This window comes from Engystomops pustulosus, chromosome 8 (genome assembly GCF_040894005.1).
Source record: "Engystomops pustulosus chromosome 8, aEngPut4.maternal, whole genome shotgun sequence".
Taxonomy (NCBI): domain Eukaryota; kingdom Metazoa; phylum Chordata; class Amphibia; order Anura; family Leptodactylidae; genus Engystomops; species Engystomops pustulosus.
The window spans coordinates 3,817,760-3,889,848 of NC_092418.1; the positions used below are offsets into that span (position 1 = coordinate 3,817,760).

The 72,089-nt window shown below is 52.0% G+C and overlaps 3 protein-coding genes across 5 annotated transcripts in view; all 3 read right to left on the reverse strand.

The window, feature by feature from the left end:
- LOC140075779 (uncharacterized) overlaps positions 1 to 866 on the reverse strand; it is a 19,003-nt gene extending 18,137 nt beyond the window's left edge. Inside the window, exon 1 of one of the 3 annotated variants that reach the window (XM_072122066.1) lies at positions 840 to 866. In XM_072122066.1, coding sequence (XP_071978167.1) covers positions 840 to 851 — 12 coding nt within the window. In that variant the 5' untranslated portion in view covers positions 852 to 866. Of the gene's footprint in view, positions 1 to 731; positions 813 to 839 lie in introns of those variants that run through there. The other 2 variants (XM_072122067.1, XM_072122068.1) reach the window with 2 other exon arrangements.
- Positions 867 to 22,562: 21,696 nt separating this feature from the next.
- ABCB10 (ATP binding cassette subfamily B member 10) lies at positions 22,563 to 46,255 on the reverse strand. Its single transcript, XM_072122793.1, has 13 exons — positions 45,614 to 46,255; positions 37,708 to 37,908; positions 34,164 to 34,366; positions 33,459 to 33,593; positions 33,118 to 33,264; positions 32,872 to 33,007; positions 32,528 to 32,623; positions 31,941 to 32,150; positions 31,010 to 31,089; positions 30,583 to 30,763; positions 25,252 to 25,295; positions 23,185 to 23,219; positions 22,563 to 23,088 (listed from the first exon to the last, which is right to left on the reverse strand). The coding sequence occupies exons 1-13, from the start codon at positions 45,972 to 45,974 to the stop codon at positions 22,830 to 22,832; spliced, it is 2,088 nt and encodes a 695-aa protein (XP_071978894.1). The 5' UTR covers positions 45,975 to 46,255; the 3' UTR covers positions 22,563 to 22,829.
- An 8,728-nt stretch (positions 46,256 to 54,983) lies between these two features.
- LOC140075781 (uncharacterized) lies at positions 54,984 to 59,346 on the reverse strand. The gene is made up of 4 exons (XM_072122072.1): positions 58,946 to 59,346; positions 58,363 to 58,483; positions 55,861 to 55,934; positions 54,984 to 55,567 (listed from the first exon to the last, which is right to left on the reverse strand). The coding sequence occupies exons 1-4, from the start codon at positions 59,259 to 59,261 to the stop codon at positions 55,281 to 55,283; spliced, it is 798 nt and encodes a 265-aa protein (XP_071978173.1). The 5' UTR covers positions 59,262 to 59,346; the 3' UTR covers positions 54,984 to 55,280.
- Positions 59,347 to 72,089: the final 12,743 nt, after the last annotated feature.

Below are 72,089 nucleotides of genomic sequence, written 5' to 3' on the forward strand. Positions count from 1 at the left end.
ACGGATCACACACATGACTCCCAGCACACGGATCACACACATCACTCCCAGCACACGGATCACACACACATGACGCCCAGCACACGGATCACACACATGACGCCCAGCACACGGATCACACACGACGCCCAGCACACGGATCACACAATAGACGCCCACCGCACGGTCACACACATGACGCCCAGCACACGGGTCACACACATGACGCCCAGCACACGGGTCACACACATGACGCCCAGCACACGGTCACACACATGACGCCCAGCACACGGTCACACACATGACGCCCAGCACACGGATCACACAATAGACGCCCACCGCACGGTCACACACATGATGCCCAGCACACGGTCACAAACATGACGCCCAGCACACGGATAACACATGATGCCAATCACACTGTCACGCACATGACGCCCAGCACACGGGTCACACACATAACGCCCAGCACACGGATAACACATGACACCCAAAACATGCATCACACACATAACGCCCGGCACACAGATCACACATTACGCCCAGCACACGGATCACACATGACACCAAGCACACAGATCACACAACAGACGCCGGACACACGGATCACACATGACGCCCGGCACACGGATCACACATGACGCCCGGCACAAGGATCACACATGACGCCCGGCACACGTATCACACACATGACTCCTGGCACACCAGGGGTCACACACATGACAGGGGACATAACCCTTTACTCCCGTCACCTGTTATTTTGAAGATCTTTTCCGTCCTTCCTGTAACTCGTTGCATCAGAAAATGAAACTACGAGTCTCGGAGCCGGAGGGGGGGGGGGGGGGGGGGGTAGCACTTACTTTCACTTTCATGTCTTATATTCCTGTGGTGGAGGAGGGGAGGCCCCGGCTGTGTCTGGGGTGGAGGCTGTTCCTGTATCATGTCTGTCCTGTCCATGTCCTTCCCCAGGACCAGGGGGGTAGACATTGTAATGTGGTGGATTAACCCCTTAAGGACGGGGGGGTTTTATCTCATTTTTCGCTCCCCAACTTCAAACATTTATAACTTTTTCATTTTCTGTGTGCATTTTACTGTGTGAGGCTTGTTTTCTGCGTAACAAATTTTACTTCTCCGTTATATTATTTATTATTCCAGGCCGTGGACTGGGAAGCTGGAAAAATTCCAAATGTAGTGAAACTGGGGAAAAAACACACTTGCTTGTGCGCAAGTTTTTATGACTTGCACTGTGCGGTCCAGTAACACCTCTGATTTATTCTTTGGTTGGATACAATGGGCACATTTACTAAGGGTCCGCGCACCGCATTTCCGTCGGGTTTCCCAACTATTAATTTAACAGGGGTTTTTGGCACACGCAACTGGATTTGGGCGCATTCGCGCCGACTTTCATGCGACACAAATCCGGGGCGTGGCCAGCGGAGAACCCAACTGATTCGGACTGAGCGCATGATTTAAAATTCAGATTGTGTCGCATGGCATGCACTCACATGCACCAGGAAGAAGAAGGTGAACTCCGGGGACCTGAGCAGGGAAGCGACACCTGAAGGATATCGGGGGCAGGATCTTACTGACTCCCCGCACAGCGCATTATACATGGACAATGCACTCACATGCACCAGGAAGAAGAAGGTGAACTCCGGGGACCTGAGCAGGGAAGCGACACCTGAAGGATATCGGGCGCAGGATCTTAGTGACTCCCCGCACAGCACATTATACACGGACAATGCACTTACATGCACCAGGAAGAAGAAGGTGAACTCCGGGGACCTGAGCGGGGAAGCGACACATGCAGGATATCGGGCGCGGGATCTTAGTGACTCCCCGCACAGCGCATTATACACAGACAATGCACTTACATGCACCAGGAAGTAGAAGGTGAACTCCTGGGACCTGAGCAGGGAAGTGACACATGCAGGATATCGGGGGCAGGATCTTAGTGACTCCCCGCACAGCGCATTATACACGGACAATGCACATACATGCACCAGGAAGAAGAAGGTGAACTCCAGGGACCTGAGCGGGGAAGTGACACATGTAGGATATTGGGTGCACGATCTTAGTGACTCCCCGCACAGCACATTATACACGGACAATGCACTTACATTCACCAGGAAGAAGAAGGTGAACTCCAGGGACCTGAGCGGGGAAGCGACACATGCAGGATATCGGGCACAGGATCTTAGTGACTCCCCGCACAGCGCATTATACACGGACAATGCACTTACATGCACCAGGAAGAAGAAGGTGAACTCCAGGGACCTGAGCGGGGAAACGACACATGCAGGATATCAGACGCAGGATCTTAGTGACTCCCCGCACAGCGCATTATACACGGACAATGCACTTACATGCACCAGGAAGAAGAAGGTGAACTCCAGGGACCTGAGCGGGGAAGCAACACATGCAGGATATCGGGCGCAGGATCTTAGTGACTCCCCGCACAGCGCATTATACATGGACAATGCACTTACATTCCCCAGGAAGAAGAAGGTGAACTCCAGGGACCTGAGCAGGGAAGTGACACATGCAGGATATCGGGGGCAGGATTTTAGTGACTCCCCGCACAGCACATTATACACGGACAATGCACTTACATGCACCAGGAAGAAGAAGGTGAACTCCGGGCACCTGAGCGGGGAAGCGACACATGCAGGATATCGGGCGCGGGATCTTAGTGACTCCCCGCACAGCGCATTATACACAGACAATGCACTTACATGCACCAGGAAGTAGAAGGTGAACTCCTGGGACCTGAGCAGGGAAGTGACACATGCAGGATATCGGGGGCAGGTTCTTAGTGACTCCCCGCACAGCGCATTATACACGGACAATGCACTTACATGCACCTGGAAGAAGAAGGTGAACTCCGGGGACCTGAGCAGGGAAGCGACACCTGAAGGATATCGGGGGCAGGATCTTAGTGACTCCCCGCACAGCGCATTATACACGGACAATGCACTTACATGCACCAGGAAGAAGAAGGTGAACTCCTGGGACCTGAGCGGGGAAGTGACACATGCAGGATATCGGGCGCAGGATCTTAGTGACCCCCCGCACAGCACATTATACATGGACAATGCACTCACATGCACCAGGAAGAAGAAGGTGAACTCCGGGGACCTGAGCGGGGAAGTGACACATGCAGGATATCGGGCGCAGGATCTTAGAGACTCCCCGCACAGCACATTATACACATACAATGCACTTACATGCACCAGGAAGAAGAAGGTGAACTCCAGGGACCTGAGCGGGGAAGCAACACATGCAGGATATCGGGTGCAGGATCTTAGTGACTCCCCGCACAGCGCATTATACACAGACAATGCACTTACACGCACCAGGAAGAAGAAGGTGAACTCCAGGGACCTGAGCGGGGAAGCAACACATGCAGGATATCGGGTGCAGGATCTTAGTGACTCCCCGCACAGCGCATTATACACGGACAATGCACTTACATGCACCAGGAAGAAGAAGGTGAACTCCAGGGACCTGAGCGGGGAAGCAACACATGCAGGATATCGGGTGCAGGATCTTAGTGACTCCCCGCACAGCGCATTATACACGGACAATGCACTTACATGCACCAGGAAGAAGAAGGTGAACTCCGGGGACCTGAGCGGGGAAGTGACACATGCAGGATATCGGGCGCAGGATCTTAGTGACTCCCCGCACAGCGCATTATACACGGACAATGCACTTACATGCACCAGGAAGTAGAAGGTGAACTCCTGGGACCTGAGCAGGGTAGTGACACATGCAGGATATCGGGGGCAGGATCTTAGTGACTCCCCGCACAGCACATTATACACGGACAATGCACTTACATGCACCAGGAAGAAGAAGGTGTACTCCGGGGACCTGAGCGGGGAAGCGACACATGCAGGATATCGGGGGCAGGATCTTAGTGACTCCCCGCACAGCACATTATACACGGACAATGCACTTACATGCACCAGGAAGAAGAAGGTGAACTCCAGGGACCTGAGCGGGAAAGCGACACATGCAGGATATCGGGCGCAGGATCTTAGTGACTCCCTGCACAGCACATTATACATGGACAATGCACTTACATGCACCAGGAAGAAGAAGGTGAACTCCGGGCACCTGAGCGGGGAAGCGACACATGCAGGATATCGGGCGCGGGATCTTAGTGACTCCCCACACAGCGCATTATACACAGACAATGCACTTACATGCACCAGGAAGTAGAAGGTGAACTCCTGGGACCTGAGCAGGGAAGTGACACATGCAGGATATCGGGGGCAGGATCTTAGTGACTTCCCGCACAGCGCATTATACACGGACAATGCACTTACATGCAACAGGAAGAAGAAGGTGAACTCCAGGGACCTGAGCGGGGAAACGACACATGCAGGATATCAGACGCAGGATCTTAGTGACTCCCCGCACAGCGCATTATACACGGACAATGCACTTACATGCACCAGGAAGAAGAAGGTGAACTCCAGGGACCTGAGCGGGGAAGCAACACATGCAGGATATCGGGCGCAGGATCTTAGTGACTCCCCGCACAGCGCATTATACACGGACAATGCACTTACATGAACCAGGAAGAAGAAGGTGAACTCCGGGGACCTGAGCGGGGAAGCAGCACATGCAGGATATTGGGCGCAGGATCTTAGTGACTCCCCGCACAGCGCATTATACACGGACAATGCACTTACATGCACCAGGAAGAAGAAGGTGAACTCCGGGGACCTGAGCGGGGAGCGACACATGCAGGATATCGGGTACAGGATCTTACTAACTCCCCGCACAGCGCATTATACACGGACAATGCACTTACATGCACCAGGAAGAAGAAGGTGAACTCCGGGGACCTGAGCGGGGAGCGACACATGCAGGATATCGGGTACAGAATCTTAGTAACTCCCCGCACAGCGCATTATACACAGACAATGCACTTACATGCACCAGGAAGAAGAAGGTGAACTCCGGGGACCTGAGCGGGGAAGCGACACATGCAGGATATCGGGCGCAGGATCTTAGTGACTCCCCACACAGCGCATTATACACGGACAATGCACTTACATGCACCAGGAAGAAGAAGGTGAACTCCAGGGACCTGAGCGGGGAAGTGACACATGCAGGATATCGGGCGCACGATCTTAGTGACTCCCCGCACAGCGCATTATACACGGACAATGCACTTACATGCACCAGGAAGAAGAAGGTGAACTCCGGGGACCTGAGCGGGGAAGCGACACATGCAGGATATCGGGTGCAGGATCTTAGTGACTCCCTGCACAGCGCATTATACACGGACAATGCACTTACATGCACCAGGAAGAAGAAGGTGAACTCCAGGGACCTGAGCGGGGAAACGACACATGCAGGATATCAGACGCAGGATCTTAGTGACTCCCCGCACAGCGCATTATACACGGACAATGCACTTACATGCACCAGGAAGAAGAAGGTGAACTCCAGGGACCTGAGCGGGGAAGCAACACATGCAGGATATCGGGCGCAGGATCTTAGTGACTCCCCGCACAGTGCATTATACACGGACAATGCACTTACATGCACCAGGAAGAAGAAGGTGAACTCCGGGGACCTGAGTGGGGAAGCGACACATGCAGGATATCAGGGGCAGGATCTTAGTGACTCCTCGCACAGCGCATTATACACGGACAATGCACTTACATGCCCCAGGAAGAAGAAGGTGAACTCCAGGGACCTGAGCGGGGAAGCAACAAATGCAGGATATTGGGCGCAGGATCTTAGTGACTCCCCGCACAGCGCATTATACACGGACAATGCACTTACATGCACCAGGAAGAAGAAGGTGAACTCCGGGGACCTGAGCGGGGAAGCAACACATGCAGGATATCGGCCGCAGGATCTTAGTGACTCCCCGCACAGCGCATTATACACGGACAATGCACTTACATGCACCAGGAAGAAGAAGGTGAACTCCGGGGACCTGAGCGGGGAAGCGACACACGCAGGATATCGGGCACACGATCTTAGTGACTCCCCGCACAGCACATTATACACGGACAATGCACTTACATGCACCAGGAAGAAGAAGGTGAACTCCGGGGACCTGAGCGGGGAAGCGACACATGCAGGATATCGGGCGCAGGATCTCAGTGACTCCCAGCACAGCACATTATACACGGACAATGCACTTACATGCACCAGGAAGAAGAAGGTGAACTCCGGGGACCTGAGCGGGGAAGTGACACATGCAGGATATCGGGCGCAGGATCTTAGTGACTCCCCGCACATCGCATTATACACGGACAATGCACTTACATGCACCAGGAAGAAGAAGGTGAACTCCGGGGACCTGAGCGGGGAAGCGATACATGCAGGATATCGGGTGCAGGATCTTAGTGACTCCCTGCACAGCGCATTATACACGGACAATGCACTTACATGCACCAAGAAGAAGGTGAACTCCTGGGACCTGAGCGGGGAAGCGACACATGCAGGATATCGGGCGCAGGATCTTAGTGACTCCCCGCACAGCACATTATACACGGACAATGCACTTACATGCACCATTAAGAAGAAGGTGAACTCCGGGGACCTGAGCGGGGAAGCGACACATGCAGGATATCGGGCGCAGGATCTTAGTGACTCCCTGCACAGTGCATTATACACGGACAATGCACTTACATGCACCAGGAAAAAGAAGGTGAACTCCTGGGACCTGAGCGGGGAAGCGACACACGCAGGATATCTGGCGCAGGATCTTAGTGACTCCCCGCACAGCGCATTATACACGGACAATGCACTTACATGCATCAGGAAGAAGAAGGTGAACTCCGGGGACCTGAGCGGGGAAGCGACACACGCAGGATATCTGGCGCAGGATCTTAGTGACTCCCCGCACAGCGCATTATACACGGACAATGCACTTACATGCATCAGGAAGAAGAAGGTGAACTCCGGGGACCTGAGCGGGGAAGCGACACACGCAGGATATCGGGCGCAGGATCTTAGTGACTCCCCGCACAGCGCATTATACACGGACAATGCACTTACATGCACCGGGAAGAAGAAGGTGAACTCCGGGGACCTGAGCGGGGAAGCGACACATGCAGGATATCGGGCGCAGGATCTTAGTGACTCCCCGAACAGCGCATTATACACGGACAATGCACTTACATGCACCAGGAAGAAGAAGGTGAACTCCGGGGACCTGAGCGGGGAAGCGACACATGCAGGATATCGGGTGCAGGATCTTAGAAACTCCCTGCACAGCGCATTATACACGGACAATGCACTTACATGCACCCGGAAGAAGAAGGTGAACTCCGGGGACCTGAGCGGGGAAGCGACACATGCAGGATATCGGGCGCAGGATCTTAGTGACTCCCCGCACAGCGCATTATACACGGACAATGCACTTACATGCACCAGGAAGAAGAAGGTGAACTCCGGGGACCTGAGCGGGGAAGCGACACATGCAGGATATCGGGCGCATGATCTTAGTGACTCCCCGCACAGCGCATTATACACAGACAATGCACTTAAATGCACCAGGAAGAGGAAGGTGAACACCGGGGACCTGAGCGGTGAAGTGACACATGCAGGATATCGGGCGCAGGATCTTTGTGACTCCCCGCACAGCGCATTATACACGGACAATGCACTTACATGCACCAGGAAGAAGAAGATGAACTCCGGGGACCTGAGCGTGGAAGCGACACATGCAGGATATTGGGTGCAGGATCTTAGTGACTCCCCGCACAGTGCATTATACACGGACAATGCACTTACATGCACCAGGAAGAAGGTGAACTCCTGGGACCTGAGCGGGGAAGCGACACATGCAGGATATCGGGCGCAGGATCTTAGTGACTCCCCGCACAGCGCATTATACACGGACAATGCACTTACATGCACCAGGAAGAAGGTGAACTCCAGGGACCTGAGCGGGGAAGCGACACATGCAGGATATCGGGCGCAGGATCTTAGTGACTCCCCGCACAGCGCATTATACACGGACAATGAACTTACATGCACTAGGAAGAAGAAGGTGAACTCCAGGGACCTGAGCGGGGAAGCGACACATGCAGGATATCAAGCACAGGATCTTAGTGACTCCCTGCACAGCGCATTATACACGGACAATGCACTTACATGCACCAGGAAGAAGAAGGTGAACTCCTGGGACCTGAGCGGGGAAGCGACACATGCAGGATATTGGCTGCAGGATCTTAGTGACTCCCCGCACAGCACATTATACACGGACAATGCACTTACATGCACCAGGAAGAAGAAGGTGAACTCCGGGGACCTGAGCGGGGAAGCGACACATGCAGGATATCGGGCGCAGGATCTTAGTGACTCCCCGCACAGCGCATTATACACGGAAAATGCACTTACATGCACCAGGAAGAAGAAGGTGAACCCTGGGGACCTGAGCGGGGAAGCGACACATGCAGGATATCGGGTGCAGGATCTTAGTGACTACTCGCACAGCGCATTATACACGGACAATGCACTTACATGCACCAGGAAGAAGAAGGTGAACTCCAGGGACCTGAGCGGGGAAGTGAAACATGCAGGATATCGGGTGCAGGATCTTAGTGACTCCCCGCACAGCACATTATACACGGACAATGCACTTACATGCATCAGGAAGAAGAAGGTGAACTCCGGGGACCTGAGCGGGGAAGCGACACATGCAGGATATCGGACGCAGGATCTTAGTGACTCCCCGCACAGCACATTATACACGTACAATGCACTAACATGCACCAGGAAGAAGAAGGTGAACTCCTGGGACCTGAGCGGGGAAGCGACACATGCAGGATATTGGCTGCAGGATCTTAGTGACTCCCCGCACAGCACATTATACACGGACAATGCACTTACATGCACCAGGAAGAAGAAGGTGAACTCCGGGGACCTGAGCGGGGAAGCGACACATGCAGGATATCGGGCGCAGGATCTTAGTGACTCCCCGCACAGCGCATTATACACGGACAATGCACTTACATGCATCAGGAAGAAGAAGGTGAACTCCGGGGACCTGAGCGGGGAAGCGACACACGCAGGATATCGGGCACACGATCTTAGTGACTCCCCGCACAGCACATTATACACGGACAATGCACTTACATGCACCAGGAAGAAGAAGGTGAACTCCTGGGACCTGAGCGGGGAAGTAACACATGCAGGATATCGGGCGCAGGATCTTAGTGACTCCCCGCACAGCGCATTATACACAGACAATGCACTTACATGCACCAGGAAGAAGAAGGTGAACTCCGGGGACCTGAGCGGGGAAGCGACACATGCAGGATATCGGGCACACGATCTTTGTGGCTCCCCGCACAGCGCATTATACACGGACAATGCACTTACATGCACCAGGAAGAAGAAGGTGAACTCCGGGGACCTGAGCGGGGAAGCGACACATGCAGGATATCGGGTGCAGGATCTTAGTGACTCCCCGCACAGCGCATTATACACGGACAATGCACTTACATGCATCAGGAAGAAGAAGGTGAACTCCGGGGACCTGAGCGGGGAAGCGACACACGCAGGATATCGGGCACGCGATCTTAGTGACTCCCCGCACAGCACATTATACACGGACAATGCACTTACATGCACCAGGAAGAAGAAGGTGAGCTCCGGGGACCTGAGCGGGGAAGCAACACATGCAGGATATCGGGCGCAGGATCTTAGTGACTCCCTGCACAGCACATTATACACGGACAATGCACTTACATGCACCAGGAAGAAGAAGGTGAACTCCGGGGACCTGAGCGGGGAAGTGACACATGCAGGATATCGGGCGCACGATCTTAGGGACTCCCCGCACATCGCATTATACACGGACAATGCACTTACATGCACCAGGAAGAAGAAGGTGAACTCCGGGGACCTGAGCGGGGAAGCGACACATGCAGGATATCGGGTGCAGGATCTTAGTGACTCCCTGCACAGCGCATTATACACGGACAATGCACTTACATGCACCAGGAAGAAGAAGGTGAACTCCGGGGACCTGAGCGGGGAAGCGACACATGCAGGATATCGGGCGCAGGATCTTAGTGACTCCCCGCACAGCGCATTATACACGGAAAATGCACTTACATGCACCAGGAAGAAGAAGGTGAACCCTGGGGACCTGAGCGGGGAAGCGACACATGCAGGATATCGGGTGCAGGATCTTAGTGACTCCTCGCACAGCGCATTATACACGGACAATGCACTTACATGCACCAGGAAGAAGAAGGTGAACTCCAGGGACCTGAGCGGGGAAGTGAAACATGCAGGATATCGGGTGCAGGATCTTAGTGACTCCCCGCACAGCACATTATACACGGACAATGCACTTACATGCATCAGGAAGAAGAAGGTGAACTCCGGGGACCTGAGCGGGGAAGCGACACATGCAGGATATCGGACGCAGGATCTTAGTGACTCCCCGCACAGCACATTATACACGTACAATGCACTAACATGCACCAGGAAGAAGAAGGTGAACTCCTGGGACCTGAGCGGGGAAGCGACACATGCAGGATATTGGCTGCAGGATCTTAGTGACTCCCCGCACAGCACATTATACACGGACAATGCACTTACATGCACCAGGAAGAAGAAGGTGAACTCCGGGGACCTGAGCGGGGAAGCGACACATGCAGGATATCGGGCGCAGGATCTTAGTGACTCCCCGCACAGCGCATTATACACGGACAATGCACTTACATGCATCAGGAAGAAGAAGGTGAACTCCGGGGACCTGAGCGGGGAAGCGACACACGCAGGATATCGGGCACACGATCTTAGTGACTCCCCGCACAGCACATTATACACGGACAATGCACTTACATGCACCAGGAAGAAGAAGGTGAACTCCTGGGACCTGAGCGGGGAAGTAACACATGCAGGATATCGGGCGCAGGATCTTAGTGACTCCCCGCACAGCGCATTATACACAGACAATGCACTTACATGCACCAGGAAGAAGAAGGTGAACTCCGGGGACCTGAGCGGGGAAGCGACACATGCAGGATATCGGGCACACGATCTTTGTGGCTCCCCGCACAGCGCATTATACACGGACAATGCACTTACATGCACCAGGAAGAAGAAGGTGAACTCCGGGGACCTGAGCGGGGAAGCGACACATGCAGGATATCGGGTGCAGGATCTTAGTGACTCCCCGCACAGCGCATTATACACGGACAATGCACTTACATGCATCAGGAAGAAGAAGGTGAACTCCGGGGACCTGAGCGGGGAAGCGACACACGCAGGATATCGGGCACGCGATCTTAGTGACTCCCCGCACAGCACATTATACACGGACAATGCACTTACATGCACCAGGAAGAAGAAGGTGAGCTCCGGGGACCTGAGCGGGGAAGCAACACATGCAGGATATCGGGCGCAGGATCTTAGTGACTCCCCGCACAGCGCATTATACACGGACAATGCACTTACATGCACCAGGAAGAAGTAGGTGAACTCCGGGGACCTGAGCGGGGAAGCGACACATGCAGGATATCGGGTGCAGGATCTTAGTGACTCCCTGCACAGCGCATTATACACGGACAATGCACTTACATGCACCAGGAAGAAGTAGGTGAACTCCGGGGACCTGAGCGGGGAAGTAACACATGCAGGATATCGGGGGCAGGATCTTAGTGACTCCCCGCACAGCACATTATACACGGACAATGCACTTACATGCACCAGGAAGAAGAAGGTGAACTCCGGGGACCTGAGCGGGGAAGTGACACATGCAGGATATCGGGCGCACGATCTTAGGGACTCCCCGCACATCGCATTATACACGGACAATGCACTTACATGCACCAGGAAGAAGAAGGTGAACTCCGGGGACCTGAGCGGGGAAGCGACACATGCAGGATATCGGGTGCAGGATCTTAGTGACTCCCTGCACAGCGCATTATACACGGACAATGCACTTACATGCACCAGGAAGAAGAAGGTGAACTCCGGGGACCTGAGCGGGGAAGCGACACATGCAGGATATCGGGCGCAGGATCTTAGTGACTCCCCGCACAGCGCATTATACACGGACAATGCACTTACATGCACCAAGAAGAAGGTGAACTCCTGGGACCTGAGCGGGGAAGCGACACATGCAGGATATCGGGTGCACGATCTTAGTGACTCCCCGCACAGTGCATTATACACGGACAATGCACTTACATGCACCAGGAAGAAGAAGGTGAACTCCGGGGACCTGAGCGGGGAAGCGACACATGCAGGATATCGGGCGCAGGATCTTAGTGACTCCCTGCACAGTGCATTATACATGGACAATGCACTTACATGCACCAGGAAAAAGAAGGTGAACTCCTGGGACCTGAGCGGGGAAGCGACACACGCAGGATATCTGGCGCAGGATCTTAGTGACTCCCCGCACAGCGCATTATACACGGACAATGCACTTACATGCATCAGGAAGAAGAAGGTGAACTCCGGGGACCTGAGCGGGGAAGCGACACACGCAGGATATCGGGCACACGATCTTAGTGACTCCCCGCACAGCACATTATACACGGGCAATGCACTTACATGCACCAGGAAGAAGAAGGTGAACTCCGGGGACCTGAGCGGGGAAGCGACACACGCAGGATATCGGGTACACGATCTTAGTGACTCCCCGCACAGCACATTATACACGGACAATGCACTTACATGCACCAGGAAGAAGAAGGTGAACTCCGGGGACCTGAGCGGGGAAGTGACACATGCAGGATATCGGGCGCAGGATCTTAGTGACTCCCCGCACATCGCATTATACACGGACAATGCACTTACATGCACCAGGAAGAAGAAGGTGAACTCCGGGGACCTGAGCGGGGAAGCGACACATGCAGGATATCGGGTGCAGGATCTTAGTGACTCCCCGCACAGCACATTATACACGGACAATGCACTTACATGCACCAGGAAGAAGAAGATGAACTCCTGGGACCTGAGCGGGGAAGCGACACATGCAGGATATGGGGTACAGGATCTTAGTGACTCCCTGCACAGCGCATTATACACGGACAATGCACTTACATGCACCAGGAAGAAGGTGAACTCCTGGGACCTGAGCGGGGAAGCGACACCTGCAGGATATCGGGTGCATGATCTTAGTGAACCGCGGCAGATGTGAATTCCGGTCGTAATCAGAACTGGATTGGTCCGTTGTCGCAGTAGGTTTTTCTCACCATGGCTGGCCTTACCTGCCATAATCAGATCGAGGGATGTTCTGTTCGGTTCATGTGTAAATTCCATGCATTAAATTTCATCACAAAATTATTATAAAAATTTTACCTCAATCGCAGTTAAGTGTATAACAAAAATGTGTCCAGCTTCCCAGCAACTTACAAGTGAATTTGTAAAAATTGGCGCGGATGCTGATCCCATGGCGGTTCCTCTTTCCTGTGAGTAGTTTGCCATTATAGCCAATAAAATTAGGAGAGACGTTTGTGGAGGAGTGGCCGATAACAGAGATTCTTAGGCCTCGTGGCACATCGGACCGGGAAACGAGCAGGAGTTCAGTTCTATGATGATGGTGATATCACTGAGGCTTCCTTGGTCCATGACTGGTGGTCTTATCTTTAATATGTAAAGTAGACCTTGCCCTTCATGGAGAAGTGGGCGTCACTCAGAAGGCGCTGGTCCATTTTCAAATGTCGGTCTTCTCTAAGGGGTCATCCCTTGGAAGAACATGTCTGGATGGGACATGGAAAACCTGTGTTTCTTGCTATCTAGTAAGGCAGCTCCCGTACCATCAAGCATGACTTCCAGGAAGCCTAACGACATGATGTAGGATTAAAGCCAAACTAGTACATGTATTCCAGAAGGAATATTTCCCAGAAACCCCTAGTGTAGCATTAATGGCTAAAGGAGGCCTTAAAGGGGTTTTCCCATGAAAGAAACTTATAAAGATGAACAACTTATCTGCCTGCAGCTTTTCTCTCCTCACCATGTGCTGTGATGCGCTTGCCGGCAGCAGGAGAGCTCATTGTGAAATGCAAGAGTAGAGGCAAGGAGCAGCGTCAGACAGGAGAGCAAAATGGCGGCCAACCGAGTCAGAAGATCCAGGGTCGGAAACTAAGGGCAACTGAAATTATGTACACCAGGGCTGACAGAGACAGGTTGTTATATCTGTGAAATGCTGGATTTTTGTTAATAACAGTGACTTAGAGAATGGAGGAACGGGAGTTATCAGGACAGTGCAGGTCCATACAGTGAGGGGGGGGATAACTGTGAGAGCAAAAATTAGAGAAAGGAAGACGTACAAGACCCTGATAATCTGCCTCCATCAGTGGTACCACCCAAGATCTCACACTGAGGGGTCATAATGGTCACAAAAACGGTGAGAAAACCTCCCAGAACCACACGGGGACCCAGTGACTGACCTGCAGAAATCCCAGAACCACACAGTGGACCTAGTGACTGACCTGCAGAAATCCCAGAACCACACGGTGGACCTAGTGACTGACCTGCAGAAATCCCAGAACCACACAGTGGACCTAGTGACTGACCTGCAGAAATCCCAGAACCACACTGTGGACCTAGTGACTGACCTGCAGAAATCCCAGAACCACACAGTGGACCTAGTGACTGACCTGCAGAAATCCCAGAACCAACACGGGGACCTAGTGACCTGCAGAAATCCCAGAACCACACGGTGGACTTAGTGACTGACCTGCAGAAATCCCAGAACCACACAGTGGACCTAGTGACTGACCTGCAGAAATCCCAGAACCACACAGGGACCTAGTGACTGACCTGCAGAAATCCCAGAACCACACAGTGGATCTAGTGACTGACCTGCAGAAATCCCAGAACCACACAGTGGACCTAGTGACTGACCTGCAGAAATCCCAGAACCACACAGTGGACCTAGTGACTGACCTGCAGAAATCCCAGAACCACACAGGGACCTAGTGACTGACCTGCAGAAATCCCAGAACCACACAGTGGATCTAGTGACTGACCTGCAGAAATCCCAGAACCACACTGTGGACCTAGTGACTGACCTGCAGAAATCCCAGAACCACACAGTGGATCTAGTGACTGACCTGCAGAAATCCCAGAACCACACAGTGGACCTAGTGACTGACCTGCAGAAATCCCAGAACCACACAGCGGACCTAGTGACTGACCTGCAGAAATCCCAGAACCACACAGTGGACCTAGTGACTGACCTGCAGAAATCCCAGAACCACACGGGGACCTAATGACTGACCTGCAGAAATCCCAGAACCACACAGTGGACCTAGTGACTGACCTGCAGAAATCCCAGAACCACACGGGGACCTAGTGACTGACCTGCAGAAATCCCAGAACCACACGGGAACCTAGTGACTGACCTGCAGAAATCCCAGAACCACACAGTGGACCTAGTGACTGACCTGCAGAAATCCCAGAACCACACAGTGGACCTAGTGACTGACCTGCAGAAATCCCAGAACCACACGGGGACCCAGTGACTGACCTGCAGAAATCCCAGAACCCCACAGTGGACCTAGTGACTGACCTGCAGAAATCCCAGAACCACACAGTGGACCTAGTGACTGACCTGCAGAAATCCCAGAACCACACAGTGGACCTAGTGACTGACCTGCAGAAATCCCAGAACCACACAGTGGACCTAGTGACTGACCTGCAGAAATCCCAGAACCACACAGTGGACCTAGTGACTGACCTGCAGAAATCCCAGAACCAACACGGGGACCTAGTGACCTGCAGAAATCCCAGAACCACACGGTGGACCTAGTGACTGACCTGCAGAAATCCCAGAACCACACAGTGGACCTAGTGACTGACCTGCAGAAATCCCAGAACCACACAGTGGACCTAGTGACTGACCTGCAGAAATCCCAGAACCACACAGGGACCTAGTGACTGACCTGCAGAAATCCCCGAACCACACAGGGACCTAGTGACTGACCTGCAGAAATCCCAGAACCACACAGTGGACCTAGTGACTGACCTGCAGAAATCCCAGAACCACACAGTGGACCTAGTGACTGACACGCAGAAATCCCAGAACCACACGGGGACCTAATGACTGACCTGCAGAAATCCCAGAACCACACGGGGACCTAATGACTGACCTGCAGAAATCCCCGAACCACACAGGGACCTAGTGACTGACCTGCAGAAATCCCAGAACCACACAGTGGACCTAGTGACTGACCTGCAGAAATCCCAGAACCACACAGTGGACCTAGTGACTGACCTGCAGAAATCCCAGAACCACACAGTGGACCTAGTGACTGACCTGCAGAAATCCCAGGACCACACGGGGACCTAGTGACTGACCTGCAGAAATCCCAGAACCACACAGGGACCCAGTGACTGACCTGCAGAAATCCCAGAACCACACAGTGGACCTAGTGACTGACCTGCAGAAATCCCCGAACCACACAGGGACCTAGTGACTGACCTGCAGAAATCCCAGACCACACAGGGACCTAGTGACTGACCTGCAGAAATCCCAGAACCACACAGTGGACCTAGTGACTGACCTGCAGAAATCCCAGAACCACACTGTGGACCTAGTGACTGACCTGCAGAAATCCCAGAACCACACAGTGGACCTAGTGACTGACCTGCAGAAATCCCAGAACCACACAGTGGACCTAGTGACTGACATGCAGAACTCCCAGAACCACACAGTGGACCTAGTGACCTGCAGAAATCCCAGAACCACACGGGAACCTATCAACCTGCAGAAATCCCAGAACCACACAGTGGACCTAGTGACTGACATGCAGAACTCCCAGAACCACACGGAGACCTAGTGACTGACCTGCAGAAATCCCAGAACCACACAGCGGACCTAGTGACTGACATGCAGAACTCCCAGAACCACACGGAGACCTAGTGACTGACCTGCAGAAATCCCAGAACCACACAGTGGACCTAGTGACTGACCTGCAGAAATCCCAGAACCACACTGTGGACCTAGTGACTGACCTGCAGAAATCCCAGAACCACACAGTGGACCTAGTGACTGACCTGCAGAAATCCCAGAACCACACAGTGGACCTAGTGACTGACCTGCAGAAATCCCAGAACCACACAGTGGACCTAGTGACTGACCTGCAGAAATCCCAGAACCACACAGCGGACCTAGTGACTGACCTGCAGAAATCCCAGAACCACACAGTGGACCTAGTGACTGACCTGCAGAAATCCCAGAACCACACAGCGGACCTAGTGACTGACATGCAGAACTCCCAGAACCACACAGTGGCAAGGAGACGACTAATACAAGGAGGCCACACGACCAAGAGACGACTGATACAAGGAGGCCACATGACCAAGAGACGACTAATACAAGGAGGCCACGTGAACAAGAGATGACTAATACAAGGAGGCCACATGACCAAGAGACGACTGATACAAGGAGGCCACATGAGCAAGAGACGACTGATACAAGGAGGCCACATGGCCAGTGGTGGGGGAAGGTGTAAAGAAATGACTAATACAAGGAAGCCACATGACCAAGAGACGACTAATACAAGGAAGCCACATGACCAAGAGACGACTGATACAAGGAAGCCACATGACCAAGAGACGACTGATACAAGGAGGTCACATGACCAAGAGACGACTGATACAAGGAGGCCACATGACCAAGAGACGACTGATACAAGGAGGCCACATGACCAAGAGACGACTGATACAAGGAGGCCACATGACCAAGAGACGACTGATACAAGGAGGCCACATGACCAAGAGACGACTGATACAAGGAGGCCACATGACCAACAGACGACTGATACAAGGAGGCCACATGACCAAGAGACGACTAATACAAGGAGGCCACGTGACCAAGAGACGACTAATACAAGGAGGCCACATGACCAAGAGACGACTGATACAAGGAGCCACATGACCAAGAGACGACTGATACAAGGAGCCACATGACCAAGAGACGACTGATACAAGGAGGTCACATGACCAAGAGACGACTGATACAAGCAGCCACATGACCAAGAGACGACTGATACAAGGAGGCCACATGACCAAGAGACGACTGATACAAGGAGGCCACATGACCAAGAGACGACCGATACAAGGAGGTCACATGACCAGTGGTGGGGGAAGGCGTAAAGAGACGACTAATACAAGGAAGCCACATGACCAAGAGACGACTGATACAAGGAGGCCACATGACCAAGAGACGACCGATACAAGGAGGTCACATGACCAGCGGTGGGGGAAGGTGTAAAGAGATGACCGATACAAGGAGGCCACATGACCAAGAGACGACCAATACAAGGAGGCCACATGACCAGTGGTGGGGGAAGGTGTAAAGAGATGACTAATACAAGGAGGCCACATGAGCAAGAGACGACTGATACAAGGAGGCCACATGACCAGTGGTGGGGGAAGGTGTAAAGAGATGACTAATACAAGGAGGCCACATGAGCAAGAGACGACTGATACAAGGAGGCCACGTGACCAAGAGACGACTAATACAAGGAGGCCACATGACCAGTGGTGGGGGAAGGTGTAAAGAGACGACTAATACAAGGAGGCCACATGACCAAGAGACGACTGATACAAGGAGGCCACATGACCAGTGGTGGGGGAAGGTGTAAAGAGACGACTAATACAAGGAGGCCACATGACCAAGAGACGAACGATACAAGGAGGCCACATGACCAAGAGACGACTGACACAAGGAAGCCACATGACCAAGAGACAACTAATACAAGGAGGCCACATGACCAAGAGACGAACGATACAAGGAGGCCACATGACCAGTGGTGGGGGAAGGTGTAAAAAGACGACTGATACAAGGAGGCCACATGACCAGTGGTGGGGAAAGGCATAAAGAGACGACTGACACAAGGAGGCCACATGACCAAGAGACAACTGACACAAGGAGGCCACATGACCAAGAGACGACTGATACAAGGAGGCCACATGACCAGCGGTGGGGGAAGGTGCAAAGAGACGACCGATACAAGGAGGCCACATGACCAAGAGACGACTAATACAAGAAGGCCACATGACCAGTGGTGGGGGAAGGTGTAAAGAGATGACTAATACAAAAAGGCCACATGAGCAAGAGACGACTAATACAAGGAGGCCACATGACCAGTGGTGGGGGAAGGTGTAAAGAGACGACCAATACAAGGAAGCCACATGACCAAGAGACGACTGACACAAGGAGGCCACATGACCAAGAGACGACTGATACAAGGAGGCCACATGACCAGCGGTGGGGGAAGGTGTAAAGAGATGACTAATACAAGGAAGCCACATGAGCAAGAGACGACTAATACAAGGAGGTCACATGACCAGTGGTGGGGGAAGGTGTAAAGAGACGACCAATACAAGGAGGCCACGTGACCAAGAGATGACTAATACAAGGAGGCCACATGAGCAAGAGACGACTAATACAAGGAGGCCACATGACCAGCGGTGGGGGAAGGTGTAAAGAGACGACTGACACAAGGAGGTCACATGACCAGCGGTGGGGGAAGGTGTAAAGAGACGACTGACACAAGGAGGTCACATGACCAAGAGACGACTGACACAAGGAGGTCACATGACCAAGAGACGACTGACACAAGGAGGTCACATGACCAAGAGACGACTGACACAAGGAAGCCACATTACCAAGAGACGACTGACACAAGGAGGTCACATGACCAAGAGACGACTGACACAACGAGGCCACATGACCAGTGGTGGGGGAAGGTGTAAAGAGACGACTAATACAAGGAGGCCACATGACCAAGAGACGACTAATACAAGGAGGCCACATGACCAGTGGTGGGGGAAGGTGTAAAGAAATGACTAATACAAGGAGGTCACATGACCAAGAGACGACTGACACAACGAGGCCACATGACCAGTGGTGGGGGAAGGTGTAAAGAGACGACTAATACAAGGAGGCCACATGACCAAGAGACGACTAATACAAGGAGGCCACATGACCAGTGGTGGGGGAAGGTGTAAAGAAATGACTAATACAAGGAGGCCACATGACCAAGAGACGACTGATACAAGGAGGCCACGTGACCAAGAGACGACTGATACAAGGAGGCCACGTGACCAAGAGACGACTGATACAAGGAGGCCACGTGACCAAGAGACGACTGATACAAGGAGGCCACGTGACCAAGAGACGACTGATACAAGGAGGTCACGTGACCAAGAGACGACTGATACAAGGAGGTCACATGACCTGCGGTGGGAGAAGGTGTAAAGAGACGACCGATACAAGGAGGCCACGTGACAAAAAGACGAACGATACAAGGAGGTCACGTGACCAAGAGATGACTGATACAAGGAGCCACAGGACCTGCGGTGGGGGAAGGTGTAAAGAGATGACTGATACAAGGAGGTCACATGACCAAGAGATGACTGATACAGGCAGGTCACATGACCAAGAGATGACTGATACATGCAGGTCACATGACCAAGAGATGACTGATACAAGGAGCCACATGACCAAGAGACGACTGATACAAGGAGGTCACATGACCAAGAGACGACTGATACAAGGAGGTCACATGACCAAGAGACGACTGATACAAGGAGCCACATGACCAAGAGACGACTGATACAAGGAGGTCACATGACCAAGAGACGACTGATACAAGGAGCCACATGACCAAGAGACGACTGATACAAGGAGGTCACATGACCAAGAGACGACTGATACAAGGAGGTCACATGACCAAGAGACGACTGATACAAGGAGGTCACATGACCAAGAGACGACTGATACAAGGAGGCCACATGACCAGCGGTGGGGGAAGGTGCAAAGAGACGACCGATACAAGGAGGCCACATGACCAAGAGACGACTAATACAAGAAGGCCACATGACCAGTGGTGGGGGAAGGTGTAAAGAGATGACTAATACAAAAAGGCCACATGAGCAAGAGACGACTAATACAAGGAGGCCACATGACCAGTGGTGGGGGAAGGTGTAAAGAGACGACCAATACAAGGAAGCCACATGACCAAGAGACGACTGATACAAGGAGGCCACATGACCAAGAGACGACTGATACAAGGAGGCCACATGACCAGCGGTGGGGGAAGGTGTAAAGAGATGACTAATACAAGGAAGCCACATGAGCAAGAGACGACTAATACAAGGAGGTCACATGACCAGTGGTGGGGGAAGGTGTAAAGAGACGACCAATACAAGGAGGCCACGTGACCAAGAGACGACTAATACAAGGAGGCCACATGACCAAGAGACGACTGACACAAGGAGGCCACATGACCAGCGGTGGGGGAAGGTGTAAAGAGACGACTGACACAAGGAGGTCACATGACCAGCGGTGGGGGAAGGTGTAAAGAGACGACTGACACAAGGAGGTCACATGACCAAGAGACGACTGACACAAGGAGGTCACATGACCAAGAGACGACTGACACAAGGAAGGCACATTACCAAGAGACGACTGACACAAGGAGGTCACATGACCAAGAGACGACTGACACAACGAGGCCACATGACCAGTGGTGGGGGAAGGTGTAAAGAGACGACTAATACAAGGAGGCCACATGACCAAGAGACGACTAATACAAGGAGGCCACATGACCAGTGGTGGGGGAAGGTGTAAAGAAATGACTAATACAAGGAGGCCACATGACCAAGAGATGACTAATACAAGGAGGCCACAAGACCAGTGGTGGGGGAAGGTGTAAAGAAATGACTTATACAAGGAGGCCCCATGACCAAGAGACGACTGATACAAGGAGGCCACATGACCAAGAGACGACTGATACAAGGAGGCCACGTGACCAAGAGACGACTAATACAAGGAGGCCACGTGACCAAGAGACGACTGATACAAGGAGGCCACGTGACCAAGAGACGACTGATACAAGGAGGCCACGTGACCAAGAGACGACTGATACAAGGAGGTCACGTGACCAAGAGACGACTGATACAAGGAGGTCACATGACCTGCGGTGGGAGAAGGTGTAAAGAGACGACCGATACAAGGAGGTCACGTGACCAAGAGATGACTGATACAAGGAGCCACAGGACCTGCGGTGGGGGAAGGTGTAAAGAGATGACTGATACAAGGAGGTCACATGACCAAGAGATGACTGATACAGGCAGGTCACATGACCAAGAGATGACTGATACAGGCAGGTCACATGACCAAGAGATGACTGATACATGCAGGTCACATGACCAAGAGATGACTGATACAAGGAGGTCACATGACCAAGAGACGACTGATACAAGGAGCCACATGACCAAGAGACGACTGATACAAGGAGGTCACATGACCAAGAGACGACTGATACAAGGAGCCACATGACCAAGAGACGACTGATACAAGGAGGTCACATGACCAAGAGACGACTGATACAAGGAGCCACATGACCAAGAGACGACTGATACAAGGAGGTCACATGACCAAGAGACGACTGATACAAGGAGGTCACATGACCAAGAGACGACTGATACAAGGAGGTCACATGACCAAGAGACGACTGATACAAGGAGCCACATGACCTGCGGTGAGGGAGGGGGGGTTCTACCTAAAGAGCAGAAACTGATTTGAACTGGATTTGAAATTAAATTTTAAAAGATTTCAAAAATACATTTTTTATTATTCTTTTATATTTTCTGTAATATTCCATCTGATTATCATGTACAGAGTCCAGCAAACACATTGATGAACATTGACTAATGGTTGGAAAGTCAAGAACAGCCGCAACAGGATGAGACATGAGACCAGTGTTTAAAAAAATGTGCTTAAAAATAGAAATGACGAAAATTGATTAAAAAAACACTTGAAAAATACATCTTCTGTATAAATAACAAAGACTAAGCTAAGCAGGGGCCCCGTGCGCTCATCAGGGGGCGCTCCGCACGGAGTCTCTGCCGCGCATCAGGCTGGACTGTTTCTCCATCAGTTTACTGAAGAGTCCGCTCCTGTTCTGTAGAAGCTGCTCGTGTTTCCCGCACTCCACCACGCGGCCGTGGTCCAAAACGGCCACCGCATCCGCGTTCTGGATGGTCGACAAGCGATGGGCGATGATAAGAACCGTCCGTCCCTCCATCAGACGATCCAGGGCTTCCTGCACAAGGAATTCATTCTCCGCATCCAGAGCGCTGCACAGGGAGAAGAATAAAAAACATGGAAGACCAGGGATTGGAACGGGTCGTCCGGCACCACCAAGGATCAAGCCGACCCCTGAGCAACGTTACCTTGTAGCCTCATCCAGAAGAAGAATTCTTGGGTTCTGAAAAAGAGAAAAAAAAAATTGAATAAAACAAGAGAAAATTAGAGAATAAAAAACTTATACAAACTTACAACAAAGTATCAACGGTCTCTGCTGAAAAACAAGAAAAACTAAGTGAACCCTCTGGAACCGGATCCTAATACAATGTGATCTGCGATTGTCAAAAATTGTGACACCTGGAGGGGCGTTTCCTAGCTTTCTGTCAGAGATGGGATGTTACTGCCCCATCTCCACCAATTCTGAGGCTTGGGACGTCCCGTGCACCAGGTTTGCCATGACCAGCGCCCCTGGGCCCCATATTTACAACCAGCAGAGAATAAAGATGAAATCTCTGGCTTGTCAGACCTGGTCCAAACCCGGCAAAGATCCCTTTTGGATCTACTAAAAGGGGCAGAGCCGCAAAGTAGATCTGGGATCCCGGGGGGAACATTATGATATTGATGGGTGTTGTAGTCCTTGTGATTACCGATGGTTCACAGTCAGTTGTATTGGTCAAGGCTTTTACTAAGCACATTTTCCACAACCAAAGTCCTGGACTAAAAAGTACTTGAACCCTTGCTTTTTTAAGTTCATTAGCTTATAGAAGATGGAGACGGAGCTCGACGGGACCCCGAGGGGGAGACGGAGCTCGACGGGACCCCGAGGGGGAGACGGAGCTCGACGGGACCCCGAGGGGGAGACGGAGCTCGACGGGACCCCGAGGGGGAGCCGGAGTTATGAGGCCAGGCTGTTCATGTTTGTCTAGTTGTCGTCAGATCTGCAAGAAGGAATCTTAGTGTCTGTACAATAACAATGTTACTGAAGCCCGGTCTATTGTTCCTATGAGGAGGTCTGCAGTGCAGGGACAATGATTCAGTAAAAGTCCTCTTTAAAATCTAAAGTGGGGTCATTGTTGCTAAATGGGAACATGTAAGAAAGAAGAAGAGTTGTCATTCAGTCAGAGGACCTGCAGACACTAGGGAGGTCCAGTCAGATCGGCTCTATGAATACTATGGTGACAGCAGAGATCATTCGTGGCAGTACACAAGTCTCCTGAGGATGGGTGCAGGAGAACCCCGCTATGTAACAGGTGTTTCAGGTTGGGTGGTGCTGGGTGCTAATATTAGTTGTCACTGCAGCTGTGGTTGCACTTTCCCGTTACTGAGGCCTCGTCATATGTAGGTAAGTGTACGTCTACATTTCAGTATCTTGGTAGAACAGTGGGGGTGTACACGGCGATATCTATAAGGCCGATCATCTGGCTCCTCCTACTGCGGTTAATGTCCAGGGGCAGAGAGGCGAGAAGATTTAGTGCTTAGACGTGTAAAGGCAGGGTTGTGGATTATAGGGGCTCACTTACTAAGAGTCCGTCGGACGCATTTTCATCGGGTTTCCCTACGATTTTCCATTTTGTGCTGAATTGCCCATGATTTTGGCGCACGCGATCAGATTGTGTCGCATCGGCAGCGGCTTGCACGCGACAGAACGCCGGATTCGGACAATGCGCAGGATTTAACTATTAGAAATGTGTCGCAAGACACGCACTTACAAGCACCGGGAAGAAGGTGAACTCCGGCGGACCTTGGCGGAGAAGCGATGAATGCAGGAACTAGGGCGCACAAGCTACGTGAATCGCGCCAAACAACGCACCGCGGGATCGCGATGGGAGCGGGTAAGTAAATCTGCCCCAATACGTTCTACAAAGTCCCATGTGCCAGAATATCACTTGCTGTGGAGGTGGGATTTCTCCAGATTGCAGTTGGAGGCCTGGAGATTCGCCCCCCTGTGTGGCTGCTCCCCACCACTCCGCGTGTTACTGGTGTGATTACACAGGGTTTGCCTGTAATTGTGACTCTATTATATTGTCTGCGCCAGTTTTCTGGTGACTTTGAGCTGGATAGAACATCTTTAGGTCTTGGACATGCATTTATAAAGTGTCTGCTCCAGTTTTGTGTCAGTACAGAAAAGGGGGGAATTCCAAAGGGTTCACTTACTTTTACTATATACTTTTGGTGTCATGAACTGGTCATAGCAGTTTGGTTTAGCGTCTTACCTTCAGCAGGGCTCTGGCAATGGCAATTCTCTGTTTTTGTCCACCTGAAATATGAACAATGGTTTTCATTTTGTGGAGATGAAGTCACATCCTTGCCCCCCCCGTGCCCCGCCCCCCCCCCCCGTGCCCCCCCCGGGTAACTATAGAATGCACATTAGATGAAGGTGTGGGGTCAGTAGAGACCAGGAGATGGCAGATAGTTTGTTGTGCAAGAAATGGCTCCAACTAAAGAAACTGGATGTGAAAACTTGTGAGAAGTGATTTAACCCCTTAATGACACAGGGCTTTTTTCCATTCATTATTCACTCTCCACTTTCAGGGCTTATTTTCTTCTCCAAAAGACACATATACTTTATTTTTTGGTTCGGTCCAATCACAGTGACACCAAATTTATATAAGTTGTATTGTGTTTTAATACATTTTCAAAAATTAAACAAATGTGTAAGAAAAAAATAAAAAATATTCTGACTCTAATAACTCTTTCATACTTTGTTGTACAGAGCTGGGAGGAAATTTTTTGGAAGATGGGTTGACGTTGACGTTTTCATCGCTACCATTTTGAGGACTGTGCAACCTTTTGTGTTAATTCTTGTGATTGGTGCTAGGACTGATCGAGAGTATTAGTGGTGGGTGTTTGCTGCAATATGCAGCAAACCCACCCTCTGTATGATGAGGGATCACCCCGTGAGCCCTCTGCACACAGCCTCAGCACCTCTTCCGTGAGCCCTCTGCAGCCTCAGCACCTCAGCCCGTGAGCCCTCTGCAGCCTCAGCACCTCTGCCCGTGAGCCCTCTGCAGCCTCAGCACCTCTGCCCGTGAGCCCTCTGCAGCCTCAGCACCTCTGCCCGTGAGCCCTCTGCAGCCTCAGCACCTCTGCCCGTGAGCCCTCTGCAGCCTCAGCACCTCTGCCCGTGAGCCCTCTGCAGCCTCAGCACCTCTGCCCGTGAGCCCTCTGCAGCCTCAGCACCTCTGCCTGTGAGCCCTCTGCACACAGCCTCAGCACCTCTGCCTGTGAGCCCTCTGCACACAGCCTCAGCACCTCAGCCCGTGAGCCCTCTGCACACAGCCTCAGCACCTCAGCCCGTGAGCCCTCTGCACACAGCCTCAGCACCTCTGCCCGTGAGCCCTCTGCAGCCTCAGCACCTCTGCCCGTGAGCCCTCTGCAGCCTCAGCACCTCTGCCCGTGAGCCCTCTGCAGCCTCAGCACCTCTGCCCGTGAGCCCTCTGCACACAGCCTCAGCACCTCTGCCCGTGAGCCCTCTGCACACAGCCTCAGCACCTCTGCCCGTGAGCCCTCTGCACACAGCCTCAGCACCTCTGCCCGTGAGCCCTCTGCACACAGCCTCAGCACCTCTGCCCGTGAGCCCTCTGCACACAGCCTCAGCACCTCAGCCCGTGAGCCCTCTGAAGCCTCAGCACCTCAGCCCGTGAGCCCTCTGCACACAGCCTCAGCACCTCAGCCCGTGAGCCCTCTGCACACAGCCTCAGCACCTCAGCCCGTGAGCCCTCTGCACACAGCCTCAGCACCTCAGCCCGTGAGCCCTCTGCAGCCTCAGCACCTCTGCCCGTGAGCCCTCTGCACACAGCCTCAGCACCTCAGCCCGTGAGCCCTCTGCACACAGCCTCAGCACCTCAGCCCGTGAGCCCTCTGCACACAGCCTCAGCACCTCAGCCCGTGAGCCCTCTGCACACAGCCTCAGCACCTCAGCGCGTGAGCCCTCTGCACACAGCCTCAGCACCTCAGCCCGTGAGCCCTCTGCACACAGCCTCAGCACCTCAGCGCGTGAGCCCTCTGCACACAGCCTCAGCACCTCAGCGCGTGAGCCCTCTGCACACAGCCTCAGCACCTCAGCGCGTGAGCCCTCTGCACACAGCCTCAGCACCTCAGCCCGTGAGCCCTCTGCACACAGCCTCAGCACCTCAGCCCGTGAGCCCTCTGCAGCCTCAGCACCTCAGCCTGTGAGCCCTCTGCAGCCTCAGCACCTCAGCCCGTGAGCCCTCTGCAGCCTCAGCACCTCAGCCCGTGAGCCCTCTGCAGCCTCAGCACCTCTGCCCGTGAGCCCTCTGCACACAGCCTCAGCACCTCAGCCCGTGAGCCCTCTGCACACAGCCTCAGCACCTCAGCCCGTGAGCCCTCTGCACACAGCCTCAGCACCTCAGCCCGTGAGCCCTCTGCACACAGCCTCAGCACCTCAGCCCGTGAGCCCTCTGCACACAGCCTCAGCACCTCAGCCCGTGAGCCCTCTGCACACAGCCTCAGCACCTCAGCCCGTGAGCCCTCTGCACACAGCCTCAGCACCTCAGCCCGTGAGCCCTCTGCAGCCTCAGCACCTCTGCCCGTGAGCCCTCTGCACACAGCCTCAGCACCTCAGCCCGTGAGCCCTCTGCACACAGCCTCAGCACCTCAGCCCGTGAGCCCTCTGCACACAGCCTCAGCACCTCAGCCCGTGAGCCCTCTGCACACAGCCTCAGCACCTCAGCCCGTGAGCCCTCTGCAGCCTCAGCACCTCTGCCCGTGAGCCCTCTGCACACAGCCTCAGCACCTCAGCCCGTGAGCCCTCTGCACACAGCCTCAGCACCTCAGCCCGTGAGCCCTCTGCACACAGCCTCAGCACCTCAGCCCGTGAGCCCTCTGCACACAGCCTCAGCACCTCAGCCCGTGAGCCCTCTGCACACAGCCTCAGCACCTCAGCCCGTGAGCCCTCTGCACACAGCCTCAGCACCTCAGCCCGTGAGCCCTCTGCACACAGCCTCAGCACCTCTGCCCGTGAGCCCTCTGCACACAGCCTCAGCACCTCAGCCCGTGAGCCCTCTGCACACAGCCTCAGCACCTCTGCCCGTGAGCCCTCTGCACACAGCCTCAGCACCTCTGCCCGTGAGCCCTCTGCACACAGCCTCAGCACCTCAGCGCGTGAGCCCTCTGCACACAGCCTCAGCACCTCAGCGCGTGAGCCCTCTGCACACAGCCTCAGCACCTCAGCGCGTGAGCCCTCTGCACACAGCCTCAGCACCTCTGCCCGTGAGCCCTCTGCACACAGCCTCAGCACCTCTGCCCGTGAGCCCTCTGCACACAGCCTCAGCACCTCTGCCCGTGAGCCCTCTGCACACAGCCTCAGCACCTCTGCCCGTGAGCCCTCTGCACACAGCCTCAGCACCTCAGCCCGTGAGCCCTCTGCAGCCTCAGCACCTCAGCCCGTGAGCCCTCTGCACACAGCCTCAGCACCTCAGCCCGTGAGCCCTCTGCACACAGCCTCAGCACCTCAGCCCGTGAGCCCTCTGCACACAGCCTCAGCACCTCAGCCCGTGAGCCCTCTGCAGCCTCAGCACCTCTGCCCGTGAGCCCTCTGCACACAGCCTCAGCACCTCAGCCCGTGAGCCCTCTGCACACAGCCTCAGCACCTCAGCCCGTGAGCCCTCTGCACACAGCCTCAGCACCTCAGCCCGTGAGCCCTCTGCACACAGCCTCAGCACCTCAGCGCGTGAGCCCTCTGCACACAGCCTCAGCACCTCAGCCCGTGAGCCCTCTGCACACAGCCTCAGCACCTCAGCGCGTGAGCCCTCTGCACACAGCCTCAGCACCTCAGCGCGTGAGCCCTCTGCACACAGCCTCAGCACCTCAGCGCGTGAGCCCTCTGCACACAGCCTCAGCACCTCAGCCCGTGAGCCCTCTGCACACAGCCTCAGCACCTCAGCCCGTGAGCCCTCTGCAGCCTCAGCACCTCAGCCTGTGAGCCCTCTGCAGCCTCAGCACCTCAGCCCGTGAGCCCTCTGCAGCCTCAGCACCTCAGCCCGTGAGCCCTCTGCAGCCTCAGCACCTCTGCCCGTGAGCCCTCTGCACACAGCCTCAGCACCTCAGCCCGTGAGCCCTCTGCACACAGCCTCAGCACCTCAGCCCGTGAGCCCTCTGCACACAGCCTCAGCACCTCAGCCCGTGAGCCCTCTGCACACAGCCTCAGCACCTCAGCCCGTGAGCCCTCTGCACACAGCCTCAGCACCTCAGCCCGTGAGCCCTCTGCACACAGCCTCAGCACCTCAGCCCGTGAGCCCTCTGCACACAGCCTCAGCACCTCAGCCCGTGAGCCCTCTGCAGCCTCAGCACCTCTGCCCGTGAGCCCTCTGCACACAGCCTCAGCACCTCAGCCCGTGAGCCCTCTGCACACAGCCTCAGCACCTCAGCCCGTGAGCCCTCTGCACACAGCCTCAGCACCTCAGCCCGTGAGCCCTCTGCACACAGCCTCAGCACCTCAGCCCGTGAGCCCTCTGCAGCCTCAGCACCTCTGCCCGTGAGCCCTCTGCACACAGCCTCAGCACCTCAGCCCGTGAGCCCTCTGCACACAGCCTCAGCACCTCAGCCCGTGAGCCCTCTGCACACAGCCTCAGCACCTCAGCCCGTGAGCCCTCTGCACACAGCCTCAGCACCTCAGCCCGTGAGCCCTCTGCACACAGCCTCAGCACCTCAGCCCGTGAGCCCTCTGCACACAGCCTCAGCACCTCAGCCCGTGAGCCCTCTGCACACAGCCTCAGCACCTCTGCCCGTGAGCCCTCTGCACACAGCCTCAGCACCTCAGCCCGTGAGCCCTCTGCACACAGCCTCAGCACCTCTGCCCGTGAGCCCTCTGCACACAGCCTCAGCACCTCTGCCCGTGAGCCCTCTGCACACAGCCTCAGCACCTCAGCGCGTGAGCCCTCTGCACACAGCCTCAGCACCTCAGCGCGTGAGCCCTCTGCACACAGCCTCAGCACCTCAGCGCGTGAGCCCTCTGCACACAGCCTCAGCACCTCAGCGCGTGAGCCCTCTGCACACAGCCTCAGCACCTCAGCGCGTGAGCCCTCTGCACACAGCCTCAGCACCTCAGCGCGTGAGCCCTCTGCACACAGCCTCAGCACCTCAGCGCGTGAGCCCTCTGCACACAGCCTCAGCACCTCAGCCCGTGAGCCCTCTGCAGCCTCAGCACCTCTGCCCGTGAGCCCTCTGCAGCCTCAGCACCTCTGCCCGTGAGCCCTCTGCAGCCTCAGCACCTCTGCCCGTGAGCCCTCTGCACACAGCCTCAGCACCTCAGCCCGTGAGCCCTCTGCACACAGCCTCAGCACCTCAGCCCGTGAGCCCTCTGCACACAGCCTCAGCACCTCTGCGCATGTACGTGTACGGCACAGAGCGTTAAGGAGTTAGAAGTCTGCAAAAAGTTGTCAGCTGCGCCCAGGTGAGATCCACCTAACCACTTGCTCCAATGGTCTTCCCACCATACTGAATGGAAGCTGTGCCTGCCCAATACACTTATAGCCTAAATCCATACCAGTAGAGGCCTGCTGAGGATCTTGAGGCAACCATACCTGACAGAAGGACGCCTTTCTCCCCAACCACAGTCTCAAATCCTTTTGGAAAGTTTTCAATGAATCCCATGGCGTTGGCGACCTCCGCCACCCCCCGGATCTGCTCTCGTGTGACTGTAGAGGGATCTTCCGCCCCATAGGCAATGTTCTCTGCGATGGAGCAGGAGAACAAGACTGGTTCCTGCAGCAAAGTCAAAGCAGAAATTCAGAGACTAACAACTGAGAGGACCTACAGAAGATCATGACCATAATGGAGAGGGATATAGAATGGCTCAATATTCAGATTATTTCACTCTCAACAACCCCCTAAATAAGTGACAGACACCCCCGTGCCGTGTAGGCAAAGACCAGCTCTCTGCAGGAGACACCATGACCACAGAGATTACACTGGAGGAACGTCGGCCGGAGAAAGGAGAGCAGTGATTACCTGGCTGACTGTGCCAATCTTAGAGCGTAACCAAAGTGGATTGAGATGACTGACGTCGTAGCCATCAATGTGGATGGATCCTGAAGAGAGAAGTAGAGGATACAGTCAGCATCCGGAGGAAATTATATAACAGAACCTGAGAAAACAACCACCCAACATCATCATCATCCATCACGGGAAAGATGGGACCCAACACCACCACAAGCTGCTTGTTTTGGTATTGCCCAAAATTCTACTCTTTACCGAAGGGTTAATTACAAATAAACCATCAAAGTGTTCTCATGGTGCCTAATTCTGGTGACCCAAGTCCTGCCCGTCCATTTTCAAGGTTACGCCATCTCTCAGACAGCTCCTGGTTTAGGCTCCGTCTGAGGCAGAGGAGAGTCCTTTGCGTTGTCTAGCATAGTGGGATCAGGACCACAGTCATTGGTGTTAATGGTACCATGCGCATGCGCCAGAAGTTGTGGGATAAGAGTCATGACTCTTCTCCTGCAGACTAAAACTTATGGAAATGGATCAATAAAGAAATGGGGGGGCAGGAGCCATGGTGGTGGGGGCTGGGCATGGTGGGGGCTGGGCAGGAGGCATGGTGGTGGGGGCTGGGCATGGTGGGGGCTGGGCAGGAGGCATGGTGGTGGGGGCTGGGCATGGTGGGGGCTGGGCAGGAGGCATTATGGGGGGGGCTGGGCAGGAGGCATGGTGGTAGGGGAGCTGGGCATGGTGGGGGCTAGGCAGGAGGCATGGTGGTGGGGGCTGGGCAGGAGACATAATGGGGGGGGGGGCTGAGCAGGAGGCATGATGGGGGGGGGGGCTGGGCAGGAGGCAGCACCAGGAGATTCCGTTGTATTTCAAGTTCCCATTAATTATTATATGATTTCTGTATCAATCTGTTGAGGCCGGTGTATCAGCCCCATGCGTGTCCCATACTTACCCCTGCTGGGGTCATACAGCCTTAAGAGCAGTGACACCAGTGTGGATTTCCCAGAACCACTTGGTCCCACCACAGCCATGACAGATCCTGAGGGGACAGAGAGGTTCAGTCCTTGGAATATGGGAGCATCGGGCCGGCTGGGGTACATGAAGCTCACGTCACTGAACTCCAAGGCACCTTTGAACTTTTCTGGTGGAATCACCAAACCCTCTGCAATGACCAATCAAGAAAATAGAAAAGGTTAATTTCGGAATTTCATCGTCCATCGTGAGAATTATCCAGCAACATCCAGCACTCATCATCATCATCCGCCATTGCATAGGACTCATCGTCAACATCATCCATCAATGGTCACAGCAGAAGAGGGTCTCCACCATGATGTGTCTTCACCACCATAAATCATCAGATCCTTCATCCTCATCCATCATCAACATCAGAGGCCAGAAATTATTATAATCAATCATCCATCGTTCTCAATTAGTGAGGAATTTAGCAGCCAGATCCTCCCACTACTCCTGGTCTCCATGGTACATGCTTCCAGCAGTCACATGCAGGTTCCAGGCTTATCTCCAGGACTTTACTCTCACCATTGAAAGGCATCACAGGTTTCCGGTCCAGCAGCTCCCAGATACGGGATCCGGCGCCAAATCCCTTCATCAGTTCCGAATAGAAGGAGCTGAGTCCTGAAATACAGAATAGGACCATAAACACATTACTGATGGGTCATTACAGCAGGTAACAGGACACACGCCGGAGCGAGAGGTGACACGTTCATCACCGGGTCACCAGTTCCATCACATCTGCTTCCTCTAGTCATGGAAACTAACACTGGTCTCCTCAGACATGGAAGGACCGGTGAGAGCCCTGGAGGTCAGAGGTTTCCTGACTTATGGACAACGTGTTGTAGATAACATAAGGGGTAACGATTTACCTCCAATGCTGATGCCCACCCAGAAGGCATACATCAGGAAGGAGGACAGCTCGCCCACCGTCATATGTGCTGCCCCCGTCAGCAGGCCGCCTTTATATAACACCGCCAAGACTATGAGGTTCCCGGACAGCCCGGTCTGCAGGACACAAGGAAGAGAAGAAGAAGGTCTCTGAGATATGACTGGAGAAGACCAAGTAATAACCCAACCAAGAAGACCACAGGAAGTAACCGGCCCAAAGAACTCACCAGCCCAAAGAACCCAGCCCGGGCAAAGGCCTCCTTATAGGCCAGGTCCAGCACATAGTCCACTTTACCGTTGTACTTCTCCATCTCCAGCATCTCCTTCCCAAAGGCGCGCACCGTCCGGAGGTTCCCAATACGCTCCTCCGCCAACTGGAGGCAAATACCAGGGAAGAAGAGACAACACAAGGGATAAGAAGAAGACAATGGCTTCATTGTAAAGCAAATGGCGACACAAAGGGAAATGATAAATCGATAAATCCCAATTCTTACACAATTCAGATCAAAAGATACAAAATAACTCAAAACCAAATGTAACCCTCAGGAGACAGAGGAGCCCTGATCACCTGTGTAGCGTCAGCCAGGGAGTCCTGGGTCAGTTTGGAGACTTTCCGTAAATATCTCCCATAAATCACTGCAACAATGGCGAGAGGCGGGACAATGCTCAGGACAAACGTGGCCAATTGTGGAGAAACAAAAAACTGGAGGAGGGAAAGAGAAAGAAGATCAGGAAGTCAGAAAGTAAGACGTGTGTCAGTACCTGAGCACAATGTGTGTACTATATGTGTGTGCCATCTGTGTATGTTCATGTATGTATATACCTGTGTACTATATATGTGTGTGTACTTGTATGTATATACCTGTGTACTATATCTGTATGTGTGCATTCTATATGTGTGTATGTACTTGTATATGTGTGTACTATATGTGTATCTGTATGTGAGTGTTCATGTATGTATATGTGTGTGTGTACTTGTATGTATATACGTGTGTACTATATGTGTGTGTACTTGTATGTATATACGTGTGTACTATATGTATGTGTATTTGTATGTATATACGTGTGTACTATATGTATGTGTATTTGTATGTATATACGTGTGTACTATATGTGTGTGTACTTGTATGTATATACGTGTGTACTTGTATGTATATACGTGTGTACTTGTATGTTGTATGTATTAGTGTCTGAACCAGAAGCCTTAACAGCCCGACCTCCGCTATAACCCTCAGAATATTGTATCCATCCCTCCGTGTACCCAGGACATTACCATCATCCCCACTCCAACAGTAGCCTGCGCCAGCGCTCTCAGACCGTCTGACAGGTTCTCTGTGACCGATCTTCCAATCAGCACCGTGTCTGATGACAATCGATTGATCAGTTCTCCCGTACGAGTCTTGTCAAAGAAGCCGACCTCCTGCTTGAGAAGCGAAGAGAAGAGCGAAGAGCGCAGCCTGCGGACGATCCGCTGCCCTGGGGGGGGAAGTCAGGAAGCAGGGGCATTACACGGGGGGCAACGATACACACATGGCCATTACACGGGGGTCAACGATACAGATATGGCCATTACATGGGGTCAACAATACACACATGGCCATTACACGGGGGGCAACATACACATGGCTGTTACACGGGGGCAACGATACACACATGGCCATTACACGGGGGGGCAACGATACACACATGGCCATTACACTGGGGGGGCAACGATACACATGGCCATTACACTGGGGGGGCAACGATACACATGGCCATTACACGGGGGGCAACGATACACATGGCCATTACACGGGGGGGGGGGCAACGATACACATGGCCATTACACGGGGGGGGGGGGCAACGATACACACATGGCCATTACACGGGGGGCAACATACACACATGGCCATTACACGGGGGGGGGGGGGGGGGGCAACGATACACATGGCCATTACACGGGGGGGGCAACGATACACATGGCCATTACACGGGGGGGGGGGGGGGCAACGATACACATGGCCATTACACGGGGGGGGCAACGATACACATGGCCATTACACGGGGGGGGGGGGGGCAACGATACACATGGCCATTACACGGGGGGGGGGGGCAACGATACACATGGCCATTACACGGGGGGGGGGGCAACGATACACATGGCCATTACACAGGGGGGGGCAACGATACACACATGGCCATTACACGGGGGGCAACGATGCACATGGCCATTACACGGGGGGCAACGATGCACATGGCCATTACATGGGGGGGGGCAACGATACACATGGCCATTACATGGGGGGGGGCAACAATACACATGGCCATTACACGGGGGGCAACGATACACACATGGCCATTACACGGGGGCGGGGGGGGCAACAATACACATGGCCATTACACGGGGGGGGGGCAACGATACACATGGCCATTACACGGGGGGGGGGGGGGCAACGATACACATGGCCATTACACGGGGGGGGGGGCAACGATACACATGGCCATTACACTGGGGGGGCAACGATACACATGGCCATTACACGGGGGGCAACGATACACACATGGCCATTACACTGGGGGGGCAACGATACACATGGCCATTACACGGGGGGCAACGATACACATGGCCATTACACGGGGGGGGGGGCAACGATACACATGGCCATTACACGGGGGGCAACGATGCACACGGCCATTACACGGGGGGCAACGATACACACGGCCATTACACGGGGGGCAACGATACACATGGCCATTACACGGGGGGGGGCAACGATACACATGGCCATTACACGGGGGGCAACGATGCACATGGCCATTACACGGGGGGCAACGATGCACATGGCCATTACACGGGGGGCAACGATGCACATGGCCATTACACGGGGGGCAACGATACACATGGCCATTACATGGGGGGGGCAACAATACACACATGGCCATTACACGGGGGGCAACAATACACACATGGCCATTACACGGGGGACAACATATACACACGGCCATTACACGGGGGGCAACGATACACACGGCCATTACACGGGGGGGGCAACGATACACATGGCCATTACACGGGGGGGGGGGGGGCAACGATACACATGGCCATTACACGGGGGGGGCAACGATACACATGGCCATTACACGGGGGGGGGGGGGGCAACGATACACATGGCCATTACACGGGGGGGGGGGGGCAACGATACACATGGCCATTACACGGGGGGGGGGGGGCAACGATACACATGGCCATTACACAGGGGGGGGCAACGATACACACATGGCCATTACACGGGGGGCAACGATGCACATGGCCATTACACGGGGGGCAACGATGCACATGGCCATTACATGGGGGGGGGGCAACGATACACATGGCCATTACATGGGGGGGGGCAACAATACACATGGCCATTACACGGGGGGCAACGATACACACATGGCCATTACACGGGGGCGGGGGGGGGCAACAATACACATGGCCATTACACGGGGGGGGGGGCAACGATACACATGGCCATTACACGGGGGGGGGGGGGCAACGATACACATGGCCATTACACTGGGGGGGCAACGATACACATGGCCATTACACGGGGGGCAACGATACACACGGCCATTACACGGGGGGCAACGATACACACATGGCCATTACACTGGGGGGGCAACGATACACATGGCCATTACACGGGGGGCAACGATACACATGGCCATTACACGGGGGGCAACGATGCACATGGCCATTACACGGGGGGCAACGATACACATGGCCATTACACGGGGGGCAACGATACACATGGCCATTACACGGGGGGCAACGATGCACATGGCCATTACACGGGGGGCAACGATACACATGGCCATTACACGGGGGGGGGGGGCAACGATACACATGGCCATTACACGGGGGGCAACGATGCACATGGCCATTACACGGGGGGCAACGATACACATGGCCATTACACGGGGGGGGGGGGCAACGATACACATGGCCATTACACTGGGGGGGCAACGATGCACATGGCCATTACACGGGGGGCAACGATACACATGGCCATTACACGGGGGGGGGGGGCAACGATACACATGGCCATTACACGGGGGGCAACGATACACATGGCCATTACACGGGGGGCAACGATGCACATGGCCATTACACGGGGGGCAACGATACACATGGCCATTACACTGGGGGGGCAACGATGCACATGGCCATTACACGGGGGGCAACGATACACATGGCCATTACACGGGGGGGGGGGGCAACGATACACATGGCCATTACACGGGGGGCAACGATACACATGGCCATTACACGGGGGGCAACGATACACATGGCCATTACACGGGGGGCAACATACACATGTCATATTATGGGGGGGCAATGATACACATGGCCATTACACTAATGGGAATACACCATTATGAGGGATGTGGAGGGCGCAATGACAGACATGAACATTCAGGATTTATTATTTGGCTGTGAAGGCACCGGGGTAACCTGCCAAGGACCAACCTCTTATATGCCCTTAGATTTATCACTAGGAGCCAGAGATACACAGATACATTACTAACCTGCTGGACTGGATGTAATTAGAGACCCACAGCCACACAATAGGTACCTGCACCTAGTGCATTGTGGGATCTGCCAACAATCCAGTCCACCAATAAGTAGTTGTGTTACCAAGACTTGACTACCTACCATTTGGGTTCAGGTATATACGTGTGCGAATGTATGAGGTTGTTCATTGTCAACGGTGTTCTTGGTATTGTGTCGGCCTATGGTTGCCCTCACTAATGCATGTGATCGCATGGTCATGTACTCCGGGTGCATCTCATACCTGAGGTCTGCATGAGGTAGACGCGGGTCCCATTGGCAGCAGCTCCGAGCAGGAACACCCCACTCAGTAAGGCACACAGAGTGGTAAGGCTGGACGTCAGATCCTGGCTGGGATTGGAGTAAATCACATCAATGACTTTACCCAGGAAAAATGGAGCCGACATGGTGATGACACTGGAGAAGGTGAGGAACCCGACCGCAGCTGTGGGAGAAGACAAGACGCCATCAGTAACATCTCCCACTGAAGAAATCACGAGAGATGAATGTGGGAAAACTGGAGGATAACAGTATACACGGGACGTCCCGGGGGATAACAGTATACACGGGACGTCCCGGGGGATAACAGTATACACGGGACGTCCCGGGGGATAACAGTATACACGGGACGTCCCGGGGGATAACAGTATACACGGGACGTCCCGGGGGATAACAGTATACACGGGACGTCCCGGGGGATAACAGTATACACGGGGCGTCCCGGGGGATAACAGTATACACGGGACGTCCCGGAGGATAACAGTATACACGGGGACGTCCCGGAGGATAACAGTATACACGGGGACGTCCCGGAGGATAACAGTATACACGGGGACGTCCCGGAGGATAACAGTATACACGGGGACGTCCCGGAGGATAACAGTATACACGGGGACGTCCCGGAGGATAACAGTATACACGGGACGTCCCGGAGGATAACAGTATACACGGGGACGTCCCGGAGGATAACAGTACATACGGGACGTCCCGGAGGATAACAGTATATACGAGACGTCCCGGAGGATAACAATATATACAGGACAACGTTATGCTGCACCTCTACAGCGGCTGCTTCATCACATCTACTAAATGATAAAGACCGTACGAGCCTCACAGAAACTGGGGCGACCAGTGAACACCACTATCAGAATAGGCACAAGATGGGTCCAGGACTCGCCAGAACCAAGGAGGCTTAGAGCTTGGCCAAACAATTTACTTGAAACCATCACCAGTAGCGCCCCCTTTTGGTGACAATACTGAGATCTAAAGGGGTAGGAATGTCGGGGTATGAGGTTCTACTGTTTCCACATCTGGTAAGAAAAATCCAACAACACCTGAAAATAGAAATATCTGTGATCAAGAGTTAAAGTTTAACCCAAGGGACAGAAGAGCACAAATTACAGCCAAAATACACAGAACCACGGCCCCTTGAATGACGGCGGAGGAAAACCTTTCTGTAAATGAAGGGGCTCTAGATTTGTGGGGTTTTTTAGCACTTATGTCCTTCACATCAAGAACATAGAACAAGACACAATGATCCCTCAACAACTGGGGTCCCAGACACCAGGCGAGCACCAACAATGAGACCTCAGAGTGAGGCGACAGATTCATGGATACAGGTAATAACTGCAATAACAACAACATCACAGAGACAAAGGGGGCGCTACTCCAGGAAAAGCCCAATTTGTGGCATTGAGAAGAACAAAGAAAAGTATTTATGTGTCAGAGCAGGTAAGATGTCTAAGAGACTGGGCCTCCACCGGTATCAGAAGTGAGACCATCAAGAGCCCCAGCTGCTCCATCATGTCCACCTAAACATCTCATAACCACCAGCCCAAACCAGGACAGCAGGAGGTCTGACGTCACCACCGTCTGCCATCGTGGCCATAGACTACCACAGGGACCACGTCTCCACCGCTCAATGCCAAACGAGTGGTAGTAAAGCTCCATTGTGATGATAAAGGTTCCTCACACTTCATTACAGATAGTGGCACAGGCCACTGGGGGGCGAGGGGGAAGTGACCCAAGGTAAAGTCACCCACCGCATTCCAGAAACTTCTAAGACCGCAATAGACATAGTCCACAGACCACTGGAAGATAAAGTAGGCGAGATCTCCTGACACTATGAGGCCAGATATTACTCCTCCACCAGGCAGAGCAAGCAGAACGTCCTGCAACTCCAAAGCCACCGCTAATCTCCAGACCCAGAGCACGAGGGGTGATAAGGGAGGAGGCCGTGGGGACAGTATATCAGAGACCAGAGGGCCGAGGGGCTGGCTGAGCGTAGGCCATGGAGTCAGGGGGTAATGTGGTCATGTGCCCCCAACATTTGCCACTGAGGGTTTGCCAAACTGGATGAAATTGGATGTTTCATCTCATGGGACTGTAACGTGGTGTCACTAGACACAGCGCCACCCCTGCACACAGTCTCTGTCTGGTATTGCAATTCATTTATGGTTCAGATAAATTCAGAACTGTACAAAAATGAGAAGAAAATGTACTGGAGCTTCTAGACTGCAGTAACAGCGGCTCCTATGGAGAGGGAGGGGGATGGGAAATCAATCACATGTAACACGGTGACAGATAAACAGAGGAGACATCAGACATTGCACAAAATATCCAACTCCAGCAAGAAAGAGCAAAAGCCGGAAGATAAGAGCCAAGTCCTGACGTCTCAGGGGAGAAGCCTCTGAGTGCAGACCCCGCACCCTACACCCCGTCAGGACCTACCACAGACTCACACCAGAACACACACTGCAGCAAGTGCTGAATGAGGACAGGACCAGCTGCACTAAGGAGGACCAAAGAAGTGCTGGGGGGTCTGAACAGAGAGGCTGCATTGTGGTAATAGATGAATACCATACATCACCCCATAGACACCAGTATTATAAAATGGGACATAACACCCAACCCTAGAAAATGAGAAAACATGTACATAAGGGCCCAAGGCTAAACCCTGCAGACACTCAGATTTCCTGTTCTTCCCCATTATGGGTTTTCACAGAGGATCCCAGATTATTCATAGGATTTACAACGCGGAACCAAAAGGGTAAATATAGGAGAACTCATCAAGAACCAAATGCTCTGCGCAAGGGAGAGAGGCAGTCAACTGGCGGAGGTGGAAAAGAGCAACACAAGAGAATCCTTGGTAGATCCACACACTAGACCTGGAGCATCCTCAGGAGATGCACACACTGGAGCACTGGGAGCCTCACACATTAGGCCAGGGGCAATATCAGGTGATGCACACACTAGACCTGGAGCACCCTCAGGACATGCACACACTAGACCTGGAGCACCCTCAAGATGCACACGCTAGACCTGGAGCAACCTCAGGAGATGCACACACTAGACCTGGAGCACCCTCAGGAGATGCACACACTAGACCTGGAGCACCCTCAGGAGATGCACACACTAGACCTGGAGCACCCTCAGGAGATGCACACACTAGACCTGGAGCGCCCTCAGGAGATGCACACACTAGACCTGGAGCACCCTCAGGAGATGCACACACTAGACCTGGAGCAACCTCAGGAGATGCACACACTAGACCTGGAGCACCCTCAGGAGATGCACACACTAGACCTGGAGCACCCTCAGGAGATGCACACACTAGACCTGGAGCATCCTCAGGAGATGCACACACTAGACCAGGGGCATCCTCAGGAGATGCACACACTAGACCAGGGGCATCCTCAGGAGATGCACACACTAGACCTGGAGCATCCTCAGGAGATGCACACACTAGACCTGGAGCACCCTCAGGAGATGCACACACTAGACCTGGAGCACCCTCAGGAGATGCACACACTAGACCTGGAGCACCCTCAGGAGATGCACACACTAGACCAGGGGCATCCTCAGGAGATGCACACACTAGACCAGGCGCATCCTCAGGAGATGCACACACTAGACCAGGCGCATCCTCAGGAGATGCACACACTAGACCTGGAGCATCCTCAGGAGATGCACACACTAGACCTGGAGCATCCTCAGGAGATGCACACACTAGACCTGGAGCATCCTCAGGAGATGCACACACTAGACCTGGAGCACCCTCAGGAGATGCACACACTAGACCTGGAGCATCCTCAGGAGATGCACACACTAGACCTGGAGCATCCTCAGGAGATGCACACACTAGACCTGGAGCACCCTCAGGACATGCAAACACTAGACCTGGAGCACCCTCAGGAGATGCACACACTAGACCTGGAGCATCCTCAGGAGATGCACACACTGGAGCACTGGGAGCCTCACACATTAGGCCAGGGGCAATATCAGGTGATGCACACACTAGACCTGGAGCACCCTCAGGACATGCACACACTAGACCTGGAGCACCCTCAAGATGCACACACTAGACCTGGAGCAACCTCAGGAGATGCACACACTAGACCTGGAGCACCCTCAGGAGATGCACACACTAGACCTGGAGCATCCTCAGGAGATGCACACACTAGACCTGGAGCAACCTCAGGAGATGCACACACTAGACCTGGAGCATCCTCAGGAGATGCACACACTAGACCTGGAGCAACCTCAGGAGATGCACACACTAGACCTGGAGCACCCTCAGGAGATGCACACACTAGACCTGGAGCGCCCTCAGGAGATGCACACACTAGACCTGGAGCACCCTCAGGACATGCACACACTAGACCTGGAGCACCCTCAAGATGCACACACTAGACCTGGAGCAACCTCAGGAGATGCACACACTAGACCTGGAGCACCCTCAGGAGATGCACACACTAGACCTGGAGCATCCTCAGGAGATGCACACACTAGACCTGGAGCATCCTCAGGAGATGCACACACTAGACCTGGAGCATCCTCAGGAGATGCACACACTAGACCTGGAGCAACCTCAGGAGATGCACACACTAGACCTGGAGCACCCTCAGGAGATGCACACACTAGACCTGGAGCGCCCTCAGGAGATGCACACACTAGACCTGGAGCACCCTCAGGAGATGCACACACTAGACCTGGAGCACCCTCAGGAGATGCACACACTAGACCTGGAGCATCCTCAGGAGATGCACACACTAGACCTGGAGCACCCTCAGGAGATGCACACACTAGACCTGGAGCACCCTCAGGAGATGCACACACTAGACCTGGAGCACCCTCAGGAGATGCACACACTAGACCTGGAGCACCCTCAGGAGATGCACACACTAGACCTGGAGCACCCTCAGGAGATGCACACACTAGACCTGGAGCATCCTCAGGAGATGCACACACTAGACCAGGGGCATCCTCAGGAGATGCACACACTAGACCTGGAGCATCCTCAGGAGATGCACACACTAGACCTGGAGCAACCTCAGGAGATGCACACACTAGACCTGGAGCACCCTCAGGAGATGCACACACTAGACCTGGAGCACCCTCAGGACATGCACACACTAGACCTGGAGCACCCTCAAGATGCACACACTAGACCTGGAGCGCCCTCAGGAGATGCACACACTAGACCTGGAGCATCCTCAGGAGATGCACACACTAGACCTGGAGCAACCTCAGGAGATGCAAACACTAGACCTGGAGCGCCCTCAGGAGATGCACACACTAGACCTGGAGCACCCTCAGGACATGCACACACTAGACCTGGAGCACCCTCAGGAGATGCACACACTAGACCTGGAGCATCCTCAGGAGATGCACACGCTAGACCTGGAGCAACCTCAGGAGATGCACACACTAGACCTGGGGCACCCTCAGGAGATGCACACACTAGACCTGGAGCACCCTCAGGAGATGCACACACTAGACCTGGAGCACCCTCAGCAGATGCACACACTAGACCTGGAGCACCCTCAGGAGACGCACACACTAGACCTGGAGCAACCCCAGGAGACGCACACACTAGACCTGGAGCAACCCCAGGAGATGCACACACTAGACCTGGAGCACCCTCAGGAGATGCACACACTAGACCTGGAGCAACCTCAGGAGATGCACACACTAGACCTGGAGCACCCTCAGGAGATGCACACACTAGACCTGGAGCACCCTCAGAAGATGCACACACTAGACCTGGAGCGCCCTCAGGAGATGCACACACTAGACCTGGAGCACCCTCAGGACATGCACACACTGGACCTGGAGCACCCTCAGGACATGCACACACTAGACCTGGAGCGCCCTCAGGAGATGCACACACTAGACCTGGAGCACCCTCAGGACATGCACACACTGGACCTGGAGCACCCTCAGGACATGCACACACTAGACCTGGAGCGCCCTCAGGAGATGCACACACTAGACCTGGAGCGCCCTCAGGAGATGCACACACTAGACCTGGAGCATCCTCAGGAGATGCACACACTAGACCTGGAGCATCCTCAGGAGATGCACACACTAGACCTGGAGCACCCTCAGGAGATGCACACACTAGACCTGGAGCACCCTCAGGAGATGCACACACTAGACCTGGAGCACCCTCAGGAGATGCACACACTAGACCTGGAGCACCCTCAGGAGATGCACACACTAGACCTGGAGCACCCTCAGGAGATGCACACACTAGACCTGGAGCACCGTCAAGAGATGCACACACTAGACCTGGAGCAACCTCAGGAGATGCACACACTAGACCTGGAGCAACCTCAGGAGATGCACACACTAGACCTGGAGCACCCTCAGGAGATGCACACACTAGACCTGGAGCGCCCTCAGGAGATGCACACACTAGACCTGGAGCACCCTCAGGAGATGCACACACTAGACCTGGAGCACCCTCAGGAGATGCACACACTAGACCTGGAGCATCCTCAGGAGATGCACACACTAGACCTGGAGCACCCTCAGGAGATGCACACACTAGACCTGGAGCATCCTCAGGAGATGCACACACTAGACCTGGAGCATCCTCAGGAGATGCACACACTAGACCTGGAGCACCCTCAGGAGATGCACACACTAGACCTGGAGCATCCTCAGGAGATGCACACACTAGACCTGGAGCGCCCTCAGGAGATGCACACACTAGACCTGGAGCACCCTCAGGAGATGCACACACTAGACCTGGAGCACCCTCAGGAGATGCACACACTAGACCTGGAGCACCCTCAGGAGATGCACACACTAGACCTGGAGCATCCTCAGGAGATGCACACACTAGACCTGGAGCATCCTCAGGAGATGCACACACTAGACCTGGAGCATCCTCAGGAGATGCACACACTAGACCTGGAGCACCGTCAAGAGATGCACACACTAGACCTGGAGCAACCTCAGGAGATGCACACACTAGACCTGGAGCAACCTCAGGAGATGCACACACTAGACCTGGAGCACCCTCAGGAGATGCACACACTAGACCTGGAGCGCCCTCAGGAGATGCACACACTAGACCTGGAGCACCCTCAGGAGATGCACACACTAGACCTGGAGCACCCTCAGGAGATGCACACACTAGACCTGGAGCATCCTCAGGAGATGCACACACTAGACCTGGAGCACCCTCAGGAGATGCACACACTAGACCTGGAGCATCCTCAGGAGATGCACACACTAGACCTGGAGCACCCTCAGGAGATGCACACACTAGACCTGGAGCATCCTCAGGAGATGCACACACTAGACCTGGAGCATCCTCAGGAGATGCACACACTAGACCTGGAGCACCCTCAGGAGATGCACACACTAGACCTGGAGCATCCTCAGGAGATGCACACACTAGACCTGGAGCGCCCTCAGGAGATGCACACACTAGACCTGGAGCACCCTCAGGAGATGCACACACTAGACCTGGAGCACCCTCAGGAGATGCACACACTAGACCTGGAGCACCCTCAGGAGATGCACACACTAGACCTGGAGCATCCTCAGGAGATGCACACACTAGACCTGGAGCATCCTCAGGAGATGCACACACTAGACCTGGAGCATCCTCAGGAGATGCACACACTAGACCTGGAGCACCCTCAGGACATGCACACACTAGACCTGGAGCACCCTCAGGAGATGCACACACTAGACCTGGAGCACCCTCAGGACATGCACACACTAGACCTGGAGCACCCTCAGGACATGCACACACTGGAGCACTGGGAGCCTCACACATTAGGCCAGGGGCAATATCAGGTGATGCACACACTAGAGCAAATCAGTCAGTGACAGGTGTTAATACCAGGTACCTGTCAGTCTCCACTTCTCCGGTTGGGCAAGGGCCAGTAGTCTATTAACATCCTGAGAAGCCAAGCTCTTTTTTGGACCTTTCTCCTCCTTGCTTTGGTCCTGCAGCTTCTCAGAGGGTCCCCCAGCCTGGCTGGTCGGTGAGTTGCTGTAACCCCTGTAGATGACAGCTGCAGGTCTTTGGTGGTGCCATGTCCTGTCCACAATATAAGCTCCTGAATTCCTCCAAGGCAAATGCCTGCTGATGGTCCCCTTGAGGTCTCTGCAGGAGGTCCTATAGGAGCTGCAGGTAGGAGGTCTCCAGAGCAGCCATAACCTTCCCCTGACAGGTCCAAGCCCTGGGGCCAGGCAGCAGCTCAGCATGCCTGCAGCAGTCACAGCTCAGGAGCAGGTCATGAAGGGAAGAGCTGAAGGTCAGAGGCTGAGGGTCACCTGCAGGGGGCTTCCTCCATGTGCCGCTGGCTGGAGTAGTAGTCCTGCTGGCTGGAGGCACAGATAGGGCCTGTGTGTGGCTGTGTGATAAGCTTCTCCTCCTCCTCTCTGTGGGTGTGAGGCTCTCATGATCTGCTATGTCATGGTGTCTGCTGGAGCCTGTGGCACTGCCCTGTCAGGTTATTCCTTCCCCAGACCCTGTATTACACCAGCCCCCCCCCCTCCTGCCTATTACAGACACTCCCCTGGAAGGGGGTGGAGATTAACCCCCACACTGCCAGCTGGGAGTCACTTGTGTCTCATTCAGAGACTCTGACAGCGTGAGATCACAAGGCGAGGGGACGAGAAGTCACAGAATTCAGTGTTTATGTTTTATATACATTGTGTTATTTATTTACATATTGTATTGTTGTATCCTGCAATATACGCTGTATAGTATAGATACACTGTATCCCCTCCCCGCTGTATAGTATAGATACACTGTATCCCCTCCCCGCTGTATAGTATAGAAACACTGTATCCCCTCCCCGCTGTATAGTATAGATACACTGTATCACCTCCCCGCTGTATTGTATAGATACACTGTATCCCCTCCCCGCTGTATAGTATAGATACACTGTATCCCCTCCACGCTGTATAGTATAGATACACTGTATCACCTCCCCGCTGTATAGTATAGATACACTGTATCTCCTCCCCGCTGTATAGTATAGATACACTGTATCCCCTCCCCGCTGTACAGTATAGATACACTGTATCCCCTCCCCGCTGTACAGTATAGATACACTGTATCCCCTCCCCGCTGTATAGTATAGATACACTGTATCACCTCCCCGCTGTATAGTATAGATACACTGTATCCCCTCCCCGCTGTATAGTATAGATACACTGTATCCCCTCCCCGCTGTATAGTATAGATACACTGTATCCCCTCCCCGCTGTATAGTATAGATACACTGTATCCCCTCCCCGCTGTATAGTATAGATACACTGTATCCCCTCCCCGCTGTATAGTATAGATACACTGTATCCCCTCCCCGCTGTATAGTATAGATACACTGTATCACCTCCCCGCTGTATTGTATAGATACACTGTATCCCCTCCCCGCTGTATAGTATAGATACACTGTATCCCCTCCCCGCTGTATAGTATAGATACATTGTATCCCCTCCCCGCTGTATAGTATAGATACACTGTATCCCCTCCCCGCTGTATAGTATAGATACACTGTATCCCCTCCCCGCTGTATAGTATAGATACACTGTATCACCTCCCCGCTGTATAGTATAGATACACTGTATCACCTCCCCGCTGTATAGTATAGATACACTGTATCACCTCCCCGCTGTATAGTATAGATACACTGTATCCCCTCCCCGCTGTATAGTATAGATACACTGTATCACCTCCCCGCTGTATAGTATAGATACACTGTATCACCTCCCCGCTGTATTGTATAGATACACTGTATCCCCTCCCCGCTGTATAGTATAGATACACTGTATCACCTCCCCGCTGTATAGTATAGATACACTGTATCCCCTCCCCGCTGTATAGTATAGATACATTGTATCCCCTCCCCCTGTATAGTATAGATACACTGTATCCCCTCCCCGCTGTATAGTATAGATACACTGTATCCCCTCCCCGCTGTATAGTATAGAAACACTGTATCCCCTCCCCGCTGTATAGTATAGATACACTGTATCTCCTCCCCGCTGTATTGTATAGATACACTGTATCACCTCCCCGCTGTATAGTATAGATACACTGTATCCCCTCCACGCTGTATAGTATAGATACACTGTATCACCTCCCCGCTGTATAGTATAGATACACTGTATCTCCTCCCCGCTGTATTGTATAGATACACTGTATCACCTCCCCGCTGTATAGTATAGATACACTGTATCCCCTCCACGCTGTATAGTATAGATACACTGTATCTCCTCCACGCTGTATAGTATAGATACACTGTATCACCTCCCCGCTGTATAGTATAGATACACTGTATCCCCTCCACGCTGTATAGTATAGATACACTGTATCCCCTCCCCGCTGTATAGTATAGATACACTGTATCCCCTCCCCGCTGTATAGTATAGATACACTGTATCCCCTCCCCGCTGTATGGTATAGATACACTGTATCCCCTCCCCGCTGTATAGTATAGATACACTGTATCCCCTGCCCGCTGTATAGTATAGATACACTGTATCCCCTCCCCGCTGTATAGTATAGATACACTGTATCCCCTCCCCGCTGTATGGTATAGATACACTGTATCCCCTCCCCGCTGTATAGTATAGATACACTGTATCCCCTCCCCGCTGTATAGTATAGATACACTGTATCCCCTCCCCGCTGTATAGTATAGATACACTGTATCCCCTCCACGCTGTATAGTATAGATACACTGTATCCCCTCCCCGCTGTATAGTATAGATACACTGTATCCCCTCCCCGCTGTATAGTATAGATACACTGTATCCCCTCCCCGCTGTATAGTATAGATACACTGTATCCCCTCCCCGCTGTATAGTATAGATACACTGTATCACCTCCCCGCTGTATAGTATAGATACACTGTATCCCCTCCCCGCTGTATAGTATAGATACACTGTATCCCCTCCACGCTGTATAGTATAGATACACTGTATCACCTCCACGCTGTATAGTATAGATACACTGTATCCCCTCCCCGCTGTATAGTATAGATACACTGTATCCCCTCCCCGCTGTATGGTATAGATACACTGTATCCCCCCCCCGCTGTATAGTATAGATACACTGTATCCCCTCCACGCTGTATAGATACACTGTATCCCCTCCCCGCTGTATAGTATAGATACACTGTATCCCCTCCCCGCTGTATAGTATAGATACACTGTATCCCCTCCCCGCTGTATAGTATAGATACACTGTATCCCCTCCCCGCTGTATAGTATAGATACACTGTATCCCCTCCCCGCTGTATAGTATAGATACACTGTATCCCCTCCCCGCTGTATGGTATAGATACACTGTATCACCTCCCCGCTGTATAGTATAGATACACTGTATCTCCTCCCCGCTGTATTGTATAGATACACTGTATCACCTCCCCGCTGTATAGTATAGATACACTGTATCCCCTCCACGCTGTATAGTATAGATACACTGTATCACCTCCCCGCTGTATAGTATAGATACACTGTATCCCCTCCACGCTGTATAGTATAGATACACTGTATCCCCTCCCCGCTGTATAGTATAGATACACTGTATCCCCTCCCCGCTGTATAGTATAGATACACTGTATCCCCTCCCCGCTGTATAGTATAGATACACTGTATCCCCTCCCCGCTGTATAGTATAGATACACTGTATCCCCTCCCCGCTGTATAGTATAGATACACTGTATCCCCTCCCCGCTGTATAGTATAGATACACTGTATCCCCTCCCCGCTGTATAGTATAGATACACTGTATCACCTCCCCGCTGTATAGTATAGATACACTGTATCACCTCCCCGCTGTATAGTATAGATACACTGTATCACCTCCCCGCTGTATAGTATAGATACACTGTATCCCCTCCCCGCTGTATAGTATAGATACACTGTATCCCCTCCCCGCTGTATGGTATAGATACACTGTATCCCCTCCCCGCTGTATAGTATAGATACACTGTATCCCCTCCCCGCTGTATAGTATAGATACACTGTATCCCCTCCCCGCTGTATAGTATAGATACATTGTATCACCTCCCCGCTGTATAGATACACAGTATCCCCTCCCCGCTGTATAGTATAGATACACTGTATCCCCTCCCCGCTGTATAGATACACTGTATCCCCTCCCCGCTGTATAGTATAGATACACTGTATCCCCTCCCCGCTGTATAGTATAGATACACTGTATCCCCTCCCCGCTGTATAGTATAGATACACTGTATCCCCTCCCCGCTGTACAGTATAGATACACTGTATCCCCTCCCCGCTGTACAGTATAGATACACTGTATCCCCTCCCCCCTGTATAGTATAGATACACTGTATCCCCTCCCCGCTGTATAGTATAGATACACTGTATCCCCTCCCCGCTGTATAGTATAGATACACTGTATCCCCTCCCCGCTGTATAGTATAGATACACTGTATCCCCTCCCCGCTGTATAGTATAGATACACTGTATCCCCTCCCCGCTGTATAGTATAGATACACTGTATCCCCTCCCGCTGTATAGTATAGATACACTGTATCCCCTCCCCGCTGTATAGTATAGATACACTGTATCCCCTCCCCGCTGTATAGTATAGATACACTGTATCCCCTGCCCGCTGTATAGTATAGATACACTGTATCCCCTCCCCGCTGTATAGTATAGATACACTGTATCCCCTCCCCGCTGTATGGTATAGATACACTGTATCCCCTCCCCGCTGTATAGTATAGATACACTGTATCCCCTCCCCGCTGTATAGTATAGATACACTGTATCCCCTCCCCGCTGTATAGTATAGATACATTGTATCCCCTCCCCGCTGTATAGTATAGATACACTGTATCCCCTCCCCGCTGTATAGTATAGATACACTGTATCCCCTCCCCGCTGTATAGTATAGATACATTGTATCCCCTCCCCCTGTATAGTATAGATACACTGTATCCCCTCACCGCTGTATAGTATAGATACACTGTATCCCCTCCCCGCTGTATAGTATAGATACACTGTATCCCCTCCCCGCTGTATAGTATAGATACATTGTATCCCCTCCACGCTGTATAGATACATTGTATCCCCTCCCCGCTGTATAGTATAGATACACTGTATCACCTCCCCGCTGTATAGTATAGATACACTGTATCCCCTCCCCGCTGTATAGTATAGATACACTGTATCCCCTCCCCGCTGTATAGATACACTGTATCCCCTCCCCGCTGTATAGATACATTGTATCCCCTCCCCGCTGTATAGTATAGATACACTGTATCCCCTCCCCGCTGTATAGTATAGATACACTGTATCCCCTCCCCCCTGTATAGTATAGATACACTGTATCCCCTCCCCGCTGTACAGTATAGATACACTGTACCCCCTCCCCCCTGTATAGTATAGATACACTGTATCCCCTCCCCGCTGTATAGTATAGATACACTGTATCCCCTCCCCGCTGTATAGTATAGATACACTGTATCCCCTCCCCGCTGTATAGTATAGATACACTGTATCCCCTCCCCGCTGTATAGTATAGATACACTGTATCCCCTCCCCGCTGTATAGTATAGATACACTGTATCCCCTCCCCGCTGTATAGTATAGATACACTGTATCCCCTCCCCGCTGTATAGTATAGATACACTGTATCCCCTCCACGCTGTATAGATACACTGTATCCCCTCCCCGCTGTATAGTATAGATACACTGTATCCCCTCCCCGCTGTATAGTATAGATACACTGTATCCCCTCCCCGCTGTATAGTATAGATACACTGTATCCCCTCCCCGCTGTATAGTATAGAAACACTGTATCCCCTCCCCGCTGTATAGTATAGATACACTGTATCCCCTCCCCGCTGTATAGTATAGATACACTGTATCCCCTCCCCGCTGTATAGTATAGATACACTGTATCCCCTCCCCGCTGTATAGTATAGATACACTGTATCCCCTCCCCGCTGTATAGTATAGATACACTGTATCTCCTCCCCGCTGTATAGTATAGATACACTGTATCCCTTCCCCGCTGTATAGTATAGATACACTGTATCACCTCCCCGCTGTATAGTATAGATACACTGTATCTCCTCCCCGCTGTATTGTATAGATACACTGTATCCCCTCCCCGCTGTATAGTATAGATACACTGTATCCCCTCCCCGCTGTATAGTATAGATACACTGTATCCCCTCCCCGCTGTATAGTATAGATACACTGTATCCCCTCCCCGCTGTATAGTATAGATACACTGTATCACCTCCCCGCTGTATAGTATAGATACACTGTATCACCTCCCCGCTGTATAGTATAGATACACTGTATCCCCTCCCCGCTGTATAGTATAGATACACTGTATCCCCTCCCCGCTGTATAGTATAGATACACTGTATCCCCTCCCCGCTGTATGGTATAGATACACTGTATCCCCTCCCCGCTGTATAGTATAGATACACTGTATCCCCTCCCCGCTGTATGGTATAGATACACTGTATCCCCTCCCCGCTGTATAGTATAGATACACTGTATCCCCTCCCCGCTGTATAGATACACTGTATCCCCTCCCCGCTGTATAGTATAGATACACTGTATCCCCTCCCCGCTGTATAGTATAGATACACTGTATCCCCTCCCCGCTGTATAGTATAGATACACTGTATCCCCTCCCCGCTGTATAGTATAGATACACTGTATCCCCTCCCCGCTGTATAGATACACTGTATCCCCTCCCCGCTGTATAGTATAGATACACTGTATCCCCTCCCCGCTGTATAGTATAGATACACTGTATCCCCTTCCCGCTGTATAGTATAGATACACTGTATCCCCTCCCCGCTGTATAGTATAGATACACTGTATCCCCTCCCCGCTGTACAGTATAGATACACTGTATCCCCTCCCCGCTGTATAGTATAGATACATTGTATCCCCTCCCCGCTGTATAGTATAGATACACTGTATCCCCTCCCCGCTGTATAGTATAGATACACTGTATCCCCTCCCCGCTGTATAGTATAGATACACTGTATCCCCTCCCCGCTGTATAGTATAGATACATTGTATCCCCTCCCCGCTGTATAGTATAGATACACTGTATCCCCTCCCCGCTGTATAGTATAGATACACTGTATCCCCTCCCCGCTGTATAGTATAGATACATTGTATCCCCTCCCCGCTGTATAGTATAGATACACTGTATCCCCTCCCCGCTGTATAGTATAGATACACTGTATCCCCTCCCCGCTGTATAGTATAGATACACTGTATCCCCTCCCCCCTGTATAGTATAGATACACTGTATCCCCTCCCCGCTGTATAGTATAGATACACTGTATCCCCTCCCCCCTGTATAGTATAGATACACTGTATCCCCTCCCCGCTGTACAGTATAGATACACTGTATCCCCTCCCCGCTGTATAGTATAGATACACTGTATCCCCTCCCCGCTGTATAGTATAGATACACTGTATCCCCTCCCCGCTGTACAGTATAGATACACTGTATCCCCTCCCGCTGTATAGTATAGATACACTGTATCACCTCCACGCTGTATAGTATAGATACACTGTATCCCCTCCCCGCTGTATAGTATAGATACACTGTATCCCCTCCCCGCTGTATGGTATAGATACACTGTATCCCCTCCCCGCTGTATAGTATAGATACACTGTATCCCCTCCACGCTGTATAGATACACTGTATCCCCTCCCCGCTGTATAGTATAGATACACTGTATCCCCTCCCCGCTGTATAGTATAGATACACTGTATCCCCTCCCCGCTGTATAGTATAGATACACTGTATCCCCTCCCCGCTGTACAATATAGATACACTGTATCCCCTCCCCGCTGTATAGTATAGATACACTGTATCCCCTCCCCGCTGTATAGTATAGATACACTGTATCCCCTCCCCGCTGTATAGTATAGATACACTGTATCCCCTCCCCGCTGTATAGTATAGATACACTGTATCCCCTTCCCGCTGTATAGTATAGATACACTGTATCCCCTCCCCGCTGTATAGTATAGATACACTGTATCCCCTCCCCGCTGTATAGTATAGATACATTGTATCCCCTCCCCCTGTATAGTATAGATACACTGTATCCCCTTCCCGCTGTATAGTATAGATACACTGTATCCCCTCCCCGCTGTATAGTATAGATACACTGTATCCCCTCCCCGCTGTATAGTATAGATACATTGTATCCCCTCCCCCTGTATAGTATAGATACACTGTATCCCCTCCCCGCTGTATAGTATAGATACACTGTATCCCCTCCCCGCTGTATAGTATAGATACATTGTATCCCCTCCCCGCTGTATAGTATAGATACACTGTATCCCCTCCCCGCTGTATAGTATAGATACACTGTATCCCCTCCCCGCTGTATAGTATAGATACACTGTATCCCCTCCCCGCTGTATAGTATAGATACACTGTATCCCCTCCCCGCTGTACAGTATAGATACACTGTATCCCCTCCCCGCTGTACAGTATAGATACACTGTATCCCCTCCCCGCTGTACAGTATAGATACACTGTATCCCCTCCCCGCTGTACAGTATAGATACACTGTATCCCCGTCTCCTGTATGCTATAGATACACTGTATCTCTTCTGTACGCTATAGATACACTGTATCCCCCTGTCTCATGTACGCTATAGATACACTGTGATACATTTGGTTCCTGTGGTTCCTGTGACATCACCGGACCATGTGATAGGGGCGGGATTGTGACATAACTGGGTCATGTGATCACCAGACACTCAATACAGGAAAGTCACCTCCAGCCTCACCGACCAATCATGTTATGAGTGATGGAAGGATCCTCACCTCAGCTGCTGCAGAACCTCTTCATACACTGCCCAGCTGCCACATAACATCATAACAGACACTTTAACTGCTGCAGAACCTCTTTATACACTGCACTGCTGCCGCAGAACATCATGGCAGACACCTCAGCTGCTGCAGAACCTCTTCATACACAGCTCTGCTCATGCAGAACCTAATCATAGACACAGTGGGGCACATTTACTAAATCCTGCGCTCAGTCTGAACCAGTCGGATCGTCTCCTAAACTGTATCCCTGCGCAGACACCTGTTATACCCGCCCAAGCCGCGTTATCCCTGAAAAAGGTGAAGAGTCCAAGGAAAGTGCGCAGCGCCGTGAGCCCCATTATCTTTTATTTTTTTGATCATTTATACATTTTCAGAAACATTGTTGGATTCAGTAAAGATATATATTTCATATATATATACTTCATTCTGTGTGATGAATGATAGTAGGCCGTCCCCCTTGCCCAATCCCTGGCCCCTCCCCCCTTGCTGACACCAGTTGTGCACCAGGCAGGGGAACTGCTCAGTCTCCATTCAGCAAATATAAACTGTAACGTATAAAGTGTCAGGTCCTGCTCTGTAGCTGCTGACTGTGCCGATGTTACTGCCGCCTTCCCTACAGGTGGTGCCGCCTGAGGCAAGACACTCACCCCCCTCATAGCAGGTGCACCCCCGCCTCCCCTCCCCCATGTCCCTTATTTCTTAATTTCTCTCTCATGGAAGAATTTGTGTAGGAATTTCTTGCGCTCGATCCTCTCTTTTCGGGGATTGCGTTCCTCTGACATTCGGAAGTTGACATTTTGTAGGACTTTATGGATCAGGTTCAGGAATTGCAGATGTCTTCCCAGGGTCTTCAGGTTGTCCTCCTGTGTATAATTCTCCACTGAGAAGATTTCTTCCGCTCCCAACCCCTCAAAGAGGTCCCGGAATTTGGAGAATGGGCCACATGTCTTGTGGGTGAGGACGATGATGGGGAAGATTCCTGTGGAGAGAAGGAGAGAGGAGATTACTGACCCCACAATGTCCTGTCCATGGAGGGGGAAGATAAGAGGAGAACGGGCGGAGGACTGATGATGGCAGCCACACTCCATCTGTATCTATAGAGATAATGGGACTGGTTGTGGGGGGGTCCTGCACGTAGCCGTGTCCTCTCCCACCTCCTGGATCTCCTCCCCTTCCCCACAATCACCCAAATAGTAATGGATATATTGATGAGGACCCTGGGATAGGAAGTGTTACCATCTCCTGAGCGATGAGTACCTGTACCCCATGTACCTGTAAGGTCTCGGCAGGTTTTTAGGAACTGCTTGATGTCCTCCACCTCATCTGCTGCCATCTCTCTCTTCACACTGTAAAAGCAGAATATCATCTTGAGGTTACCTGCAGGTAATGTGTCTCCCCATTGTCCCGGAGAAGAGCATCTGATGAGCCCCCATTATTATAGTGATGGGGGTGCATGGATGATCAGTGCCCCCCATTATCATATTACTTTGGGTGAGTGCATGATCAGTGGTCACCTCCATTTTTCATCCTGGCAGTGAGTTTGTGATCATTATCCAAGTCTTGTGGGTGAGTGTAGGATAAGTGATTGTCCTAGTCCTTGGGTCAAGTGTCTGATCAGTGGTCCCCTCCATTGATATATTCCTCGGGGGGAGTGTTCGATCAGTGGTCCCCTCCATTGTTATATTCCTCGGGGGGAGTGTTCGATCAGCGGTCCCCTCCATTGTTATATTCCTCAAGGTGAGTGTCCCCTCAGTGGTCCCCTCCATTGTTATATTCCTCGGGGGGAGTGTTCGATCAGTGGTCCCCTCCATTGTTATATTCCTCAGGGTGAGTGTCCCCTCAGTGGTCCCCTCCATTGTTATATTCCTCGAGGTGAGTGTCCCCTCAGTGGTCCCCTCCATTGTTATATTCCTCGGGGGGAGTGTTCCCTCAGTGGTCCCCTCCATTGTTATATTCCTCGAGGTGAGTGTCCCCTCAGTGGTCCCCTCCATTGTTATATTCCTCGGGGGGAGTGTTCGATCAGTGGTCCCCTCCATTGTTATATTCCTCGGGGGGAGTGTCTGATCAGTGGTCCCCTCCATTGTTATATTCCTCGGGGGGAGTGTTCGATCAGTGGTCCCCTCCATTGTTATATTCCTCGGGGGGAGTGTTCCCTCAGTGGTCCCCTCCATTGTTATATTCCTCGAGGTGAGTGTCCCCTCAGTGGTCCCCTCCATTGTTATATTCCTCGGGGGGAGTGTTCGATCAGTGGTCCCCTCCATTGTTATATTCCTCGGGGGGAGTGTCTGATCAGTGGTCCCCTCCATTGTTATATTCCTCGGGGGGAGTGTTCGATCAGTGGTCCCCTCCATTGTTATACTCCTCGGGGGAGTGTTCGATCAGTGGTCCCCTCCATTGTTATAATCCTCGGGGGCAGTGTTCCCTCAGTGGTCCCCTCCATTGTTATACTCCTCGGGGGGAGTGTTCGATCAGTGGTCCCCTCCATTGTTATATTCCTCGGGGTGAGTGTCCCCTCAGTGGTCCCCTCCATTGTTATATTCCTCGGGGGGAGTGTTCGATCAGTGGTCCCCTCCATTGTTATATTCCTCGGGGGGAGTGTTCGATCAGCGGTCCCCTCCATTGTTATATTCCTCGGGGTGAGTGTCCCCTCAGTGGTCCCCTCCATTGTTATATTCCTCAGGGGGAGTGTTCGATCAGCGGTCCCCTCCATTGTTATATTCCTCGGGGTGAGTGTTCGATCAGTGGTCCCCTCCATTGTTATACTCCTCGGGGGAGTGTTCGATCAGCGGTCCCCTCCATTGTTATATTCCTCGGGGTGAGTGTTCGATCAGTGGTCCCCTCCATTGTTATACTCCTCGGGGGAGTGTTCGATCAGTGGTCCCCTCCATTGTTATATTCCTCGGGGGGAGTGTTTGATCAGTGGTCCCCTCCATTGTTATACTCCTCGGGGGGAGTGTCCCCTCAGTGGTCCCCTCCATTGTTATATTCCTCAGGGGGGAGTGTCTGATCAGTGGTCCCCTCCATTGTTATATTCCTCGGGGGGAGTGTTCGATCAGTGGTCCCTCTCATGCCATAGAGACATAGTCACAACTGTATCTTCTATGACCCCTATTGCCACATTTATTGTATTATTGATATAACCTGGAGATGGAGGAGTTTAGGTCTGGCACGTCCCCCCCCCCCATGAAAATGAAGTTTAAGCTGATTTCCCTCTGTTCCTGCGCATGCACCTGCCGCTCATGTGTCTCTTGTATCTTGTGATGGTGTGACAATAAAATGTACCTTCTGGGAAAATAAACTCTCATCTCACTTAGAGGCACCGGCACCCCCCCTGGGCACTTACAACTCATTTGCATATTTTAGAAACACAGTCTTTAGGAAGAAATGGCAATTTATATGCAAAAATACTAAAAATCTGCCTCATGTGGGATTTATCACATTCTTAACATATTTTTACACTACTTTTTTGGGTGCACTGGGACCTTTTTTTTTGCAGCTAAGACACGCGCCCAAAGTCGGTGTTTATAAGAGTCACTATATTTTTTATCAATTATTTGTGTCAGAAAACCCTCCACTTTGCTTCTAGAATAGAGAAGCATTATAACAATTTGCTCAAATTGCGACTTTTTTGTAGCTTTTTGAAAAAAGTTTTGATACAACCACAGACTCTACTACCCGATGTATCCCCCTCCAAGATAAACCAGACCGGGCCAAACCGAAAAAAGAGACGCCGCACATTCCCAGGCTAAAGATAAAAGTCTGCGTTGTCCTCACCTGTACACAAACACAGGGACAATGATATCGTTGACATTGGACTCTGAGTCCTCCAATCGATCCAACACAACATCAAACTCCGTGGTCCATTCGATCGCTGTATTCAGTGCTGCAAAGTTTGCTGGATCACAGCATAAACAAAAAGATTGAAGATTCAGATCTTTGTGATGCTAAAAATAACTAATAATGAACGAAAACTACGGCTAAACCCCATCCCAACACTGTGCACCGGCCCCTACAGTATCCTGCCCCCCCCCCCCCCCCCCCGATGACTTCTATACCAACCATAGTCATTGTAGCCAGGACTTGACCTAAATATCCCCCTAAATAAACATTTTTGGGGGATTAGATGTGTCCTTAGGTTAATCTGGTGCTCGTGGAGGAACCTTAGGCACAATATGACATAATTTTGCTCCTATTCATTTTAGGTCAAACTGCAAAACGTAGAGGGAGCAAGAAAATCAACAATCTCCTTCTTCAGAGTCTGAGAATATTCTTCATCTCCCCCCCTATCCATTATGAATATTGGTATGACCCATCTCATTCCTTGGGAAACTACCCAAAAACAAGTGAAGCCACTTACCTAGTTGGGTGTAAAACTCCCCAGTCTCAAAGGGGTTTAGTGTGGCACATCCCCGGTTGTCCACCATGGTGATGGTGGGGGTGAGTGGATAGGCGTTCCTGGCCGTGGTGAGGCCACCATCAGCTGAGCCCGCCTGAGCATGAGCGATGAACTCCTTATCATACAGGGCGTATTTACATGAGTTGATTAGGGAAGATTTTCCATGTCCCAGGAAGCCCATGGTCTGGATGAGGACCCGGTTGAAGCCCTGGTTCCCCAGGGGGCAGTTATTGAGGGTGTAGGACAAGATACAGTTCTTCAGTTGCTCAATATCCATGGCTGTCTTCTTCTAAACCAAAAATCTGAGTGAACACTCGGAGGCCGAGAAGTTACTAAAGTGAAAGTAAAGCGTTTCCCCAGAAATGAGGATGGGAGTTTCCATATGAGGTGTTCATTCAGTATAATTCCACCACTGAATCAGAAGAACCTTTCACTTCACATTTCAGATTCTGATAAACTGCATTTTAGTTCAAATTTAAGATTATTGGGACACATTTACTAAGTGTAGTGCAAACTGTACTAAAAGTTTATAATGCAGGGGGCATCACAAACTGTCGCGGGCACCAGAAATGTGTCTCAGACACTTCTTATACCGGTACAAGCAGTTTGCACTGAAAAGAATGTGCAAAGTCAGGCACAAGAAAAGTGGCACAAGTCCTACACACAATACCCACCCATTGACTGCACCGTACAACAATGCCCACCCAATGACTGCACCGTACAATGATACCCACCCAATGACTGCACCGTACAATGATACCCACCCAATGACTGCAACGTACAACGATACCACCCAGTGACTGCACCGTACAACAATACCCACCCAATGACTGCACCGTACAACGATACCACCCAATGACTGCAACGTACAACAATACCCACCCAATGACTGCACCGTACAACAATACCCACCCAATGACTGCAACGTACAACAATACCCACCCAATGACTGCACCGTACAACAATACCCACCCAATGACTGCAATGTACAACGATACCCACCCAATGACTGCACCGTACAATGATACCCACCCAATGACTGCAACGTACAACGATACCACCCAATGACTGCACCGTACAATGATACCCACCCAATGACTGCAACGTACAACGATACCACCCAATGACTGCACCATACAACAATACCCACCCAATGACTGCAACGTACAACGATACCACCCAATGACTGCACCGTACAACAATGCCCACCCAATGACTGCACCGTACAACGATACCCACCCAATGACTGCACCGTACAATGATACCCACCCAATGACTACAACGTACAACGATACCACCCAATGACTGCACCGTACAACAATACCCACCCAATGACTGCACCGTACAACGATACCACCCAATGACTGCAACGTACAATGATACCCACCCAATGACTGCACCATACAATGATACCAACCAAATGACTGCAACATACAATGATACCCACCCAATGACTGCACCATACAACAATGCCTACCCAGTGACTGCACCATACAACAATACCCACCCAATGACTGCATCGTCCAATAATACCCACCCAATGACTGCACCGTACAACGATACCAACCCAATGACTGCAACATACAACGATACCCACCCAATGACTGCACCGTACAATGATACCCACCCAATGACTGCACCGTACAACAATACTTACCCAATGACTGCAACGTACAACAATGCCACCCAATGACTGCACCGTACAACAATGCCCACCCAATGACTGCACCGTACAATGATACCCACCCAATGACTGCACCGTACAATGATACCCACCCAATGACTACAACGCACAACGATACCACCCAATGACTGCACCGTACAACAATACCCACCCAATGACTGCACCGTACAACAATACCCACCCAATGACTGCAACGTACAACAATACCCACCCAATGACTGCACCGTACAACAATACCCACCCAATGACTGCAATGTACAACGATACCCACACAATGACTGCACCGTACAATGATACCCACCCAATGACTGCAACGTACAACGATACCACCCAATGACTGCACCGTACAATGATACCCACCCAATGACTGCAACGTACAACGATACCACCCAATGACTGCACCATACAACAATACCCACCCAATGACTGCAACGTACAACGATACCACCCAATGACTGCACCGTACAACAATGCCCACCCAATGACTGCACCGTACAACGATACCCACCCAATGACTGCACCGTACAATGATACCCACCCAATGACTACAACGTACAACGATACCACCCAATGACTGCACCGTACAACAATACCCACCCAATGACTGCACCGTACAACGATACCACCCAATGACTGCAACGTACAATGATACCCACCCAATGACTGCACCATACAATGATACCAACCAAATGACTGCAACATACAATGATACCCACCCAATGACTGCACCATACAACAATGCCTACCCAGTGACTGCACCATACAACAATACCCACCCAATGACTGCATCGTCCAATAATACCCACCCAATGACTGCACCGTACAACGATACCAACCCAATGACTGCAACATACAACGATACCCACCCAATGACTGCACCGTACAATGATACCCACCCAATGACTGCACCGTACAACAATACCCACCCAATGACTGCAACGTACAACAATGCCACCCAATGACTGCACCGTACAACAATGCCCACCCAATGACTGCACCGTACAATGATACCCACCCAATGACTGCACCGTACAATGATACCCACCCAATGACTACAACGCACAACGATACCACCCAATGACTGCACCGTACAACAATACCCACCCAATGACTGCACCGTACAACGATACCACCCAATGACTGCAACGTACAATGATACCCACCCAATGACTGCACCATACAATGATACCAACCAAATGACTGCAACATACAATGATACCCACCCAATGACTGCACCATACAACAATGCCTACCCAGTGACTGCACCATACAACAATACCCACCCAATGACTGCATCGTCCAATAATACCCACCCAATGACTGCACCGTACAACGATACCAACCCAATGACTGCAACATACAACGATACCCACCCAATGACTGCACCGTACAATGATACCCACCCAATGACTGCCCCGTACAACAATACCCACCCAATGACTGCAACGTACAACAATGCCACCCAATGACTGCACCGTACAACGATACCCACCCAATGACTGCACTGTACAACAATACCCACCCAATGACTGCAACGTACAACAATGCCTACCCAGTGACTGCACCGTACAACAATACCCACCCAATGACTGCATCGTCCAATAATACCCACCCAATGACTGCACCGTACAACGATACCAACCCAATGACTGCAACATACAACGATACCACCCAATGACTGCACCGTACAATGATACCCACCCAATGACTGCACCGTACAACAATACCCACCCAATGACTGCAACGTACAACAATGCCACCCAATGACTGCACCGTACAATGATACCCACCCAATGACTGCCCCGTACAACAATACCCACCCAATGACTGCAACGTACAACAATGCCACCCAATGACTGCACCGTACAACGATACCCACCCAATGACTGCACTGTACAACAATACCCACCCAATGACTGCAACGTACAACAATGCCTACCCAGTGACTGCACCATTCAATTCCCCTAGTGACTGCACCATACAATGATACCCACCCAATGACTGCACCGTACAACGATACCCACCCAATGACTGCACCGTACAACAATACCCACCCAATGACTGCACCGTTGAATAATACTTACCCAATGACTGCACCGTACAATTCATCACCCCCACCAGTGATTTTACTGTAAAATCCCCACCCAATGACTGGACCACATGATACCCATCCTATGACTCTAACCACAAAAAAACAGTAGTCAGAGTGGTAGACACAGCACAGAACCATCACAGGGGCTACACACCGTCCTCTCCAGACCCTAAGTCCTCACCATGCCTTACAGCTTTGGGATTAGGAGAAGATTTACATTTCACACTAAGCTTATTCGCTTGGGAACAGGCACCCGCTGGAGACTCCCAACATAAGATCTAACCGGGCAGGGAAAGGGTAGGGAGGCCATAAGGGGGAAGGAAGGACATATATTACACCATGGGGGTCATTTACTAAGGGCCCGATTCGCATTTTCCTGAGGTGTTACCCGAATATTTCCGATTTGCGCCGATTGTACCTGAATCGCCCCGGTTGTGGCGCCAATTGTACCTGAATCGCCCCGATTGTGGCGCATCGGCACCGGCATGCGTGCGACGGAAATCGGGGGGCGTGGCCGAATGAAAACCCGACGTATTCGGAAAAACCGCCGCATTTAAAAACGGGAAATGTGTCGCGGAGCTTGCACTTACCTTCACTCAGCCGGGCCCGGTGTATTCCAGTGCGTTGCGATGCTCTTCAGCGCAGCAGCGCCACCCGGTGGACGGCGGAGGAACTACCTTAGTAAATCCCGGCCGGACCCGAATCCACCGCAGAGAACTCGCCGCTGGATCGCGAATGGACCGGGTAAGTAAATCTGCGCCAATGTCATTGATATTTCCATAGGATAAGTCATCATTTCAGTCTAGTGGTTGACATATGTGACCTTCACTGACCACTGTGACCCCGTCTAATAGTATTGAAAAGTTAGGGGTTTCTAAAGCCGCGACACCTGGGCAGGTCCTTTATCTTCCTGCCTATAGACAATGATGTCCTTGGTGGTGTCTTTTGTCCTGTGTTATGTTAGGAGGGTGAATGGAGATTAGAAGCTATCACTCCATAGCAATATTCTCCAGCCATAATAGACAGAGTCACCTCACCGGTCCTCTATCCTATACAACGTCTGCTGAATGCCTACGGTCCTGAGCCATGAGCCAATCCCTGAGATGGGATGGGGCAGAAGGTCAGCTTGAAGGATCCCTGGTTGTCCGCTTTGGTGATGGTGTGGGTGAGAGCGTACGTTGTTCTCTCCATGGTGAGACCTTCTCATGGCCTGAGGTCCTACATCTTTGATTAGGTGAATTGGAGGAGTTACCATCTTCATATGGACCCAGCTGCCATGTTGGATTCACAAATATTCAGAATGACATTAGATCTAGACTAGAGATGAGCGAACACTAAAATGCTCGGGTACTCGTTATTCGAGACGAACTTTTCCCGATGCTTGAGTGCTCGACTCGAATAACGAGCCCCATTGAAGTCAATGGGAGACTCGAGCATTTTTCAAGGGGACCAAGGCTCTGCACAGGGAAGCTTGGCCAAACACCTGGGAACCTCAGAAAAGGATGGAAACACCACGGAAATGGACAGGAAACAGCAGGGGCAGCATGCATGGATGCCTCTGAGGCTGCTTAATCGCACCATTATGCCAAAACTATGGGCAACAGCATGGCCATGACAGAGTGACAGAATGAAGCTAGATAGCATCTAAAACATCCAATAATTGACCCTGACACTATAGGGGACGGCATGCAGAGGCAGCGGCAGCAGGCTAGAGAGTGGCATGGCGACATACCCTAAATGGACTCAGGCTTCAAACCAATGGGTGGCAGAGAGGAACCAAAGGAGGTGAGCAAGAAGCGCTCAAATAATATCGCTACATGATAAAAGTTTGCCAGTATATTTTGTGGATTACACAGCAGGGTGGCGACAAAGTTAACATGGAAGCCATGAAAACAACCCAAAATTCTGCCTGACACAGCTCGTTTGATAAGGGGACCATGTATGGAGGCAGTGAACTAGTAGTAGATTAAAGGTGCTGCAGTTAAAACTATGTTAGTTGGATCTTGGCATGGAGCTGGCGCTCCGCTGCCAGGCGAGCTTTCGCCAATCCAAGCCCCTGTCTCTAGGCTACTCCCCAAACAGCACTTCTAAGAACCTTTTGTATAAGATCAAGTGTAGTAGCGTTCTTATAAGTTTAGGATATGCCGGGTGAGGGGAATGTAAACAGATGCGCAAGAAGCGCTTAAATAATATCGGTAAATGATAAAAGTTTGCCAGTATATTTTGTGGATAACACAGCAGGGTGGCGACAAAGTTAACAACTTTGATGTGGAATCCATGAAAACAACCCAAATTTCTGCCTGACACACCTCGTTTGATAAAGGGACGATGTATGGAGGCAGCTATATGGACGACTTTTGGAGGTAGCAATGGAGACAACGTGTGGAGGCTGCTATGGAGACAATTTAATTTGGATAGTGCCTGTATGTGGCAGTCCCAAAAATTTTTCAAACCAGAGGAGCAGGTAGGTGGCCCTCCAGAAAAATGGAATAGATTGAGTGCCTGTATGTGGCAGTCCCAAAAAGTTTTCAAACCAGAGGAGCAGGTAGGTGGCCCTCCAGAAAAATGGAATAGATTGAGTGCCTGTATGTGGCAGTCCCAAAAAGTTTTCAAACCAGAGGAGCAGGTAGGTGGCCCTCCAGAAAAATGGAATAGATTGAGTGCCTGTATGTGGCACTCCCAAAAATTGTTTAAAACAGAGGACCGGGTCGGTGGCCCTCCAGAAAAATTAAATGCATAAAGTACTATAGCTAGAGCCAGTGGGCCCTGTCAAAAAATAGCCAGTTTCCTCTGCTTTACTGTACAAAGAGGAGGAGAAGGAGGAAAATGAGGAGGAGGAGGAGTGGATCAATTATTCAGGTTGAGCTTCCTTCACCTGGCGGAGATTGGAAATTATGAGAAATCCAGGCTTTATTCATCTTAATAAGCGTCAGCCTGTCAGCGCTGTCAGTCGACAGGCATGTACGCTTATCGGTGATGATGCCACCAGCTGCACTGAAAACCCGCTCGGACAAGACGCTAGCGGCAGGGCAGGCAAGAACCTCCAAGGCGTACAGCGCCAGTTCGTGCCACATGTCCAGCTTTGAAACCCAGTAGTTGTAGGGAGCTGTGTGATCATTTAGGACGATGGTATGGTCAGCTACGTACTCCCTCACCATCTTTCTGTAAAGATCAGCCCTACTCTGCCGAGACTGGGGACAGGTGACAGTGTCTTGCTGGGGTGACATAAAACTGGCAAAGGCCTTGTAAAGCGTACCCCTGCCAGTGCTGGACAAGCTGCCTGCTCGCCTACTCTCCCTCGCTACTTGTCCCGCAGAACTACGCACTCTGCCGCTAGCGCTGTCAGAAGGGAAATACTGTTTCAGCTTGTGCACCAGGGCCTGCTGGTATTCATGCATTCTCACACTCCTTTCCTCTCCAGGGATGAGAGTGGAAAGATTTTGCTTGTACCGTGGGTCCAGGAGAGTGAACACCCAGTAATCGGTGCTGGAATAAATTCTTTGAACGCGAGGGTCACGGGATAGGCAGCCTAGCATGAAATCTGCCATATGCGCCAGAGTACCAACGCGTAAGAATTCACTCCCCTCACTGGCCTGACTGCCCATTTCCTCCTCCTCCAACTCCTCCAACTCCTCTTCTTCTGCCCATACACGCTGAACAGTGAAGGACTCAACAATGGTCCCCTCTTGTGTCTCGCCAACATTCTCCTCCTCTTCCTCCTCATCCTCCTCCACCTCCACCTCCTCCGATATGCGCTGAGAAACAGACCTGAGGGTGCTTTGGCTATCAACAAGGGAATCTTCTTCCCCCGTCTCTTGTGACGAGCGCAAAGCTTCCGACTTCATGCTGATCAGAGAGTTTTTCAACAGGCCAAGCAGCGGGATGGTGAGGCTGATGATGGCGGCATCGCCACTGACCATCTGTGTTGACTCCTCAAAGTTACTCAGCACCTGACAGATATCAGACATCCACGTCCACTCCTCATTGTAGACTTGAGGAAGCTGACTGACCTGACTACCAGTTCTGGTGGAAGTTGACATCTGGCAGTCTACAATCGCTCGGCGCTGCTGGTAAACTCTGGATAACATGGTCAGTGTTGAATTCCACCTCGTGGGCACGTCGCACAACAGTCGGTGAGCGGGCAGTTGGAGGCGGCGCTGCGCTGCCCTGAGAGTGGCAGCATCTGTGCTGGACTTCCTGAAATGCGCACAGATGCGGCGCACCTTCGTGAGCAAATCAGACAGATTGGGGTATGTCTTGAGGAAACGCTGAACTATCAGATTTAACACATGGGCCAGGCATGGCACATGTGTCAGTCTGCCGAGTTGCAGAGCCGCCACCAGGTTACGGCCGTTGTCACACACAACCATGCCTGGCTTCAGGTTCAGCGGTGCCAGCCACAGATCAGTCTGCGCCGTGATGCCCTGTAATAGTTCTTGGGCGGTGTGCCTTTTATCGCCTAGGCTCAGCAGTTTGAGCACCGCCTGCTGTCGCTTAGCGACGGCACTGCTGCTGTGCCTAGAGCTACCGACTGATGGCGCCATGCCCACGGATGGTAGTTCGGAGGAGGAGGTGGAGGAGGGGTGGGAGGAGGAGGAGGCATAGTAGGCCTGAAACACCTGGACCGAGGTAGGCCCCGCAATCCTCGGCGTCGGCAGTATATGACCAGCCGCAGGGTCAGACTCGCTCCCAGCCTCCGCCAAGTTAACCCAATGTGCCGTCAGCGATATATAGTGGCCCTGCCCGGCAGCACTCGTCCACGTGTCCGTGGTCAGGTGGACCTTGTCAGAAACGGCGTTGGTCAGGGCACGGATGATGTTGTCTGACACGTGCTGGTGCAGGGCTGGGACGGCACATCGGGAAAAGTAGTGGCGGCTGGGGACCGAATACCGAGGGGCGGCCGCCGCCATGAGGTTGCGAAAGGCCTCGGTCTCTACTAGCCTATAGGGCAGCATCTCCAGGCTAAGCAATCTGGAGATGTGCACATTAAGGGCTTGGGCGTGCGGGTGGGTTGCACTATATTTGCGTTTCCGCTCCAGCGTCTGGGGTATGGAGAGCTGAACGCTGGTGGATGCTGTGGAGGATCGTGGAGGCGACGATGGGGTTTTTGTGGCAGGGTCCTGGGCAGGGGGCTGACTATCAGCTGACACAGGGGAAGGAGCAGTGGTGTGCACGGCCGGAGGTGAACGGGCTTGTTGCCACTGAGTGGGGTGTTTAGCATTCATATGCCTGCGCATACTGGTGGTAGTTAAGCTAGTAGTGGTGGAACCCCTGCTGAGCCTGGTTTGGCAAATGTTGCACACCACAGTCCGTCGGTCATCCGGTGTTTCCTTAAAGAACCTCCAGACTTCTGAAAATCTAGCCCTCGCCGCAAGAGCCCTCGCCACGGGAGCTTCACTAGTTGACACATTTGGCGCTGATGCACCAGCTCTGGCCCTGCCTCTCCGTCTGGCCCCACCACTGCCTCTTCCAACCTGTTCTGGTCGAGGACTCTCCTCCGTCTCAGAAGCACTGTGTTCACCCGGCCTCTCAACCCAGCTTGGGTCTGTCACCTCATCATCCTCCGATCCCTCAGTCTGCTCCCCCCTCGGACTTCCTGCCCTGACAACAACTTCACCACTGTCTGACAACCGTGTCTCCTCATCGTCGGACACCTCTTTACACACTTCCACTACGTCAAGAAGGTCATCATCACCCACAGACTGTGACTGGTGGAAAACCTGGGCATCGGAAAATTGCTCAGCAGCAACCGGACAAGTGGTTTGTGACTGTGGGAAGGGTCCAGAAAACAGTTCCTCAGAGTATGCCAGTTCAAATGCCAAATTTTCCTGGGAGGGGGCAGACTGGGGGGGAGGAGGCTGAGGTGCAGGAGCTGGAGGAGTGGCGATTTCGGTGACATGGGTGGACTGCGTGGAAGACTGACTGGTGGACAAATTGCTCGAAGCATTGTCAGCAATCCACGACATCACCTGTTCGCACTGTTCTGGCCTCAACAGTGCTCTACCACGAGTCCCAGTAACTTCAGACATGAACCTAGGGAGTGTAGCTCTGCGGCGTTCCCCTGCTCCCTCATAAGCAGGTGGTGTCTCACCCCGCCCAGGACCACGGCCTCTGACCCCTGCAGTAGTTGGACGCCCACGTCCCCGCCCTTGTCCTCTACCCCTAGCCCTCGGGTTAAACATTTTTAAAATGAGAGTTATAACTTTAATTTTTTTTTAACTTTTTTTTGTGTTTTTTGTTTTTTTTTTGTGTTTTTGAGTTTTTAAAAACAAACAATGCTATCCTATAGCTATGGCTATTTTCTAGCCAAGTATGAAAGCACACTACTATGCCAGATGAGATGACACTGAGTTATTAAACAAAATAAACGTAAAATAAAAAAGGACAAATGGCAGACTGTGCCTAATTGAAATCCAACCCCTACTAAATTTTCCCACTTCGGTCTTTGCAATGGATATGTGCGTCACTAAGCGCAAAACACAACGGTAGCAAGTCCCCCTGCTAATTCCTCACAAAATGGTACTAGATGCAAATTAAAATAAAAAAAGTAGAACGTTATTGTAGCCCTAAGAAGGGCTGTTGGGTTCTTTGAGAATCACTCCTGCCTAACAGTAAGCTAATAGAACACCCTAACGCTTTCCCTGACCAGCAGCAGCTCTCTCCCTAGCGGCATCCAGACACAGAATGATCCGAGCAGCGCGGGCAGCGGCTAGTCTATCCCAGGGTCACCTGATCTGGCCAGCCAACCACTGCTATCGACGTGTAAGGGTACCACGTCATGCTGGGTGGAGTGCAGAGTCTCCTGGCTTGTGATTGGCTCTGTTTCTGGCCGCCAAAAAGCAAAACGGCGGGAGATGCCATTTTCTCGAGCGGGCGAAGTATTCGTCCGAGCAACGAGCAGTTTCGAGTACGCTAATGCTCGACCGAGCATCAAGCTCGGACGAGCATGTTCGCTCATCTCTAATCTAGACCGTGTTCTTCTCTCAACCTCCATCTTGATATTGCACAAATAGTTGTAATGATTTTATTACCTCAGTATGAGATTGGGAAACTCCCCACTTGCTCCATGACAGATGGCACGCTGTACAGTCACGTACATCCCATAAACCCATGGCCCCGCTCCAGAGGTGACAGTCACAGGAGGTGGTGGGTAGGTGGTGCCAAGTGGATAAGATCTGACCCTTCCAGATGAGGCCGGTGTATGAGGAAGGGGAGAACATGTACGGTCTCCAGTACTCTACAATCTCTATGAAAATACTGCGCAAGAGGGGGATTTCATACTTTGGTATAATTTGTATAACATGAGATATAATGGGTTCTTATGATGTAATGTATAGCAACAATCTGGAATAGACACGTAGAGGGAGCAGATTCATAGGGGTCAACCAAGACAATTCTTTAATCCATATTGGGAGTAGAGCCGGGATGTAAATAGAGGACAGTCACATTCCCCCCATCCCCCTCCCTGCTGTGACATCCCTAGGTCCCCTTGAGGGGCAGCAAGGACCTATAGCACATGGGACCAAGGGGCTGATGCTACTATGTATCAGTAGATGTGGTATCAATAGTTATCTATCGGCAAATCTGGTTTCTATAGATAAAAGTGGTGTTTATGGGGTGAAATAAGTATTGAACGTGTCTCTAATTTGTGCAGTGCTGCTGATGTGAAGTTCTCTCCAGATGTCGGTAACAACCATCCAATCCACACTGGCAAAGTAATCACCAAAGATCAGGCTCGGATTGGCCCAGCAGTGGACTGAGGCCCAATCTCTAATGGAGAACCCTCCCAACCCTCCACTTTAATACTATTCCTGAAACTAACACATCAATAGCAATCAACAGCGTCTTTAAGATGCAGATGCAGTGGACACTGAATGAAACAGTGGTAAGACTCCCCTTGCACGTGTAGCTTTGCGATGATTCCTGGCATGTCCGTCCAAACTCTCAACTTCAGCGACAACAGGATAGAGGAGAGTACTCTGGGGCCTTTGGATAATAGACTATTGGCTTCAGAGGGCCCAGTGATTGTTGGTTACTGGAGAGCATACCCTGCCGGCCACACCCAACCATCCCCATATCTCAGTATCTGATACAGCACTGGGAATGGTCAGGTGGACGTGGCCCGCCACTGTTCACAGTGCAGCTTCCATGCCGCAGTAAAGAGATGATGTCGCGGGACACCGGGAGGGAACGCAGAGGTAAGTACAAGTTCATTTTTTTTAGCAGCCCATCCCCGGCCACATATCTGTTTTTCATAGGGTCTTCACGGACCTTGAAGGACCAGATTTGCCTGAATAATTGTGGAAAGTTCTGAGAACACCGGGTGTCATACATGGGTGTAATATGGTGTAATATGGGTTGCTACCTACTTTAGGAACCTTTAATGCCATTTGTAATCAAAGTCAGATTTTAGAATCAATCTGCAGGAGGATTGATGGACACGACTTCTACTCTGGATGTGTGAGCCTTGTAGCCTGAGAGCTTCCTGAATTGTATCAGTCGAGCACGGAGGTCGGGGAAAACAGTAAGTACAGGGTCAGGAGGATATCGTCTGCGAATATAGAGACGTTAGATTCTTTATCTCTTATCATAAATCCATGAATATTGGGGTAAAATCGAATGTAAGTCAGAGGTTCAATGTATAAAACAAGGAGAAGAGGGGGGGGGGGTTGGCCCCGGCTTGTGCCCTTTACAACCAGCATCAGGGCCGCATGGGGCAGTGGAGAATCCAGGACTTGAAACATAAATAACCAACTAAAGTGATTAAAGGTCTTCTCAGGGGTCGACGGGACCTGAATAGGACAGGAAGTTGAAATTAAAATGGCCTCCCCCACCAGAGGGGACCAGTTATTGGCAAATGGTAGGGAGGCCTATTGCTCAAAATGTGTTTCCTATAGAAAAACAATGGGGATTATTTACTAAGGGTCCGTACTCGCCCTTTTGTCTGACTTTCCGACGGTACCGGGATTTGCGTGGCTTTGATTTAACAGGTGTCTGCGCTGGGATTGTGTCGCAAGTGAGCGGGGAAGCGCCACATTGAGGCACAGTGCATTATACACGGACAATGCACTTTCAGGGAACTTCGTCGGACGGGTTAGTAAATGTGCCCCAATATCACCACGCTGGCAATTAACATCATCTAAGTCCAACCACCTTTTAGAGTTCAGTCCCTTAACATCGTTGGATACTAAGGTAACAATAATGTGCACTACAAGGGGTAAGCAAAGGTCTGGGTGTGGGTAGGGGCAGGCAGAGGTCTTGGTGTGGGTAGGGGCAGGCAGAGGTCTTGGTGTGGGTAGGGGCAGGCAGAGGTCTTGGTGTAGGTAGGG

What these genes read in the sequence shown, in the direction of transcription:
- LOC140075781 (XM_072122072.1), bottom strand. Translation starts at nt 59,261, where the DNA reads ATGGATATTGAGCAACTGAAGAACTGTATCTTGTCCTACACCCTCAAT. An exon ending in GGAGTTTTACACCCAACTAG is followed by an intron (nt 58,484 to 58,945) that starts GTAAGTGGCTTC and finishes GCTGTGATCCAG; the next exon opens with CAAACTTTGCAGCACTGAAT. An exon ending in AACCTGCCGAGACCTTACAG is followed by an intron (nt 55,568 to 55,860) that starts GTACATGGGGTA and finishes TTCTCTCCACAG; the next exon opens with GAATCTTCCCCATCATCGTC.
- ABCB10 (XM_072122793.1), bottom strand. Translation starts at nt 45,974, where the DNA reads ATGCTGAGCTGCTGCCTGGCCCCAGGGCTTGGACCTGTCAGGGGAAGG. An exon ending in CTGTTGGAGTGGGGATGATG is followed by an intron (nt 33,594 to 34,163) that starts GTAATGTCCTGG and finishes TCCCTCCTCCAG; the next exon opens with TTTTTTGTTTCTCCACAATT. An exon ending in GAAAGGCGTCCTTCTGTCAG is followed by an intron (nt 25,296 to 30,582) that starts GTATGGTTGCCT and finishes TTCATATTTCAG; the next exon opens with GTGGACAAAAACAGAGAATT.